The sequence below is a fragment of the Saccostrea echinata genome, unplaced genomic scaffold (assembly GCF_033153115.1).
Source record: "Saccostrea echinata isolate AGI-Se365-2 ecotype Australia unplaced genomic scaffold, CSIRO_AGI_Sech_v1 ptg000025l, whole genome shotgun sequence".
In the NCBI taxonomy this organism is placed as follows: domain Eukaryota; kingdom Metazoa; phylum Mollusca; class Bivalvia; order Ostreida; family Ostreidae; genus Saccostrea; species Saccostrea echinata.
This window is the reverse complement of record NW_026889774.1, coordinates 8,875,743-8,947,831: the sequence shown is the minus strand read 5'-3', so window position 1 is coordinate 8,947,831 and position 72,089 is coordinate 8,875,743. Positions and strand designations below refer to the sequence as shown.

At 32.1% G+C, this 72,089-nt stretch overlaps 5 protein-coding genes and 2 long non-coding RNA genes across 8 annotated transcripts in view; 2 read left to right on the top strand and 5 right to left on the bottom strand.

Annotated features, from left to right (window-relative positions):
* LOC133191950 (tetratricopeptide repeat protein 28-like) overlaps window positions 1–15,788 on the bottom strand; it is a 16,447-nt gene extending 659 nt beyond the window's left edge. The window contains exons 1-19 of one of the 2 annotated variants that reach the window (XM_061327729.1): window positions 15,620–15,788; window positions 15,044–15,253; window positions 14,471–14,648; window positions 12,674–14,163; window positions 8,951–9,867; window positions 8,667–8,836; window positions 8,199–8,423; window positions 7,861–8,008; window positions 7,290–7,462; window positions 7,052–7,155; window positions 6,644–6,869; window positions 6,047–6,132; window positions 5,478–5,635; window positions 4,857–4,968; window positions 4,515–4,580; window positions 4,184–4,234; window positions 2,752–2,828; window positions 2,487–2,565; window positions 1–668 (exon numbers count right to left, since the gene is read on the bottom strand). The exon at window positions 1–668 is cut by the window's left edge and continues 659 nt beyond it. In XM_061327729.1, coding sequence (XP_061183713.1) covers window positions 414–668; window positions 2,487–2,565; window positions 2,752–2,828; window positions 4,184–4,234; window positions 4,515–4,580; window positions 4,857–4,968; window positions 5,478–5,635; window positions 6,047–6,132; window positions 6,644–6,869; window positions 7,052–7,155; window positions 7,290–7,462; window positions 7,861–8,008; window positions 8,199–8,423; window positions 8,667–8,836; window positions 8,951–9,867; window positions 12,674–14,163; window positions 14,471–14,648; window positions 15,044–15,253; window positions 15,620–15,733 — 4,839 coding nt within the window. In that variant the 5' untranslated portion in view covers window positions 15,734–15,788 and the 3' untranslated portion in view covers window positions 1–413. The remainder of the gene's footprint in view (window positions 669–2,486; window positions 2,566–2,751; window positions 2,829–4,183; window positions 4,235–4,514; window positions 4,581–4,856; window positions 4,969–5,477; window positions 5,636–6,046; window positions 6,133–6,643; window positions 6,870–7,051; window positions 7,156–7,289; window positions 7,463–7,860; window positions 8,009–8,198; window positions 8,424–8,666; window positions 8,837–8,950; window positions 9,868–12,673; window positions 14,164–14,470; window positions 14,649–15,043; window positions 15,254–15,619) is intronic. The other variant, XM_061327730.1, reaches the window with a different exon arrangement.
* Window positions 15,789–18,087: 2,299 nt separating this feature from the next.
* On the top strand, window positions 18,088–20,154 carry LOC133192587 (torsin-1A-like). The gene is made up of 2 exons (XM_061328578.1): window positions 18,088–18,155; window positions 18,747–20,154. Exon 2 carries the CDS (start codon window positions 18,748–18,750, stop codon window positions 20,059–20,061), a length of 1,314 nt encoding a protein of 437 aa, XP_061184562.1. The 5' UTR covers window positions 18,088–18,155; window position 18,747; the 3' UTR covers window positions 20,062–20,154.
* Window positions 20,155–23,000: 2,846 nt separating this feature from the next.
* On the bottom strand, window positions 23,001–23,755 carry LOC133192586 (uncharacterized). Its single transcript, XR_009721834.1, has 3 exons — window positions 23,685–23,755; window positions 23,347–23,475; window positions 23,001–23,218 (listed from the first exon to the last, which is right to left on the bottom strand). It is a non-coding gene; the product is annotated as an uncharacterized LOC133192586 (long non-coding RNA).
* A 10,395-nt stretch (window positions 23,756–34,150) lies between these two features.
* Window positions 34,151–34,756, top strand: LOC133192585 (uncharacterized). Its single transcript, XR_009721833.1, has 3 exons — window positions 34,151–34,244; window positions 34,333–34,610; window positions 34,686–34,756. It is a non-coding gene; the product is annotated as an uncharacterized LOC133192585 (long non-coding RNA).
* A 757-nt stretch (window positions 34,757–35,513) lies between these two features.
* Window positions 35,514–46,933, bottom strand: LOC133192868 (serine-rich adhesin for platelets-like). Its single transcript, XM_061328872.1, has 9 exons — window positions 46,804–46,933; window positions 43,535–43,888; window positions 42,364–42,405; window positions 41,097–42,215; window positions 38,866–39,009; window positions 36,591–36,917; window positions 36,334–36,414; window positions 36,115–36,217; window positions 35,514–35,877 (listed from the first exon to the last, which is right to left on the bottom strand). Exons 1-9 carry the CDS (start codon window positions 46,931–46,933, stop codon window positions 35,601–35,603), a joined length of 2,577 nt encoding a protein of 858 aa, XP_061184856.1. The 3' UTR covers window positions 35,514–35,600.
* A 7,905-nt stretch (window positions 46,934–54,838) lies between these two features.
* LOC133191949 (ceramide phosphoethanolamine synthase-like) lies at window positions 54,839–63,946 on the bottom strand. The gene is made up of 5 exons (XM_061327728.1): window positions 63,872–63,946; window positions 59,970–60,934; window positions 59,682–59,804; window positions 59,191–59,271; window positions 54,839–57,832 (listed from the first exon to the last, which is right to left on the bottom strand). The coding sequence occupies exons 2-5, from the start codon at window positions 60,759–60,761 to the stop codon at window positions 57,809–57,811; spliced, it is 1,020 nt and encodes a 339-aa protein (XP_061183712.1). The 5' UTR covers window positions 60,762–60,934; window positions 63,872–63,946; the 3' UTR covers window positions 54,839–57,808.
* Window positions 63,947–69,472: 5,526 nt separating this feature from the next.
* Window positions 69,473–72,089, bottom strand: part of LOC133192584 (mitochondrial import inner membrane translocase subunit Tim9-like) — a 3,491-nt gene continuing 874 nt past the window's right edge. The window contains exons 2-3 of the mRNA XM_061328577.1: window positions 70,569–70,664; window positions 69,473–70,362 (exon numbers count right to left, since the gene is read on the bottom strand). Of these exons, the coding sequence (XP_061184561.1) occupies window positions 70,207–70,362; window positions 70,569–70,664 (252 nt within the window). The 3' untranslated portion in view covers window positions 69,473–70,206. The remainder of the gene's footprint in view (window positions 70,363–70,568; window positions 70,665–72,089) is intronic.

Genomic DNA, 72,089 nt, shown 5'->3' with positions numbered 1-72,089 from the left:
GGAATTCATAATAAATAAAAGAGAAAACATTCAGTGGATGTATTAAAGATATCAGTATAAACTATAATACAATTTCTTTTTTTTTCCTTACAGAAGATGCACTATTCTATTGAAAAAGTGCTCAGAGGAAACATTTCACTCTCCAATTCAAAAGTGAATGTTAAAAAATGCCCGGAAAAAATCAGCTTTTCACTCTAAAGTTCAGTGTGATGAACTTGCTTTCAAATATTAAATAAATTACAGTGATTACCAAGTTTTTTTACACCCTGAAGACTGGCTTTACACAGGGTTTTTACTTATATAACCAATGACTAACTCATCTCTCCTTTCTCCCCCTCAAAAATAGTCTCCATCATTCTTACACTGTCTTTTTTATGGTGCCTTATCAGATTTTTTCCTTCCATTGATCCCTCTCAAGAAGAGGGTGTGGTCTGTATATAGGGCAAGTACAGTTTCATGACCTCGGTCTTGTGTCGAACATCAATATTATCCATTCTCTGTTGTAACACAAATCCAGCATAGTCCCTGCGCTGGTCTACTTCTGGAATAACTAACAAGCGCTCCTTGTTCACTGGGGTCCTCTGTTGGGAGGAGCTGGCACCAGGGAGAACTTTGACCTTTGTGGGGGTTGTCCGGGGACGGCCATATTGGGCAAGTCTCTCATTGGCCTGAAAGTAAAGTGAAGAGGGTTATATTGGGTGAAAATTGAATTTGAAACATTAATCTACAGCATTTTAAAAATTATACCTGAAAGCCATTATAATATTGTATTCTTTATGATAATTCATTTCATTGACAGCTAGGGGTAAACTAGGCATTTCATTAGTTTCATAAAATAAGGGAAAGCTATACCTAACATTTTGTATACTCTCAAGGCTAGTTCACATTGGATTAGGTTAATCCATATCAATTTAATCCACCCAGTTTCACTTAAAATACACTTAATTCATGTTCACATTGCTACTTTTAATGTGGATAGCTTGACTATATCAGTCAATATAATTATATATAATTATGAAATAATATCTCATATGATTATGGATTAGTTAGCTTTCTGATCTAAAGGGTATCCAAAGTGTTTTAAAATATCAGCAAATGCAAATATTTTGGGACAACTCTGTGATGTGAACTGGCCTTCAGTGGCAGACAGCAAAACAATGGTTCAGACCGCACCTCTGGTATGTTTTATGACTGAAACCCAAATTTTGAATTTAAAAGAAAATCATTATGATTCATAAAAAACATTAAATTCTCAAGTTTTTTTTTCTATCCAGGCAAGGTATTACTATTCTGTACTTCACATATAACTTGTGCTACAACATCAAGTACAAGTATGCTATGGGATCCTACATGCAATACAACAGTTTTAAACATACCTCAAAGTCATCATCCTTTTGGGAAAAATTAGAACGATTACATTCCACCAAATACATGTAACATGTGTGTAAGTTATTTCAAAAAATCTTGATATTTTTTCTGATTTTTTCCTGACTTTTTAAAGAAAAATATTTTCAAGAAATCCTATGATTGAATAAAATCAACTGCTTATCAAAAAAAAAAAAAAATGGGTGAAAAACAAGTTATGCTTTGAATTTTTTACCCTACTGCTAGCTGCCAAAAATGTTAGAACCATGCAAGCATGCATTTCACTGCGAACTTCTGAGAAAATTATGATGACTTCATACATGTAGTTATATATTTAAAAGTTTACAGACTCATCTTTATTTTTATAATATACATGCATGTATATGGTTCAATATTTTGTTCACAGATTTCATATTACTTTGTTCAAGATACCACTCTAAAGATTCCTGATTTTCTATCAGGATCTATGATCACACACATGTACACAACTTCTGTAATAAATTCAGGGCTAGAAATAATTATTTTTGTTTACTGGTCACTTGGGCTATCACCTTTTATTTTTACTGGTCAGCTTAGTATTTTCACTGTCCCACTGGGCCAGTAGTTTTAAAAAAGACTGGCCCAAAACCAAAATAATAATAGTAATATTTTTTTATATTGTGATACTTAGAAGTACAACTTAACAAAACAAGAAACAGTAGAAGTTGGGACACACAACCCTGTTAAGTTTACTAGCCTGACTGTGAATGAATTTTATTATACATAAAAAAAAATGCTGACCCAGAGGGCACATGCCCTCTGCAATATATAGCCCAGATTGAAAATTTACTGGCCCCAGACCAGCAGGCCATCAATTATTTTGAGCCCTGAAATTATATAATTATTACATGTTTAGAATTTACTTCAACCGGCTCATTGCTTAAGATAACTATATACAGTTGAACTTCATTATTTTGAACACTGATTTTTCCAATACCATGGATTTGTCAAAGTGATTTGAAAGTCTCGTCCACTTATTCTTTAAGTATTTTACCCTTGATAACTTGAATATTCGGATATCTCAAAGTTTCTTCTCGGTCCCATCGAGTTCGAGATAACGAGATTTGAGTGTATTTACTGACCTGTGCAATAACAGAAATCTGATGCCATGTCTTGGCTCGTTCTAAGTGGTCCCTGAATTCATCATCCACATCTGATTTACTGTGAAATAAAAATGCATACTCCTTAATGATGATCTCGACACCATAATTCCTTCATTGTATTGGATATAATAAACATATTAAAGTAATGATTTCACGCTTCCAGCGAAGGGATTTTTATTCCCTATAGCTTTAAAATGTATGCATTATAACTTCTTGAAGATTTAAAGCACAACCTGATACAAACCTTCTGGCGAGTTTGATTTTCTCCTCCATTTCTTCTGGTTTCTCTGGTTTACTAAGCCACGGTGTACTCATTCTTAACTATAAGAAATTAAAATCAATTAATTACCTAACAACAGTATGAAATGTCCTTAGTAAAATCATCATCAAATAACTAGCTAACAATAAAATAAATTTTTTTTTAAAAACAAATGTCCTGATTTCTACTGAAGTTTATCTTGAAATAACATGGAAAAGACTGACAAGGAATTCAAACTATAATATTCATCCATATATCTAAAACAAACTTATAACAAAGTGCTAGGTATGGACAATTTTGCTTCATTAAAAACATAATTTATAATATACATTAAGTTTACGATATATTTTAAAGCCATGGAATGAAATTCTCTGTACTGTAGGTGTCAATTCAGTATAAGCGTGTTTGCTATATGCGTGTTTTACTGTACTTATTCTGAGTGGATTTTAAGTTGATTGTATGGAAAAAACAACAATGTGAATAAATAAACAGGTTGACTGTATACTATAGTTATGGTACACCTCCTTAATCAGCATTCTCCAGAAAATCCCTTATTGAAATAAAGTTTTATCATTAATGATTGTTACATGTATGTAAAACAGAAGGGACTTATTTGTGGTTTTGATGCTTCAATGATCAAGATGATTTTTTTTTTCTGAAGCCAGGCTATCTTAATTAAGGAGGCATCTTTACAAGTGGGGTAAAAATATATTTAAAAATATATAAAAATAAAAGTTTGCAATATACATTTATGTTGAATTGCAGTGCCATAGAAATTTAATGCTCATTCAAACTGTACACTAATCTTTGTATGCAAAAAATAAATCATATAATATGAAAAATAAATGAAAACATAAAAGCTATAAAAAAAATTACACAACAATGGCTAACACATACATTTTTACACCTTTATAGTAGTTAATGAAATGTATTCTCATATTCAAAAACAACATTGAAGCATATTCTACTTGTCAGTGCAAATCAAAATCATATGGCTACTTAAAAACACAAGAAAAATAAAACTCTAGATATCCAAATTGTTCAAGTACTATTTGAATATTAACCAGAAAAAATCACTGATCATAAAATTTTAAATTCTATAAATCTCCCCCCCCCCCCCCCCTTAAATTTATCATTTTAAATGATGTGCATTTTTAAAAATGTTACTGATCTATGAAGACATTTTCGTCTTAATCATATATCATTGACAAAAAGGGGCTCATGATGGAATAAACAAAATAAAGAGAATTAGGAAAGCCTATGTACTGCCAGGAAAAGATTCTACAAATGAAATTTTCATCATAAAAGTTTTCTGTCACTGAAGGTAAAAACAGTCTTTGCTATACTCTTCTGGTTTTGAGTACTTGAACAATTTTTAAACCCTAATTATAAGCAATCAATCACACTCATTTCTTACTCTATAGTCTGTCAGATTGCTCAAAGAATCACTCAGAGAAAATCCGAGTTTCTGCAGAAATGTCACATTTGCATCAGGGACAATCAGTTTATTTTATTAATCACAAAATATAAGCTATTTTGGTATTTTTAAAAAGATTCCTTACTAATACATGTATGTACAAAATTGTATAATTATGTAAAATTAAAATGTTCTATTTTCTACTTCAAATTTTTAATGACAGATAGAATTAATATCACTTAAATTCAATGAATTTGATTTTGTTTATTAGGATGTTTGTGTTTCAAAAATAATTAATAATAAAAGAAAAATATCCTGGTACATGCTTTACCTGATTTCTTGGCAAAATGACAGGAGTTAAAGATGGAAGTTTACTCATCTCAACAGAGTCAGCTTTCTGTAAATTAAGGACAGCATGAATTCTACCAAAGGAATTCTAAGACATAATCGAAATTTTAACTTCCTTATATTTATAATAATAATTTTTATTTTTTGCTGCACTATTTAACTTTTCACAATACTATTACTGCTAGAGAGTAAAATTTGCATTCGATTTCAATGCAATAATTGTAAATTAATCTATTTATATTAGAAATTTAAAAAATGTATGATAGCTGCCATTTACTGGTACATTTAAACTCGGAAATAGCTAGAAAGAATAAACAGTAGGCACCTTAGAAGCACTAGATTTTCCGAGGAGGTTGACATCCAGTCGATACAAAAGAACCTGACTTTTATATGCACTAACAGACAACATGAACTGTAAAACTGCAGTCAGCAATTGTCTGTAAAAAAGTAATTTACTTAAGGAATGATTAAAATCTATTGTTTGTAAATAAGAAATATTACAAAGAGTGCAAAATAACAATACATGTACTTCTCATGAGAATCTTCTTTCTGAGGCTATAATATATATTCTAAACTTATTTATTAGTCCAATTTATATTATACTTAATATGTATACTCCTTCCTTAATGATTTAGCACAATTACTAAATTACATGTATGTGTAGGTAGTTTTAAATTTAATACAAGAGAAATTAAAATATATAGCTGTCCTGAGAAGTGAAGAACTACATGTATCTCAAAAGTATGACAGGGTTATTCTATTCTCTGTAAAGGAAAAATTAATATCTTATTTTTTTTATGCTACTCATTTGATGTCCTTTTTATACATATACAATGTCCTCCTTGTAGGTAAAATTCAAACAAGGCACATGAAACATTCACTGTATATCAGAAAGAAAAGCTTTTTAAGGTTATATAACATGCAGAAAACATTCACAGGTACTCACTTGCGGCTGGGTGTCTTATTAAAATTGAGCAGCAGGCCTATCTGGTGGAAGCCTGTAGCAGTGAGAACTTTCTTTACGCGACTGTTCTGCCAAAGTGGCCTGACAGACAAATCGCTGACTTTGAGCTGAACTTCAGCCGCATGCTTTGTGATGGCAAGCTGTGACAAAAGTTATACATCCAGTGGTGGTTGTATTTAAAAGCATTTGTGAATGACATGCATATACATACTGAAGACAGCCTTTCCCTTCTTCCTTGTCTATTTTCATTTATATTTTGCCATGTGCCACTAATACTTAGTTGCAGCACAAATAATATAATATGACTTACAAATTGTTAAAAAATAAAGAGTATATACACAGACTTCATGCACACATTTATAACAGAAATTGGATCTTTTTGAAGTAAAATGCAATTCTAAAGTGTTATATACAGTAAAACATTTAAAAAAAACTCCAACAAAATCTCAGGTAATCTTTGAAATACATCTCTCTTCAATACTCAGCTGTAGATTCTAGGTTCTGCTCATTAAGATTTGACTGTAACTCCAGATTAACTGCACCCTACTTACTAGATCTACTAGAAGGGAGATGCTATCCTGAGTTAGGGGAAGCATATCATGGATTGCCTGTACACAATCTACTTCAAATGATATATCTGAAAAATGAGTAAAAATACCATAGGAAGAAGATGAATACCAAATTCTTGAACAAATGTGTAAAATGTAGTGAAAAAGCAACTAATGTTGTAGAAGAACAGATCAATTACATATATAAATAATTTATAAATGATGAAATTGTTATGATTATTTTTATCTAGTAATAGAAATTATCAGAAATACATATTTAAAAGGGTCATTTACTGAATGATGAAAAAGTGGTACCTGGTTTTGAAAACAGTTTTTAAATGAATGTATCCAATTTTTACCATTTATTTAGTAACCTCTCCTTAGAATAAGGCATCACATTTCATGTGAATAAGTTTAAATTCATTTTACTTAAAGATGCTTGATAATAAAATTAGTTGTGATAAGGGTGCTTTGAAATAAGTTTGATTGGTTCTGGCATAGAAGCAGAAAATATGAAAAGTCAGCCTTAATCAGAAAACCTCAACTTAGCCATGAGTGGTTGGCTCAGTTGAGCTAAAAAAGCAACAGTTCTTATTTTACCTGTTATTGCTCTCAAAGCATCATATGTTGGTATCAGCAATTCATCCTGATTCCAGTGGGGGTACACAACATAGGGGCTACTGAGGGATGCTCCTTTGGCCTGGAAATGGAAGCCAAGCAGTCGTAACAACTCCATGGCTTTAGAGCTCTGTATAACACAATCTGGTAAGCGTGTAGTCTGTCGATTGTTCTCTTCTGTATGTAATCTCTTCAAAGCACTATCCAGCTGAAGAAAATACAAAGAAAGTTTGCAATAAGCTTAATGACTAATGCTAACTTTGAGAATATTATATGCTTATTTCTAATTCACCATTGTGCATTACTCGTAAATAAGCATTTATACTCATAATTCCTGAAAAACCATAAAGTTTACAATTATCATATGATTAAAAACTTTGGAAATCTTACCAGATCAATAAGTTTTGGGATGACCTCGGGTTGCCCTTTATGATGGAGCAAAAGGAAGGCCAAACATTCCTGTAGAGTCTTGAGATTATCTTCTCTGGAAGAAACTGTAAAAAAGAAACTGCATATCTATTGATGACTGTATTGGAAGTTCAATATTCTAGAATTGTGATCTATAAATTGGAGAGGACATGATTTTTTTTAACTCTCTCTCTCTCTCTCTCTCTCTGAGAATTTTTACCCAGGGGCAGCACATTCTTTGGATTCAGTAACTCTTTCCCCTTTTCCTCCTCAAGCTCTTTCTCTGTCTTATTCAGAGCTTGGTCCAACATGGAATGCTGAATCTGGAGCAGGTTGACCTTGACATCTTTCCCAATTAGTATCCATGGTGACCAGAAAAATGGATCATTGAACCTGTTCAAATTGCAAGTTTAGCAGTAACAAACATTGTAACATGTAATGCTATATAATGTTCTTGTTCCAATATACCTACCATGTGAACTTTCTTTTGAAGAAATTTTCAACATGAAAACACAATACTAATTACTGTGACCTTATTTGTACCTAATAGGTCAGGTTGCAAATCACACTCTGATCCCTAACAAACTTTATTTGTGAATTTATAATGCTGTTTATTGAAAAAAAAATCTTGAACTGAACAAGAATTGGTATGCAGAAACAGTCAAGAAATGCACATCCAGACAGAGAAAAACAAATCTACATAGTGATTTCTACACCCATATTCTATGTACATGTACTACAAAGCAGGGAATAATTCAATCAAGTCTATTTTACTGGATCTAATATCATACCTCTCGTCTGCCCTGAGACCTTTAATGCCTGCACCAAGGGCATCAGTGACCAGTGCTCCTTTATTTAAGGTGGTATAGAAATGGTAGTAAAACTTTTCCATAGCGATGTTTGGCAGAGACCACATACTGACTAATACACATTGAGCACCTAGAAACAAAATATGAAAGCATAAATTCAAGTTCTCGCTCTGAAATACATGTGGATGATATAAATTCAAATTTTTCTTAGGAAAGAAAAGTTCATTTTTTTTTTTACATAAAGCATATGGGTTGCTTTTCACATTGAACAGAAGCAGTTTCCTTTAAAACCTGTCTTCTTTACATAAGTCTCCATTTACCTGCATTGAGGAATGCTGATGGCAAAGTAAACCCAGGAGGAATACACTCTTTGTATCTGTTAGGTCCATATCCAATATTGAGGACAACAATCTGGGCCTTCAGTTTTAACTGTATAATGTCCTCTAGTGACAGAAGATAGGAGGACTCCTGAGGAGGACCTTCATGTAACTTCACCTCTCCAGGAGTGAAAACAATGAATCCTTCCTTCCAACAACCATAAGATGCTGTGCAAAAATTTCATAGTGTTATAGTTATGTTTATATATATTCATCAAGTGTCATTTGTGATAGCCACTAGTGTCATTTAAAATTCACAGTATGAAAAGAAATAATGCTAGAAATACAGACCTAAGGGAATAAATGACATTTGGAATCTAGTACATTATAAAAAAAATTGGATTCTCCATGTTCATATTTCAAAATCAATGTTTTAACTTCAATTTCAAAATTACTTCAGCTATTATTTACCTATATGAATGACTGTAGCATTTTCTATGCTTGATATGAAATTCTCCTTGGTTGCATCTGGCCCTGTGATGGGATCTACATTGAGATAAGATGCAACAGCACTCAGTTCCCGTTTAGCTGCTGGTAGATATACATTTGCTGGCTTCCATTCACAGTCAAAAACAAGAAGTCTAAAAGAAATTCCCATTTTTTTAATGTTAAAAAATATTTCAAAATACAAGTTAGATGAGATGTTTTCAGTTTTCAAACAAAAACATTAATTTCTAGGATTTTCAATGACTTACTTTTCTGGAAGTCTTGGATTTCCAAATACAACACATTTATCTGTATCACAGATCTGTTGATATGATGTAATACACATGGTTGAGGAAGTGATGTCAGTTCCTGTCGATGTCCTTTTGGTCAAAATTGTATATGTATGGGCATTCAGCATTTTTTCCATGGGCAATGGGCTGCCAATTTGGGATTGATATTTATTAGAAGTGTTGTGAGTTACAATTCCTGGTAAAGGCTTTCTTGGAGAGAATGCACCTCTGGAAGATTCTTGAGAAGAAGGCATGGGAACTTTTGAGGTCATTTCACCTTTGTTGCTTCCTGCTGAAGCAGGCATGCCCAACATTGTAGTCAAAAGTCTAGGATTAGCTGTTTTCCGTAAGTCATATGAATCATGTGTGTCTTCCTTTTCCATGTCAGGACTGATTGCATTGGTCATTACCATCTGAGCCAGAACTCTGTTCATTCCACCATTTCTTGTTTGGCTTCTTTCAAAGTCAAGGTCATCTTGTGCTTTCATGTAGTTCATTTCATTGTTAATGACCTTCTCCAGAGCAAATAGACTGGGCAATAAAGTCAAATGAAATCTGTCACACAAGTATCTAGCATTCCAGTCTTGAAGGATGCCAAATGGACAGTCATACAAGTTCTTGTCTGGAATAATTATAAGGTGGCTCTTTTGAGGGAGTTTCATAAGAATGTCTTCTACAGGGGCTAAGAGGAGGTTAAACAATATTTTGTTTGGGCTTCCCTCCTCTGACAAGTCTTTGTTTGTTTTGTCTTGTATTACATCTTTTCCAAGGGCTAAGTTCTTTCTTCTAGTGTACTGTAGTTGAGCATTTCTGATTGGCAAGCAGCGGTCTTCACAAGAGTTCTGCATGGTTTTCCAGTCGGGTGTGTTTTTAAGACCATCCAAACAAATCTGAATCTGAAATGGGATGTAAAATGGAAATCATCTACGAAACTGACAAAGTGGTTCAGGGGCCCATAGTATGCTCATATGAATATAAACCTTGAAGTTTAAATCTTAACCTTTGAGCAATTGGCAACATAATTTATATATGTTTTAATTATGTACTGAATGTAAAGTCTGCATGTTAAAATACAGTCAAACCTTGTTATCTTGAACACAATGGGACTAAGAAAAAACTTTGAGATATCCAGGGTAAAATACTTAAAGAATAAAGAGTTAGGACTTCCAAATCACTTCAACATTTTAGGAATGACTCTAATTCTTGGCCAAATTATTTGAGTATAACCTGGTTTGGGTCAGTTTACGCTTTATAATCCGCGAAGCGGATTATAAAACAGCGTAAACTGACCCAAACCAGGTTATACTCGAATAATTTGGCCAAGAATTAGAGTCATTCCTTATAATTTAATTTTAAAATCATTAAATAAATAAGGGTGTAGAATTTCGTTGCTTTTTATTAGTTCAAATTTGCCGCTCAATAATACAACCGTAGTAACGGAAGTGATGGGAAGCGAGGGGAGGTAAAAATTGATGCATAGGCCTAGCTGCAGCCTTGTTGTTTGTTTACATGTGGTAAGATCGAATTATTGTTAAGTTAAAGGTACAATTATTAAATCTGGAATTTTCCATGAATCCCGAGGACTGGAAATGAGAGGATTGTATGGATACAGATGATTCAGCTGGTTGTCAGAGGGGTGTGTCCCCATACCAAACCAGGTTATACAGAAATAATTTGTGTTCCTTTTTGGATATTATCCAATCAGAGGCTAGAATAAAAACGAAATTAAATTATTAAATATTCAGGTGAAGCAATGCAGTAAATCTGGGAATTTTTAAAATAAAAAAGAACATTTTGGCTACATAGGTGAACAATGGTAGGAATTCATTATAGATTTTGAGATTATTCATAAAAGGTCAAGTTTAATACAGTTGAACTTGGGTATTTTGAACACTAGCTGATATGTTGAATACCATGGATATCATAATATAATTTAATTTTGTATGTATTCTAGCCTCTGATTGGTTAATATCCAAAAAGGAACACAAATTATTTTTGTATAACCTGGTTTGGTATGGGGACACACCCCCCTGACAACCAGCTGAATCATCTGTATCCATACAATCCTCTCATTTCCAGTCCTCGGGATTCATGGAAAATTCCAGATTTAATAAATGTACCTTTAACTTCAAACAATAATTCGAACTTACCACATGTAAACAAGCTGCTAGGCCTATGTATCAGTTTTTACCTCCCCTCGCTTCCCATCACTTCCGTTACTTCCGTTACTACGGTTGTATTATTGAGCGGCAAATTTGAACTAATAAAAAGCAACGAAATTTTACACCCATAGTTATTTAATGATTTTAAAATTAAATTATAAGGAATGACTCTAATTCTTGGCCAAATTATTCGAGTATAACCTGGTTTGGGTCAGTTTACGCTGTTTTATAATCCGCTTCGCGGATTATAAAGCGTAAACTGACCCAAACCAGATTATACTCGAATAATTTGGCCAAGAATTAGAGTCATTCCTAAAATAATCAAATGAATAGTCTTGACTCTTTGGCCTTGACCTTTATTCAAGAGATGCTTTCTTTTAACCAAGTGAAAAAGTGTAGTGAAAATAAATTTTTTTAAATTCAAAGGATTTTCAAAGTTATTGTATGTCAATGGTAATTTAAAAATTACTAGCATTTGAACTTGACTATTGATTTTAATCTACATAAGTGTTTTCAGAGCATTTTCCAGTAAGTATATATGTAATGTAAATTCTACAGGTCATAAAATGCAATGTATAATGTTTCAAGTCTAGCATTCGATCTTGACCATTGCAGATTAAGTGTCTCTAATCTATAAGACTTTTTCCAAAGCAATTTCAGTAGAGTAAATAAAAATTCTAAAGGATATATATTGTTTCAAGTCATTGCATCACAATTGTTATAGATACAAATGTATTTTCTGCTTTGACCTTTAACAAAGTTAGTGACCCCAAAATCTACTGATAACTTCGTCTAATCATTCTTCATCTTTTAAAAAACGCTCAAGCCATTGCATCAAAATTTTAATTTTTGACCAATAAATCCCCAGAGCAATAGATGTCTCTCATCATCCTACTATGTAGTAAGCATAAGTCTATAGAATAAAAAATATGCAAGTTGTCACATCACAGAAATATGCAATAAAATGGTGAACTTGTTTGACTTTGGACCTTGACCTTTAACCAAGTATCCCCAAAACTACAGGCATCTTTAACCCTCCACATCTGTAGTAAACATGAAGTTTGTAGGTGAAAAGGTACTCAAGTTATTACATCACATGAAAGTATTGGCAGATAGACAGCCAAACAGGCAGATCCAGTGATTACTGTAGGGCAACTGCATGCCCTAATCAAATCTAAAAATCATAAGTCAGTATATACAGTTAAACTTCGTTATAATGATTTAAGTCACAGGGACCTATGAAATAACTTGGTCATATCCATAATTTCTTATATCCGTATAAGGGTTTCATAAAATTTCTATAGCTGGGGGTCAAAGAAAACTTCGCTATATCTGTGGTTTATGCTAAATGAGTTTTACAGTATCAAGCAATTCCCAATTCAACAGACTGTACCAAAACTGATTTTGAAAAGGTGCTATATAATATTGTAAGATTCAATTGCTGTATCTCAGTTCAAATCAAATTTTGACCTATGAATTTTTTGCCTGACATTTAATCCAGACATAATAAATTTAATTCATAAAGTACTCATTTTATTACCCTATCCTGCATATCTTCCACATCTGCTGATTTTCCAGAGTAGAACCGCACCAGTCCACTACCCGGTACAAACACCCAACTCAGAACCCGGTGGCTAAGAACCGAATAGTAAACCACAGCTGCATTCTGTTCATTAACCAATCGAGACATCCGATCCACTGCCCAGAAATCAGTTTGTGGCCCATAGTTTATGTATGACACAGGATGTCCCTTAATCTGAGTAATATAGCGTTTCCTGTATGCTTCAGCATACTGTAAACATTCTTCTTTGTTTCCCATTTTGCACAAGACATTTTGAATTCCATCGTAGGATTCTTGTAGCTGAGTATGATATTCTGATGGACAGTATGTATCTTCATCTCTGTGCTCCCGAATTTTCGTTTCAAATAAAGGAATTAGTTTTTCAAAATATTTTCTAGCTTCCTCGATCTCCATCATTTGTTTTGAGTGTCTTTTGATGCATGCTAGGTTGTAATGACACATGGTTAAAATGTCAACATAATCAAAATCTTCTGCCAGATTGGAAGCTTGTTCATAAAATCCAATGGCATACTGAGTCTTTTTCATATCTCTGTAAGCATTGCCAAGTTTACAGAAAGCCATAGATTTAGCTCTATAGTCTGTTCTTATGCATGAATTTAACATCTGATTGTAATTTTCCACTGCTTTGTCAAAGTCTTCCTTAACCATGTATGTGTCTGCCATCATTTCATAGGCAATAACTAACATTTTGGGATCATTGAATCTTTTAGCCATTGCAATATGCTGTTCATGGTAGGTAATTGCTAGTTTCCAATTTCTGATTGCAGCATATACACTTCCTAAACAACCATATGCCTGGGCCATGCCTTTTTTGTCACCATTCTTTTTGCAGACTCTGAGGTACAAAGAATAATTTTTTAAAGCTTCGTTAAAATTTCCCAGAATTTCATTTAACATTCCAGTGTTGTGATAAGACTCTGACTGTGCACGTCCTTCGATACCAAATTTCTCCAATAGTTTCACATATTTTCGAGCATGTTTTTCAGCATATGCCATATTTCCAATGGATTTGTATGCAATACTTAAATTTAAATGAAGACCACATTGCAACTCTTTGGTCCAAAAATCAGGAAAATTTTCTTCAGACCCAGCCTCTTCTCTGATCTCTGCCTCTAAATCTAACAATTTCTCATAATATACAATGGCCTGATGTGTATCTTTAATTTCCAAATATAATGTAGCAATGTTAACCAATGATTTTGTCTGGTATATCTGCTCATGGGTGGCCATTGCTGTGCTGAGACATTCTTGGTACAAGTTAATTGCTTGCTCATTCTTTCTTAAGGCCGAGAAGGAATTTGCCATGGTTAGAAGCACTCTCATTGTTATTCCTTTCTGGTTTGTCTCAAACTTCTGAGCTGCCTCTAGAATCTTGATAGTTAGCTCATATTTCTTACTTTGGAATAAACAGACTCCAACTTCACTTAGTTTCTTGTAGGGGTCCATTCCTAAAAAAAAAATAATTACATGATGCAATTATAAACAGGTGACAACATCTAAAAAATCAATCAAATCAATATGGTAAAAAAATGTGCATATTGTTCTAAAACATGATACATTCTTTAAAAATCAGCAATTATAAACAGATGGCAATCCAAATGATATGGATAAAAATTTATGCTTTTCTGAAATGTGTACAATATGAATGGAATTACATTTAATGATTAAAGTCAGCTTATTTGAATGCACTGTTAACATTAAAAACCATTAATACCTGATAACTCTTTACATTCAATAAAACCAGCTTCTGTGTACCTTTGATCTTTCTGAGGACATCTGGGGGTATTTCACAGAAGAATGTGGACACAGTAGCTATACTAGTGGTCAGTTCATCAGCACTCTGAGGGTCCAGATCCAGAGCCGTCAGAAAGGCATTCAAGGCTTCCCCAGGTCTGTCCAGTTCATGTAGAGTAATTCCTAGGAATCTGAAGGCCTGTCATACACAAGACATGAATAATACTAGTGTTTAAAATATTATATTCATATTCAATTGGATCAAGTTTGAATTGAGGTGGTTCAAAAGGTCTCAAGAGCTTTTATCAGTATTTCAATGGTGAAATCTTATTTTCAGAAGATACTTTATACATCCTTTAAATAAAATTTTGTTGTGTTGAGCCACCTTAGAGTAAATTACAATTTGACTTAATTTATTAAGCCTAAGAGTGGGTACTAGGAGCTGCAAATCTGTAGCTCACTGGTCTTAAAATATGTCCATCCATCCCAATTTCTTCAGACTATTGAGCTACAGCATTGAAGCTAGGGTATTTATAATTGTAAGATGTTTGCATAGTACTATATACATGTTTACTATATTTCATATCCTTTCACCTTTGCACTGTCTGAATCCAGTGAAATCCAATATTCTGCATCTTTGTGTGCCCTTTTGTAGTCTTTCATTTCAATAAAAGCAAGTATTCTAGCATTTAAAACCTCGACATTTTTATCATCAATCTCTAAGGCTTCATCATAGTGCTTGATAGCTTCATTAAAGTCACGGATCTGCATTGCTTTGTTTCCCATTTCAGTTAGTGATTTCATCTGAAATTGTAAAAAGAAAATTTAATCATAGGAAAATCATTAATTTTCAAATGACTGGGTTATTTTTCATTCATAATTTACATAATCATCAAGTAACGTGACTCTCAAAACCATGAAAATATTTCTGAATATTATACATTTTATATTATTTAAAAGTTCAGTTGATCTGAAATGAAAATAAAATTTGCACAATAAAGATATATTTCCAGAAATTTCAAAGGCTGTTTTTGGCTTGGATATATGTACATTTAAAAGTGTATTTTAAATGAGAAATAATTTAATGCTTATTAAACTCCTGTCAAGGGAGATAATTTTCATGGGCTAAAATTTCTTTGATGAAAAGTTCACTAGTGATCAGTAACTAACCTCATTTATCTCCTCAGCTTCCGAGATTGGCTCACTGCTCCCTTCAGCAAGACTCGCCATACTGAAGCTATGGCTGAGTCCCTGGGAGGAAAAATGAGATGGTCTCTCTGTCATTTTTATGGATCTCCTTTAGATGGTGTCAACTTTGATTTACATTGTTGCTGAAACTTGTCTTCACAATCTGTATAACTGAAATAAGAGAATTCATTAAAACTTAACTCTAATCATGATGATTTTAAAATCAATTTAATAAATTTAATGGCTAAATGCAAGAAATTATCATATATATTGCTAGTATTGCATGGATACACCAATGTCACCATACTGGACATTTAATCAATTCTTAAAATAGGAGAAAACATTGCTGTGTCTCCTTTATGAATTTATGACCAATATGCAACTTTTGTAACCTTCTCTTCAACACTTTATTATGGCAAGTTTTGAGATTATCTCCCTTGGTGCACACCTTAGTTACAGAGGGGAGTTTTGTTTCCAGGGGGTGGAACGATTACTTACATTGGATACACTACTTCATAGATGCCAGTTGTCAGGATGTACTCACCAACTCAAAAAATAATCAAATTAAAGTAAATATATATACCGTCATCTCAAAGGTGTCAAATTCTTCAACAAAAATCGTAACAAAAAATTTGTGGATTAGACTGATCAGACAAGAGAAGACATGTGTCCCTAATAATTTATACACGGGCATCTAATTGTCATGATAGTTGCACCTCAACAGTCAAAGCGATACACAAACTCTGTTCCCATACATAAAATTTTCAAAGAGTCCTCAAACTTCTAAGAAAGGGTATGTACAATCATGGAAGTTTCTTTTTTTCACTAGGTGACCGGATAAAAAACAAACAGTTCTTTTGCTTTCAAGTATCAAAATTGTAAGTAGATTTTGTAAACTTGTAAAGTAAAACTCAAAAATTGCTTACATTGACATGTCCCACTTTCATACTGAGATTGATACTGTTTGCACCTCTATCATTGGAGAGCTACAATCTCAAAACTTGCACATTCAATGCTGCTATGTTTACATGTAGATGTAAAAAAAAGTACACAGCTAGTACACTTGCTGAGAATATGCTTAATATTCTACATACCAGTCTTCTCCAAATCTTTTTTTCAGTACATGCCCTTCGGGCAGGTTTAACCACTTATTACGATAGCCCGAACAAATATTTACATGCCCAGAATTTTATCAAGTAATTTTATTCTTAATTGCCTTTTCATGCCAAGGAAATGATCCGAAATCCATTTCTATCGCTCTGTTGTCTCGCCATTAATATTGTTTTCAACATGTATACTTTTTGTGTCTCCTTTGCAAAAGAGTTCTTTGGAAAACTATCGTTAAAATTTTATTTGGTACTCCATTTTAGATGAAAAATCAGACTTTTAAGTACATTTAATGTTTGTAAGTGTGCAGTTTCCACATGCCCACTTCCAATTTCACCAGGTCCCGGGCTTCGGATTCCCGGGATTTGTCGAAGACTGACATACTGTCAGTAGCAAATGAAAGATATATATAAGGACTTAGTTTTAGTTTGGGCATCGTTTTTAAAAACTATTAGTTTGTTTATTTCTAATAAAAATGCAGGGGAAAATGCTCTTAAATGTCTCCAGTCCTTCAGAGCACTGACAATGTTCTGACACTTTTCACAGGTTCTTATAGTTTTGGGGTTATATAACCAGCATATAATTTGGGACCAAATACTTATTTCTTTAATAAAATTATAAGAGAAACACCCATTCTGGTGAATATGGTACAGTTCTTGATCCAATCCTTAATGCAAATTTGAGCTCCCACTAATTTGCGACTGTAAGTGTTAATGTATTTTTTAAGCGTTTAATTGTGATAAAGGATGCATTTAAAAGCTTAATTATGAGACTGTGTCTGGTGTGACATTTTGCACAAAAGATTTTATTTTCAAAATGAAAGCAAAACAGTCAAGTTGGGAAAGGGGGATTTAGTGTCACGACCCCCCCCCCCTTTCCTATTCTGCTAGTCTGCTTTATGCAGTCTTGGTAATAATTGACAGGTACATTCATGTATCTGATATAAAATTTGTATGCAAACCTCAATGCATTACCAAGTTTTCAAACAATACATACGGTACGATAATCTGTGAGGGCCAAGAAGCCTACCATCCAACTTCCAAAGTGCGCGAAGGCAAAACCGGAAGAAGTGGTAACTAATCACAACAAAAATTTGCTAACTCGTACTATAATCTATTATGATTATTAAAAAAATCAATATTTACTAAATAGCCGATGTTTACACATAAATATTTAATTAAGTTTAAAATCTGATAAATATTTTACCATAAAAATTTGCTTTAATCATCATATAATCCTTATCTTAAAAGAAAGCACAAAGCCTGTTAAAATAGAGTATTGTCGGTATGTATTAACTAGCACCTGTTAGCCGAAATCTGACGTTATCTTTATAATCTTACTCGACGGTGACTTACACTCAGTTACAGAGCAGCTAAGGTTCCTTAACTTCTTGCGAATAACAAAAACTTAAGTAGGTTCAAAGTACTTTCAATAAAATACTCTTTTGATGAACTGTTGCATTAACATAAAAACATAAAGAGCGCATAGACAACATATTTTAAGGACCTTCAAAATCAACCAATAAAAAAAAACTGAACAGAGCTGCATTGGAATCTTCCTTACTGATCTTAGCTCTGATTGTTAATTGTATGTTTATTTATCCATGAACCTGTTCTGTTCACACTTTGAAAGCATTGTTTACTTCTTATTACAACACAGCAAATTTTAATCAATAACATGAAATTTCCAGTAGTTCAATATTCTCTAGCTTTTTATTGTTTCCTTTATATCGATCTTTGATCAAATTTACCAAACATTAAAGCAAATTCTTTATTTAAACACCCATTATTCATGAAATTTTTGCTTATTCTTAATTGTTGAAATTCAATAATTGATCAATACATTGTTTAACAGTGTTTGAACTTCTTCATGCTTACTATGAATTTTTCAACAGAAAAATCTTTGTACACCATCTTTTTATTATTCTGACTTTAGAATGCATTAATTAAATTATCTCTGCGTGACTAAGATCCTTGTTCAGCTGTACATTTTATTCTTTCAGAATGGAAGAGGAGGAGCCAATGGATATTTCAGGGGAAGAGAGAGACTTCTTCAGTGCAAAAATTCTGCCAAGCAGATTTACTGAAAACTCATCAGGCAAGTGGAATTTGAATGCCACTGTATGTTCCTCTTCACCAACCAGAAGTGAGACCAGGCATTTTGGAAGATCGACTTCTATTGATGAAGTAAGAAACAGAGTAAGCAAAAATATGTTTACTGAATTTAAAAGAACAGTTAGTGAGGACCTAAGTGGAAAAAATTCTATTAGAAGTTTAACATCTAAGAAACGACACAGCTTGAGTGGACCAATACCAAAAAAACCCAGACTTGTTGGACCTGGAAATCCTGAATATAAACCAGATATAGAGAAACATAAGGAAAAACCTTCGTTATTCAGAAACACAAAAGGAAAATTCATCCTCTGGGCTATTTTGATAGCACTCTGTTTTGTTGGAAAACTTTATCTATCACAAACTGTATGTGAGTTATTTGTGGACATTCCAAACCTGGAAAGAAATTTTGACAGTTTTCTGTTTGGGCAGCACATAGCAAGGAATGTCTCTATATCCACATTTTCACAGTACTGGGAGCAATCTTTGAAGACAAACCATTCTCATTTGAAACCTGTTGTCTTCTCTTTCCATGGTTGGACAGGTGTAGGGAAAAATTTTGTTATGAAAATAATTTTGAACTCATTACATATGCGCCATACAAAAATGTTTTTAGTTCCTATGCATTTTCCTTCATCCACCATTCCATCTTATGCAAAAGACATTATAAAATCAGTAAGAAAACATATCAGGGACTGTCGATTCAATGTCTTTATTTTCGATGAAATGGATAAAGCTCCTCCATCGTTGATAAAAGGACTAAGATCAGTGTTAATTTCACTGAAAAAGAAAGAATTTGACAAATTATGGATAGTGTTCATTTTCCTCAGCAATTCCAAAGGAACAGAAATTAACAAATTCCTTTTCTCTGAAATAGCAGCAGGAAGAAGAAGAGATGATTTGACCTACGAAGAAATTATTTCTCTTCTGCATCAAAATTCAGAAAAAGAGTGGTACCATGAACTACACAAGGAAAACCTAATTGATATTTATGTGCCATTTTTACCACTAAACAAAACTCATGTTGAGCAGTGCATCAAGCAAGACCTACGCCAGAAAAAGACAGTGCCATCAAATGATTTAGTGCAGAAAATTGTCAAAGAGTTGAGTTTTTTCCATCCAGCAGGAAGCCCCGTGGAGTACTCTCTGACTGGGTGTAAAAGGGTTCATGATAAAGTTGATTTGCATATAACATCAGTTGATTAACCATTTTTATGATTTTTTTCATTTAATTTGTGTAAAAAAGAACAAGAGGTGCATTATGTATTTTATTATTTGTACATTCAAAGATGGTATTATAATGATATATAATCTATTTGACAGCTGAAAAAATGCATACTATTTACGCAATGTTTTTGAGTTAATTGAATAAAAATAATTAAACATTCATGTTAAAAGTATTTCTTTGCAAATAATTTATACCATATTTAATTAAATTGCCTTTCAATAACATTTAAGAGGAAGGCCAAGTCTTTCCTTAAAGCTTCAATTTCTTTGCTCTGAAAATATAGGGAAAAAGCAGTCCTTATTTTGAATTTTTCATTATACATTTACCTATATATTGCAAATTAAAAGTAACATGAATTTAAATAAAAATAGTAAAATTTCTATTCCGGTTTAAAAGGACATTATTTTTACCTGTTTAGATACTTCTAACTCTAGAGATGCTAATCTGTTCCTCATGGATTCTTCAGAATTCTAAAGGAAGGAAACCAAAGGGAGAAAACTATATATAGTTGACCAAAAACTCAAAATTATTAATAAGATATTTTAAAGTTCAAACACTATCTCACACTTTCATCCCTTTAAAATTAGAAAGCAAACCTCGTTTCTTTTAACTTTCTTTTGTAGAAGCCTGGAAAAAAATGTTGATTACTTTTAAAAATGTGTTTTGGCAATTTTTTTGATAATCTGCCTCTTCATTTTCTTTATAACACTTTGGGGAACTTTATGTTTTCAATATGTAAAGAGAACAAAACAAACTAACTTATGTCAAAATGAGCAAGTTATTGGTGTTTGCTGGAGATTTGTTTTAATTAAGTGTCTTTCTGTGAAACCCTTGAACTCTATGGAAAATTAATTTAAAAATGCTTGGGCATGTACAGCATGTTGTTAAATAGGTTTTATTGGAAACTTTATGGCAGTTGTCTAATAAGTCACAAATTGTCTGATTTTAATTAAAATCAGTGAACTGATAACGAGTAAAACACCTATAGTATCAATACCACAAAGTATACATACATATTTTATTCTTTAAGATTTCTGGTTGTATACATAAAATTTCTGGATGTTTATATAAAATTTCTGGTTGTATACATACAGTGTATATATATATAATGCTGCATCTTACAAATCTTACCGTTTTCGATATATTTCTTTCACTTTTCTTTCAAATTGTTGTAGTTTCTTTTGGAAACCGTCTTGTTTTCGATATTTGTCATACGGATCACCAGATGTCAAATAAACTGAGAAAAAATGAAACTATTTTATATTAATGCACTTAGATGAAAGTTTTAAATAGACCTAAGCTGTCTTTCGAATGTATTGTTCAGGTACATAACATGTACATTTAAAAAAAATCTTCTATTACTTTTTTACAAAGTACAAACGAATTAAAATTAATGCAACATTTTGTTCATGTTATCAAGGCAAACAAGTTACCAGTTTTGAGAAGTAATAGACCCTTTACAAAATCTTCATTTTTGGAGTTTACACTTTCACCAATATCATCTGATTTTCTACATTTACACTTGAGAATCCATCCGATACAGTACACAATCGTATGGGGTATACACAACACAAGGAAAGGGGGAGGGAGGAGGGGCTTGGATTCGTATTCACTTATAAGTTCGTTGTAATTGTAGATCCAATGCATGTAACTGACATCCTGGACTTTCCTGTATGTGTCACTGTAAATAAAAGATGAAGAACTACGATATTTTTTAAATAGATTCTTTTTTTTTTTTTAAAAATTTACATTGTTATACATTACGCAGAGATGTGAATTCGGACATGATCACATTTGCTCATGGATACAAATACCTGGTATGACTGGTTTTGGACTTAATGTATTTAGAAAATGCTTGTTTTTCTAAGTAATTTTACATTCAAATCATTATTAACATTTGATTACGTCACTAATTATTGAAAAAGAATTCATTTTATGGAGAAATACAAAATATTGAGTATTTTCCAAAATGGATATTATTCAAAATAACAGCTTTATTCATAATCATTAAAGTAAAAAAGAAATTTACCTACATGTATTAAATATAATACAAGATGGAACATATTTTCACCTAAATATCGCAATTTTTCCTTCCACATCTCTCTGTTACCATATCCGTTGAAGTAACATATGTAAGCTATTTCTAAAATTCATCACAATTGACAGAGCAGATTTAAATACTAAAACTGCTGTTCGTACTTTATTTGCAGGATGACTTACTTGAACATGGCGATAAGAACATTGAGTAATAGCACCACACTGAGGAGAGCGAAGAACCCCCGTATGTATGGCACCACGGCCATGCCTAGAGCAGAGGGACAGGGGGATGTCGAGCTGTCACACTGAGAACTGTCAACTTCAAAAAGAAAGTCAGAATTTAATAAGAACTTAAACATATTGAAATAAAATATTTTAGAAAAATGCATAATTATATTTCCCTTTATTGCTATCATATGTACAATTCAAGCTGGAATTGTACATACACTTAAAAATGCGCATTACCATGATTACAATTCTGTGCAAGTACATGTATGTGAAAATACTTGCATTCCTCTAAATTGTTCTCGCCGTAGAGTATCCAATATCCACTCATTAGTATTCTTTCTACCAGAATGTAGCTAAAGGTAGAGTCGTGATATAGTAAGCTGTAATCAGCAATGGAGAAGCCAAGAATGAATACGAACAAGATCACCATAAACGGTATCAAGTCATCAACGAACTGAAATGAACCAAGTAGTATTTGTGAGCAAAATAACTCAGAATTATTTTGTGATAAAATAACGAGCCATGGTACAGAAAAGCTTTAATGTTTAACATTCCTTTCATAAGAAACAAAATATTTTTATGTCTTTGCAACAGATGTTAACTGCAACATCATCAACACTGTTATACCATTTTCCCAATCATGACTAGTTTAGGTCCAAGATTTCTTGACACAGCTGTTAGAGCGAGCACCCTTAGCGTGAATAAAGTGACATCAATTGCAAGCGCAACTCTCGATATATCAAGTATTCCAATTGACTTCAGGACAATTCCAACCGCAAAACACACAATGCAACAAATATCATTAAGGTTCCACCATCTAAAATGACTCCGAAGGTATGTAGCATATTTAATCCCTGCAGACGGTATCATCTAAAAGTTAATGAAAGCAGAAATTGTTTGTTTTTTCCAACAAATAAATACAAGAGATCCTGAATATATTTATTAAACATGAAAAAGATGTTTAAAATGGTTCATATTGTTAGCATTTCATTTAGTACTTGTCTGATTTCTTCTGTCGTGTAACACACAATGTAGAGAATAAGGCCATAGTCTACTCCACTCAGTCCTGAGGAGAAGTCCACCAACAGTTCATAGGAGAGAAGCAGGATAAAAATAATGTAAGGTATCTATATTATTGAGAAAAAATATTTTAAAAAAATCAAAGTATTTAGATGAATGGTTTAATAATCACAATTTCTTCGTATTAAAAATTCATGCATCACTAAGACGTTTTTAAGAGGATATCATTTCATTATTTAATCAAAGAATGTTTTTGAAGTCAAATAAATGCTAACACTTTGACAGTGAATATTTAAAAGTTTACACATGTACTCACGTAGAGAAATATACATTTTATAACAGGTACGTTAAAATCGCTGACAACCCTGGTTACAAAGTTAATGTTCACCACCCTATTAAGCAAAGGAATACATCTTTTTCTATCAATCATAAATTATGGATAAAAAGAACTAAATATAACTAGCATACCAGAAAAATACCTACAGAGCAACAGGAAGTGCAAACGGGAAAATGGCTAAAATAAGCAGTGGTAGAAACAGTTTCTAAAATAAAAATCAATATGTTAATTTTAAATACGTTTCTTTTAATCACTATTTTAAACTGAGGAATGATTTCAAGATATGATTGAAAATTTCTCTTCTTATTTACCAGTAAATGTAACTTTTGAGACGCAAACTTCCCTATCCACTTTCTCTGAAGCACGTCTCTGACAGACCGATGTCTGAAGAACTCAGTCTTGTGGAGTTTGTATGCCACTGACAGGTAATCATCTGGTTTCATTAAAAGCAGTAATTCTGTATACAACTTTGGATCATTTGTTCCGTCTTCTGATTCTGGCATTGAGATATTGGCACGGTCATCCATGGCATTGTTATGGTCTTTCCCTGGGTTAACTTGGTATTGGTAGCATTCATTTAAAAGATTGGTAGCGTGGCTGATAAATTTTCTGAAGTTAATACAAAGCAAATATTAAATATTTCCTTAAAACATATATTGCTCTATTTTGTTAAAATGATGATGAAAATGTTATTTAATGTTTAACCATATGCAATATGAAATACTTTCATTAGGAATGGACAGCAGGTAAACGTACTGTATTTGAACGAATTAATATGCATTCATACATTTTTTAGGTAGATCCTGTGAGTGTTACAATTATGTATCAATTGGGGCTAATTGTAAAGCCAAACTGGAAAAAAATGAGTCAGAAGAAAATTAAGGTAGACCCTTACTCTGAAGTCACTTGCAGTTTTTCCAAAGTCTTTGATCCATAAACAATGTGTTTTAAACAATCGAGAAGAACACCAGCCACGAAACATTCTTGTATCGTCATCTGAAGTAAAGGTAAAATTACTCTTATGGATAAAGTCTGTAATCAGAAATGAATGTCGTTGTAGAATCGACTTCTTTGCTTTTGTACCTGTTTTGATTTCACCCAAAATGATTTGGCCACGTTTGTTTGTTCTGAAACAAGAAACCACACAAAAATATCCAGGTGTTTCGGTTGACAAAGGTCCAATTCTTTTTCCGTGTTTCCATGCTCCATGTGATTTACACTTGTCAGAACTTCTCCTGCATCATTCTGCAGTTTAGAGGTGGCTAATAAATAAAACATAGTGCATCGGTTGTTATGCTCACAAAGTAATAGCATAAAAATTTTTTGCTACCAAATTGTATATAAATATTAAAGACGTCAGAGTTATGAATCTCTGAAATATACTCACGAAGTTCAATAAGTTTAAAAACATCGAAGTGATTTCTCTGTAAAAGTTCCTTAAACACGACATTTAAACCATAAAATGATAGATTCTGAAAAAGAAAAGTTCAAATGTTATAAAAACAAGTATAAAAGTAAGATTATGAATTCAGTTCATCAAAATTGTAAAAATGTAGTGAATAAGATAAAATAAATAATGTTTACCTTTGAGTTTAACGAAGATTTGATTTGAGCCTCATCTGGAAGCTATAAGGTAAAAATTTGACCAAGTGTAAAAGAAATTTATTTAAGAAATTTGGAAAAATTCTCACAGGAAGTTAGATAAGTATTATAAACGTTTTGATACTCCCTCATAATCTATACGTTTAACTTTGAATAGTTTTACCCTGCTGTAGAGATATAATAAATCATTCCATGTTAATTGTTCGAGGAGTTTTTCTCCGAGATTTTCTTTTTGATGTTCATAATCACACAGGAGGTCGCAAAACAGCTCACGGCCCTTTTCTATTATCCTACAGCTCAGAACACGGGATGAAACCTACAGGAAAAAATATTGAATAAATGTTAAGTGATCGACATGCAATTTTAATTTTTAATGGCTAGAAAATATTTCATTCATTGGGATTTATCAAAATATTGAAACACTGCTTCTTAACATGAAATTAATTTTGCAAGTTTATGTGCTTACAATAAAAAAATCCTGTTCCATTAAACGAGATAAAACTTATCAAACTAACAAAAGAAAAAGAACTCCAAAAGTTATTTCAATACATGTATTTACTTACGTACCATTTTATCCATATCAGACCCTGAAAATAAAATTTGATTTTATATCATGGTGTATAAATGGCTATACGTACATGCTGTGTTATCATTGATAATTATACGTTACCAAGAAAAGCAGCTCGTGTGATGTGAACTCCTAGAAAATCCAAATTCTGACATATTTGACAAAGGTCACTTTGTGACTTCATATTGTCAACCAAGTCAGAGAGAATAGATGTGGCTTCCAGTAAGTCATTCTCCAATGTGAAGATAGATCGTAAGAGTGGTTTATCGGGTAATATTCTTTCTTTTGATTTAATTATTGCTCCTGCACCCTCGAGTCGTTCATATATCACTGAAAGAATGTCTGCAATACCACCACTTCCCTATAATAAAAGAAAATTCAGGCAATGACTTTCATTAAATACAGAAAAGGAAAGAACTTGAGCATTATTTATTTCTTTAACATATTTAGACGTATACATATATCACAATTTCCATTGACCTCCAGAAATAATCTCAAACAGTCCTATATCTATTTTTTTCCTCACATTTTACAATTTACCTTTATGACTACAAACGGAATCTTTTTGTGGTATGCTATTTTGATTTGCTCCAGGGTAGGCAATCCTCCACCGTATACAACCATAACAAGGGGAATGGTCTCATCCTTTGATGTACGAGGGTCTATCATACATGTAAAAGAATTTTTAAAAATCTTTCTTTAAAACAATGTTTGCATTTTTAAAAATATATTTTACTGATGTCTTTTTTATTGATTGGTTCACTAAACAGAAAACGATGTTCATTGCCATATATCGTTAATTATGATCATTTTGACAATATTAACAGAGAGTTTCGAGATAGATATGTGTAAATATAAATGAATGCACTAAGGTCCCCCAGAACCAAACCTTACCTTTCTGTAGTAGAATTTGGATGGCTGTGATATCTAATGATGCCCCGTCTCGAATCGCCATTAAGTGACCGACACCAGTATCAAGTACATTTTCTTTCATTACCAGTTCCTGTATAAATGAATCGCCAAGTCTGAATAGAAACTCCGAAATCCAAAAACGGAATAATAATGAAATAACAATTAATTACCTTTCCTGGTTTGAAAATGTCGACTGCATGAAAAACTCCAACTGTAGTAACGTTGAGTTTCTTTCTTGAAAACTTCTCAGCGTCTCTAATAAATCCTAGAGTCTTGCCAACTAATGTGGTTAAAATGCTACTCTGACTATTGGTGATTACTAAAGCATCTTAAAAAATACGAAAAAGAATTTGAAATGGAAGTTCTTTAAGTATAGTGGTATGATCGTGTAACATATGTTTTGATAAAGGTGAAAATAACGAACAGTGATTGATGAAAATAATCCACAAACAATACAAATATGTGAACAAGGCATAAAACACGGACTCCCGGAAAATCAAGAGGTTGGATCAGGTGCCTAGGAGGAGTAAGCATCCCCTGTCGACCGGTCACTCCCGTCGTGATCCCTAAGTATTGATCAGGTAGAGGGAATATTCCACAGTCAAATTTAGTATAAAACAAAGGTTATTAAACAATTTGTATGAAAATTGTCAGCCAATGATAGGTTATATTATAGGTAATTTAGATAGTACCAAGGTGGCCCTTATATGTAGGTCAAGTACTTGGCAAAAAAGTACATTTTAACATTTTATATACCTGTAGAAGCAAATATCTTTTGGACACTTTCACTGAATTTCAGAAGTAATTCTTGATTATACACTTTTTCGTATGTACGGGAATCGTCTGGCATTGAAATGATGACACCATGCCGAGATGCAAAGGAATCTTTATCACCGTAAATATTGTCAAGAAAACTTTTTCTGTTGGTTTCTTTCTCCAGCAAATTTTCCCCATGTTTCCAAAATCTTTGGATATCATTTACATTTCCACATAAATACTGTAAAAAAAATTCAAAGATGTAAATTTCCATACAACAGAAAATTAAATTGGTATGGAAGTAGGGAATATACATGCATTAATATCAACCAAAATTCTTTTTCATTTTTTTTTTCATTTCCAAGCTTACCTGATACTTCTGATTGTTTTTAAAATGCTCCCCCACTATAACATGATCATATTCCATAACTAAATTAAATGACAACAACATATCAGTAAGAAAGCAGGGAATTCTAAATGGTTTGATTTACTTTTAGCGATAGGCCCTATATGATAATTTCGGTAAACAAAATCAAATATTTCTTGTAGATACATGTAGAAAATAGATAATTGTCAGTATAATTTAAATATTAAATATGCCCTGCTGTTCAATTTGGTGAATAAATATGAAGCATTCTAACATGCTCCGTTTTTGTATTTATCTAATTATTAAGTAAAAATACAACTGTTAAGTCGTTATGCTATGCATGACATGAGCAATAACGAAAATAATGTTTTCTGGCATATGATACTAGATTATATCTAAATAGATAAATCTCTATTTATAAGTAAAATCGACTTGATGAAATAAAAAAAATTGTAGATTCTACTGATAAAATTAAAATAAAATAATTGCACTTACCTCTTTTTGCTTTTTCTTTGGAGAGTTTAATATATAAATTACGCCTCATTTAAAAGAATTGTTCTTTTCTCTTAAAGATGTTTAGGAGATTTAAACCAAAGAAATCATTTCTTCCGGAAAATGACAACACTGTCACATAGCGAAAGTTTATAAAGATTATTGACAAGTAGAGTCGTGTTTTAAAAATTAAAGAAAAATATGACACATGAAACATCATCATATGATGGTTCGATTCAAAGAATAAAAGTCAATGATGTGCATCAACAATTTGATGACTACGGAATTATAAACAAAGGAGATGTAATAAATGGTTTCACTGTTGAAAAAATTGAAAGTAAGTACCTACAAATTAAATTATTAATGGCTTATTATCTACTTATATTTTTTAATAAGCGTATTAATTAATATTCAGGCAATAAATACCACCTTTGTCAATATGGAGAACTGTACAAAGAAAGATATTGTCTTCCGGTGAGTTGATAAATGCTCTTTTCACCTTTTAAGAAAATCTATTTTCGGAGGCAAATTTTGATTTTAGTGCCTAAATTACAGTTTGTCAGTGGAACTCTTCATGAAATTGAGAGATATCTTAGAAACAAGGGGAAAGAAAACAACATGGTGCTACCCTTTAATTCGATGCTGCCTCACACTACCTGTGGACTCATTCTTAGTTTTGCCGATGAAAATGAGAAACCGCTGGAAACTACATTTTTTAGACGTTTTAAAATTGCTTTAGAGAATGTAATCATAGCAACAGGTGAGATTGACGGTATATATCAATTGAAAGTAGATTAAGAAAAGCAGGGAAAAAGAAATTAGAATTAAATATTACATTTCTTCACTTTAGATTCTTTGGTCATAACCAGTGGATTTTCTTCGCAACATGTATCAGCGTGGAGTAAACTTGTACAGGGAGTAAACGAAGACCGCATATTGATGAAAGAATCCCAAATAAGGTCCATCGGAATCATAAATTGGAATGAAATAGCTTGGGTAAGTTTGGCAGTATCACGGGCCAATAAAAAACTGTTGTCTGCAGTATTGGGTTTTTGTTCGCTTCACGAAGCATAATCATTTAGTCTACCATTTTAAGAAAGTCGTTAGGAGTCACTTAAAAAGTCAAATCTCTCTCCATATTATGTATCAATTACAACATAGGGACCTGTTGACTTCTGCAATACATTGGACTGTGCTGTGAGTTTTCTCCTCATATCACAACGACCAAGCAAAATCAAACAACAAGAGTACGACGCCATGGACAAAGTGGAAGACCTTATTTCTCAACAGAGTGGTAAAAAATTTAAATAATTAATATCCTCGGTATTTAGCAATCGAAAAAAGAATTATTCAGTGTAAAATACTAATATCAACCTTTTAAATTATTTGTATAGGGTGTAGCCATTTCAAATTGATATCAATGGTTATTTATTAATTAAAATAAATTTTACATAACCCGTTGGGTCAGGTTTGATCAGTTTTCTTTGTAGTAATTTGATTAATATTGTCACTATTGTGTCATTAAATAAATCAAAGTGTTCTATTCTTTACATGTCCTTTTTGTTATTCTTCTAAACGAAATAAATTAGGCATTTTTCTATTTAAAAAAAAAAAAGCGTTACAGCAACGTTAAGCAATGAATCATCCATTACAGATGGTTTTTACGACAGCGAGACAAGGTTACCAAGGATATTGGTTGTGTATGGTGGGAAACTTCATGCACTTAGAAAAGTGACAAGTGCTCTAGCATCATCCACTCCAGTTCTTATCATTAAGGTATCTATTTGTATTTATTTTATAATGTTTTTTGAATTCACCAATATGGTTTAAAGTAAGTGTAAGTTATAAACCAAATGCCTATAGCATAAAGTTAAGTTGATTTCTATATTTTCTTTTCATTAGGGTAGTGGAGGCGTAGCAGATATGTTATGTCAAATAAAAAGTCTTAAAGATGACTGTGATATAGGAAATTACTTTCATATCTTTGAACAAAACGAAATAGAAGATGCTCGAAAAATGATTGAGGCACTCAGAGTAAAGAAAAGAACTATAAAAGGATTGTGGGTTACAGATGTAGAAGAGTTTGGGTCCAACGTGGTCAGAATAGCATTTTTGGGTACGCTGGTTTGACCTATAAAATTCATAGGCAACCAATCATAAAATAATACATGTGTACGTTGAACGTGCATTTTGAAATAATATTATGAATCTTGAAAAACAGATACATGAATCAAATGTGGTAGAATAGAAATATGGACTCTCGTCAATTCGAAATTCTACTTAGTTTATTCTATATATATCGTAATATATTTTTCGCCTTTACTTTCAGAGGAATTGAAGGTCGGAAAGGTAGATTCCAAAAAATTACATTTTGTACCAATGCAACAACTTGATTCTTAATTAAATCTACCTCATTTTTTTCGTATATTAATATTTACAACATATTTGTTTTAGATACAAACAAACACCATGTGCAAAAATATAATTAGAGCAGGAAGCCGTTTGCTTTTAAGCATTTTAAAGCATCCAGATTTTATATATCACCTGGAAAGAAAAGTGACGAAGGAAATGATCTTCTTCTTGTATAGCCATGTAAGGGAAAATCATAATTTGCCACATATAAATTAAATATGTTAAAGAATTATTTTGATTCATTAATTTTGGTCAGAAAACTCAACAAAGGGTTACAGATTTTTATTTATAAAAGTATGAAAGTATTTAAGTTTATAATCTCTACATAGATTCCAAGAGACGCACAGATTTTGAGTTCATTTAAAACAGGATCTTGCATACAATTTCACTCTGAGGTAAGTGCTCAGTTGATAGACTTTCTAAAACTCTCTGCAGGACTTTCTGATATTTACCAATATTAATATCGATAGGGCAAATTAATTTAAACGACCTACTATCGTGATAATATTCTATGCACATGAGATTACATGTATTAACTTTGTTTAAATTTAAACTGTAGTTTTTCTTTTATTTGGTTTTTTTAAAGTTAACATACATGTAATACTGTAAAAGAACCCTTTACTGTACAAGAAAAAACTACAAATGTACCAAATTGCTAATTAGAATCTTTGTTCTTTAAAATAACGTTCTCTTTTCCCCCTGTGTAGGATGTACACATTATAAATCGGATGAACACCATTCTTAAAAGTCAGCTGAAAATTAAAGGATGTTATTATAAATTATGTAAGTACATGTATAATCAATATTTATTCCTTTCTATCTTGCTAATTATTTTTTTTTTACTGAAAAATACTATTTATTTATGTATTATTATTTTTAAAAATATAATATCTCGACTTAACAGCTATTGAGGAGAAGACGACATTTAGAGATCTCTTCGTATGGTATTTGATAACGGAACAAACAGAACCAGCTTTCCACGTTTGGATGTATTGCACTGTGGTAAGATTCTTATGCAAAATTCTGTTTTTCTTTTTATTCCCTTTTAAAAAGACAGTTTTAATTTTTTTTTTTTTACTGTCTCCTTTCAGTTGCCTATTTGGGATGCGTTACTTTGCAGCTTCATTTTGGATGGAATGGAACATATTATTTATGGACAGAAAACTACAAAACGTTTCAAACAATTATCAAGGTACATGTATTTTATAGTAGTTAATAATTGGAGAAAAAATAATACGATGTAAAAATAAGAGAATAAGTAATATATATATATATATAGAGAGAGAGAGAGAGAGAGAGAGAATGTAAAAACAGGGTGTTTGTACACTGATAATGTACACGTACATGTACCTTAATGGTCCATTTCATCGAAATATTATCTTCTGTTTACAAAGGCATTCAGATAAATACTCAATTTTAGTTTTAAATATTCATTTTCTTTTGTACTTTTTTTTACTAGAGATTTTGTGAACCACTCGACAAATATTCTTCACGAGTGCTACATCAGCGAAGAATACCCAGACACGAAAGACATAGTCGGACATGTGCTGTTTGAAAAACCATACGAAATCTTCCAACACGCTTATAACCAGAAAAAAGAAGTTTTCTTACGTCATAGATCCGTCCAGGACATAGTCCATAGGCGGTGGTATGGAAACACGCTTTACGATACTCAGTCTCATAAGGTACTTATTAAGAATGTATTTCTTATTATTACAGGTATGAATTTTAGATTAGCCTAAACTCAAGAAATGCATAAGCTCATTTGTAATGTATATCAAAATTTTCATACATAAAATTCACTGTCTTATTTTAAGGAAAATAATCAATGTTAAGAAAAAAGACAGCAATTATTTTTGCATGGATGCAAATACAGTATCGAGTAGAATTGGGTAGATCTATATAGGAACTTAGATACATGTAATATGAGGCATGTTTAATTTTCAGGTCATGAAGATAGTAGAAGCAGTACTTTTTTTTTGTTTCTTCCCTTATATTTACTTCTTTTACCATTTCTAGCGTGAGTATTTGTTCAGTCAAATAATTGGCCATATGATACATTTAAAGCAAATACAGAGCATTTTTGTATTAATACAACACAAAAAAATTCATAATAAAATTGAATCTATTTTCAGACTTTTCAAAGAGGAATTACTTCAACGAATAATGAACAGATACAATACAGCTTTCATCAAATGTTGCTATTTTAATGTAAGTTGTAAATTATATCTACATGTATCATTTCTATCAATCATTCAAATTAGTTTTGAATTGTTTACCAACATTTTACATGTCATTTATTTCTATTTGATTTATAACTTTGACCACATAATACTTGCACTTCGTACACATTTTAAAGAAATGTCTGAATGAAATCAAAGTAATCTTCTTCCCCAGGTCTCATATGCAGCCTTTATGTGCTCTCTAATGGTGACGGTTTCATCTAGAGTCTCTGAGCCTTTCTCCTGGACTGACTTGATGCTGTTGGTATGGTCAGCATGTTTTGCTCTGGATGAAGGCAGACAGGTAAATGACAGACTTGTATTAGAAACTTTATATATTGTATGTTACCAACGATTTTTGTTTGAATCTTCGTTTTGGATCTCTTCAGATTGTTGCAGCCGAAGGAGCGGGTTTAGTAGAAAAGTTTCGAGCTTACATAGACTGGAGGAATACAGTGGATCTTGCTAATGTAATTCTTTTCTTCATTGGCATGATTCTCAAATATTTCAAAGTTAGTTATTTAGCTCGAGTGATTTTAGTCGCCAATCTGTTGTTGTTTTTCCTGCGGATCCTGGATCTGACATCGGTGTCGAGAAGACTTGGGGTTACCTATGTGGTTGTGAAAACGTTGGTATGTGATTTCTGATCTCAAGCAAAATAGCCTTTTGATTGCTAATTTGATAACTTCTGAAAACGCAGTCTTAGTTTTTATTCTTCTTGAGTTTGTTACTTATGTGTTGTCATTTCAATTAATGATTGAAAAACATTTTTTTTTAAATATTAGTGACTTTTTGACTGCTTATCGATTATTTCTTGATATTTCTTGATTTCAGATTGCCAAAGACCTGATTCCCTTTCTTTGTATCGTGTTCATCGTAATTGCTGCTTTTGGAATAGCTGACCTTGCACTTCTAAATCAGAATTTATCACTTAGCTGGACAATTATAGAAAATGCCATGGGGAAGCAATATTGGATTATGTATGGCGATAACAACGTTGAAGAATTTGATACTAGTATGATTAGAATTTCAAGATGGATGTAATAAAATGCATTATTAAAAACTCAACTAGTAATTTGTATTGACTTTTAATTTATTTTCCTTGCAGGCAACGGTGAACTTTCAATCCGACTTGTTCCCTATCTACGAGGCACGTCAGCACTGATTCTGTTTGTACTCCTCTTTAACATTCTCATTGCAATGTTCACGTAAGTTAAGAAAGTAAGGAATTCAATTCCATTCAAACTATTAGTAATTAAAGGGTTAAGGTCCATTTTAACTTTGTTATTATTTTAGAGATCGATACCAAAAGATAATAACACAGAGCAAAATGCACTGGTTGTACAACTTTAAGGAGCTTATCGATGATTACGAAGAGAAACCAATTTTACCACCGCCTTTTGTTATGTTGTTTACGCCACATATGATGTTGTTCGGTCTGATGTGGTGTTTTACAATTCCACTTCAAGCCTGTACCGATCCCAGGCACAAGCGTTCTCTAACAACTCTGTCAAGGATCCTTTGCAAATGCAGACTCGGAAAATTAAAACGAGGCTCGGAATGCTTTGTGAAATGTGAGTAACTTTTTTAATTCAACTGTATAAGCTACACACCGCTTATCTCTGATAACTTTTTTTCTCTTTCGATAGTTTACCTGTCATCTGCAGTGAAGCAAAAAACCCAGCTTACTGTGAAAAGAATTCACAATGTTTTATCAGAGATTAAGACGAAGTACATCCACAGGTGACAATTCAATATATATATATATATATATATATATATATATATATATATATATATATATATATATATATATATATATATATATATACAGAGAGAGAGAGAGAGAGAGAGAGAGAGAGCATTCTTGAGCGACTTTTGATGTATTATTCGGATTGCTATCACGACGCGCAGATTATTGGGAGTTTTAATTGCGTAACTTGTAACACTAAAAGACGGGTGCTAGTAGTTTTTAGTTTGACTTTTTTTTTAAAATAACACTAAATACCTAGCTGTCTTAGATGGTTAATAGATTTACTTTTTGCATTTTTATTTGTAAATCTTCAATAACGTCTTTATTCATGTACTAATACATAGATTGATGAAGTCGGATTTGAGCAGGAACCACTGATGATTACACAAGATGTAGAAGGTAGGATTATATTCTTATAATATTGTTTAATACGATGTGGAACAGAAGGCATTTTATGGAATCCTTAAGAAAAATGAATATGTGTGATTGAAAATTTAAATTAATAGGAGAATTATTTCTTTTACACTGTGCATACAAATGATATTTACTATTAATAAAGATTGCATTAGCTTGGAAGAAATCTTGTGGTAAACAAATTTAAGCTTTAAAACTTCAGTGGATAGACCTTTTTCCTTTTTTCATAAACAGAACAATGTAAATAGTAGTTGTCAGTTATTCACTAATTCACAACTTTTTCATATATTCTTCATTTATATGTTCCAAGCACACAAACACTCATGCCGGCATTAATAGTATTCAGTTCCAGTGGACTGTAATCTCAAAATCCCAACGTTACATTATGACAATACCATCACTTCCCATCTTCATGTGGTCTAAAATCTTCGTGTGATTTGTAGTCAATATCATCGAAGTAAAATTTAGCAAGAGTTCCATTTAATGATTTAAGCTCATCTTCTCGTAGACGATGGGTTTCGTCATCTTTGAATGAACGGTTGTGGAAGGACAAGTTGTCGGCTGGTGTACTGTCATATGTTGCGAAGGGACGCGGAATTCTAAATGAGTAGCGTCCACTGGATTGTCTCTCAAATGATATTTCTGATCCTGAATCGTTGTTCATGTCACCTGTTCTGTAATCAATAGAAATGGTTATGAAAAATAGTGTCACTAATACATATAACTTATACACATTGTAAAATATGAATTTAATTGGAAATGAAACATTTATTAAAGCGTTTGTCCCAGAGTCTTGGTTTCGTGATTTTTTTAGTAAAGATCTAATTTTTAAACATTTCAAAGCATCCGAAAGACATTTCTTTTTACATCATTATCTAAACTTAAAAAATATGATATTGATAATGAAGTACCTCTTTTTGTATCTTATGTATAATATCACTCCTACCACTGCAAGTGTTAAAACAATTAAAGCTATCACTCCACCAATGATGGCCCCTTGCATCACTCTGATTTCTGTCCAAAGAAAAAATAAACTGAATATTATTTTCCAATTTAAGATTTTCTTTTTACCCCATCTTAACATTTTATTGCAATAAAGAAATTTTCACGGAATATTAAGGAAAACTCACTTCTGTTTGCCTCTGAGTCGTACGGATCTGAAAATTCTGATGCCGTTATATCTGTACATCTTATGTTTCGTTTCATGTTACCTAAAACAAACGTTTGTCAGTTTACAGTATTATTCAAAATATAGTAAATCCATTGTGATTTTGAAGCAATGCAATTCCTTATACTGTTTGATCTGACTAGAAAGTATACAAGTTCAATAAGTGAAAATAATTTTCCTTTACACAGTAAGTTCACATAGAAAATAATTTTAATTTACCAAAATCTGTGTTATTCTTGATACACTGCTGATAATTCTTATGCCGTAATTTCAAATCATCGTCAACCAGTTCTCTATATCCACCTTTACAAGAACACTTCTTGTTTTTACATTCTTGTTCGTCATGGTTGTAGCACGAGGAAAGGAATCCCATGCAACGGTCCCCAAGAAGTGGAAAGCTGACGAACCATGACATTTCCCGTCTGCATCTTGTCCCATTGCTGCTTGAAATATATCCATCTTTACACGAACAGGATCCACCAACACAGACTGTGTTTGGTCCAACACATTGCTTGTCCGATGCGCATTTCCCGCCAAGATACTGTACTATGAAATTGGATTAGATGGTAGAGTTGTGAAATGTCAATATTTATCAATATTACAATTTTTTTCAGTGAAAACATAATTATGAATTTATAAATGTATGTGAACATTTGAATTTGTATTTCTTCAACACGATACCTACACGTATATTGATTTCTATTTTTTAAGCTCATTTTGATAATGTTTTAAATCTTATTTATTAATCTTAAATATTGAAACTAAACTGAAATGCGCCTAATGTTCACATAAAATAGCCAATTTTAGAAATATAGGTAAAACAAATAAATATGTATCTTCTTATGTTACAATGTGGCTTTTCCTAATGCCAAAAATCACATGTATCTTTATGCGAATTTGATATTAATTTTGATTTTTTTGCCCCGTGCCATATCCCTTGATAACTAAAACAAAATCATTGAAAACTGTTAGTTAGTTTCAAAGAAATATTTTTAAACTATGAAGGGAGAATTATGCGAAATAATTTCTCTGTATATTTAGCCGGATTTGTCTCAAATTCAATCCATTATTTTCCTTCTTTCCTAAATTTTATGGAAACCCATTAGAGATATTTTGAGGACAGACTTACTGACAGGCAAACAGGCAAGTTCGGTTGAAAAATAATCCTCTTACCAACGTTGTAGGTATGGGTAATTAAACATTACATTTATATTGTGTATATTATAAGAACACTGTAACCCAACTTTTATTTTAAATTGAAAAGATCTGATACAAAATATATCAAGAATAAGAATTAATCGTTCATTATTATCTCCTTTTGCTTTTTAACAAGACATCCTTCTGCATATGAAATAAGAGTGGACCCATGTTCGCTAGAGTTACATAAACTCAAAAGAGTCAAACAGTAATTTTATCATTTCAATCTATATTTGAAACTAAAACATGATATAAATGTTAGAAAATAACAAAAAATAAGCAAAAGAATTCACAACGATAGAGAGCTGATACCATTGTTATGTAACAATGAACATCTTTTAGGGCTGAATCCCTGAGATTAAGTGTTCAAGGCCATGGAAAATTTACTTATCCCAGTGGCTTTTGTAGTGGCTTGCACTATTTGTTTATATCTGTTTTTCTCAAGTTCCTTTTTACTTTTGTAAAGTTTTTGCCGGCAAATGTAACAACGCCATTAAGATTATTGAGGTCCAAATTGCTATCCATATCAACGTTGTATTGGCAAGATACATAAATATTCCCATGCAACGCTTTGCACCATCAGAGACATCTACAGACACCTAAGTGTTAAACATTATCATTAAGCAAAAAATTGATAGCAAAGACATTATTTATTCTATCATTTATCCTTGAAGAAGCTAAAGAAACGCCAAGAGGAAGGCGTCTGGCTTCAAAGCATCCATGTAAAGGTAAATGAAACTGAAGTCAATGACATTGTGTTTCAAACAATCTTCAAAGTCGTCCACAGGATACTCAAGCCGCGAAATAACATTTACTTCAGACTGCATCCTTGATTTGTCAAAACTAAGATCTCTCACCTGCTTCCGGAATTCTTTTTATAGAAAGAAGGAAAAAATGATTTTCCTAGAATTGAAGGACCTTAGGCGATTAAAGACTTTTCAACTTAAATTTTACACTATCTGGTAGACAATTTTCTTCAATTGAATTCAGATTGTTTTTGCAATTTTTAACAACATTCTACTTTATTAATGATGAAGTCCATATGTTACCTCGTAATCCCAAAAACAGAGCAAGTGGCCAAAATACAAAACAGACAAAGTTATACCTGCAATAACTGTCTGTTTGAGGAGAGAATTTGTCTTTAACCTTGGTTGACTGTAGAAAATGCATATATTTCTTCTATGAGTACAGGTTAGTGAAAATAGTATTTTCTGCATGTATCTTTAAAATGCAATATTTATATTATATAAATTTTAAACAATGTCTAGAAATATTTTTGATAAATATAATTCCTTACTTTTTAAGCATAGTTTATTGTCATCACTGGGTACATAGCTATGCTTGCAGTAACACATCAAGTTGCTCCCACACTCAAAGTGTTTCTCACAAAATGCGTTTGCAGGACACGTGATATTTCTTTCGCAAACTTCTCCAATTGGTACTAGAAAATAATTTCAATACATGTATTTTCATATTTTTTTTCAAACAGGTGTGTATTTTTTCAGAGAAAGAAATGATTTTCTTTCTTGAGAACATTTTATTTTTCGTTTGATATATATATTAATTAGCAGGTAGGTTATTATTTATTTAAGTCCACTAATCATTTATAGCTATTCTTCCCAATAGATACCGACCATCTAATTTATAGATGCTCTAATAATTGTTAATAGCGATTCTCTGTAATCACTTAAACTTCTTTGCCACACATGGTCACCGATTTTGATGAAACTTTGCCCATTGTTACAACTTGACACCAAAAACGTATATCAAATAAAATTTCGTTGCTATGTGTCTTGGTTGCCATGGTAACAGCCAGAAAAGTTGAAAAAATTGAGATTTTCAGCTACTTTGAATCTTTATTAAGCCTAAATAAAGACTAAGAAAAACAAACAAACTATTCTCACAAAAACATGACACCTTGTTGTCACTTATGCTATAAAGAAACTATTTAGAATTTATCTCTAAGTAATTGGTAACCATGGGTACATTTGAAATACATTTTAGATGCTGAAAAATGCTGAAAAGTTCTCAATATTCACTAATGATAGATGTTACATGATCAAACTCAATCAACAACCAAAGAAAAACAATAAAAATATTTGACCTTAAGTAATTAGGTATTGGCAATATTATTCTAAAAATAACTTTCATGGTTGCCATGGTAACACAGTGTAACCATGCAAAATCTGTTGCTAAGATTGGGTTAATGCTACTATCTTGAGGAAAAACAATGAAATTCATGACTGGCACATAAACATCCTTAGGACATTGCAACACCAACATCATAAGAAATATTGGGATTAATTGTAACTTTGCAGTGTAACCATGGAAACAATGTACCAGCTGTTTAAAGTGATATTTTTTTGCTGCTTAAGGAATTTACTTAGCTTTTAATCAAGAAACATATTATTTGACTCACCTTGAATAGTACTTATCTGGTAGAACTAAAGTTGAATATTATATATTGATAAAGTTTGTTGAAAAATATAACACTATTGCTATGGTTACCAAGAAGGGAAAATGCTCGATTTTGTTAATTTTATATCAAAATTAAATCCTATGTGCCAGCTTTTTGCATCTAGTTAGAGATTGGTTGGTAGTCAAAATTGAAAGTCAGGTTAGTTGTTCATAGATATCAATGAAAAAAGTTTTGGGAATCTACATACAAGGGTACGTATCCAAGGAAACAAAACATTTTTCAGATTTTTATGCATATTTTTTCGGCTAATTTCCATAGCAACGCTCTATTTAAAGAATTGAATTTGAATTTTTTGAAATGTGAAAATTAGGGTCACACCAGTGCCTTTAAAAATTGATCATCTGTTATATAGAAATATGCTTTTTAAAAAGATAGTATAAGATTAAAACACAAAGAAAGTAAATTTAAACTAACTTTGTGGTATTAAAACCATGGCAACCATTGCCAACCTATAAGAAATATCATATTTCGTCCTTGGTATATGTTACAAGGACCTCTTGTCTGTTATTTGCTTGCATTTCAATCTATAATTTTTTTTATTCTTAAGTGTATGACTTTATAAAATTAAATGAACAAAATTATTACTTTTAAATACTTTGTTTCCATAGTAACGTATGTAATACTTGATTTACCAAACATGTTTATCATGCATTTAAGACATAAGGCCTTGAAGTTTTAGAAACAGTCATTGCCACTTGTTTGCTTTGCTGCAAACGTTAACTGTGGGACTCTGAACATGTTGAAAAATGCCATTTTTCAAACTTTAGGACATGTTGCTATGGTAACCATGACACGTAGCAACCAATTTTTGCCTGATTTGAGTTTACGGTATCAAAGACTTTTATCATAGAGAGTTTGGAGAAATTCTGAGACTATGCGTGCCACAGCTCCTATATAAAAGTTAAAGTCATTACAGAGAATGGCTCTTAATACTGTCTCTGTGCCATAAATGTATAGCAATATACCAAAGTGGTACTTTAGTTAAGGGAAAAATAAAATCTAATGTAAGTGCAGTACTCTTAGCTTGAAGTAAATTACATTTAGCTTACTTCTGGATGTTGTACTTTGTGGAGAACCAGCAGTTGTTGCCTGGGATGTTTTCATTGTTCTTTTAGTTGGTTCTGCTGTTGTTGAAATAGCCCCAGTTTGAGATGATGCTGTAGTGACAACTGAACTAACTGAAATTTGTTGACTACTGGATTGAGTTGGGGTTGGACTTATAATCAAAGATGAAGATATTGTTTGCTGTTCAGATGAAGTAGGAAATGGAGTCAGGTTCTCTATGGTTGATACTGTGGATGAAGCAAAACCAGAAGAGATCGAAGGTTGAGAGAATAATGTTGTTTCCTCCAAAACTCTCGTGGTCGTTTGTGATCTTGATAACTTTGTTGTTGCTGTGAATTGTGCTGATGAGGATGGTTTCACTGAATCAGTTTCTGACAATGATGGTGTCACTGAACCAGTTTCTGATGGTCCCATTGAAACAGTTTCTGACAATGAAGGTACCACTGAACTAGTTTGTGATGATGATGTAATAAATGGGGGTGTGGGACTCTTTAACACCTGTGTCAATAATTCAGAGCTGAAAATTACTGGAGAACTAGATTTAAGTTGAGATGATTCAATCAGTGTTGATGCATATTGGAAACTAGGTTCCATCGAGGAATGAGACATAATCTTGCTTTCGGATGATAAATACGTTGTCATCAGGTTAGCATTCGTTGTGAAAAAAGATAAACTTGATGATGAGTGTTCATAATTTTCACTACTTGTCACTGTGTCTGAAATAAATTTGGTATAAACAGAGTTAACGAGGGAGTGATGAACTGTTTGTTGAGTTTCCAACTTTGTTTCCGAAAACGATTCCATCCCATTACTCCACGGAAGTATTGTGGAAGGGAAAGAGAAACTAATACTTTCTTCTAACGGGGCTGTCGATAAAGGTTCCGGAATTTTTGTATATTTCTGTGTTTTATAGGCGGATGTTGTAATTGCTGGTGTAGGTTGTAAGTTTGAGAAACTTGTTAATAACGCTGATGACAGTGTTTGTCCGAAATCCGTTGATAATGATGGAATGTCAGATGTTGACACAAATTTTGATGAAAACTGATCGGTGGCCGTCAATGAAATGGCGATAATTGTTTGTTTAGAAGATGAACTCTGTGACACTACAATTCATATATCAGTTGGTTATTTTCAACTTTATCAATTGATGTACTGAAACAGTGCTCTTATGAGGAGATATATTTTCTGAAAAAACAATAATTAAATCCTGCATTATTTAGATAAGTGAATCAATAACTAATTGTACCGTACCTGGAGGTGGACTGAAACACTGGTCTTCTTTGATCTTGATTCCTTAAAAACGGGAGTATACACATAAAATGCAATCGAGGAGATGTCCTTTCAGCATAAGTACTGTTAGATTGTATATTGATAGCCACAGCGATAGTCTTTTATTGGGAATAAAGTAATATGAATTAAATAAAAAGTAAAGGAAGTGTGAAATAATTTACATGTTTTATTAAAAAGAAAAGTTACACAAGTCGCAGTTTTTTTTTTATTCCAGTGTATTAAAAACACAACGAAATTTTCAGAAAATTCCCGAGGTTTCATGGTGTTTTTTTTCTCGTAATTCTACTAGATGAAGTAAATTTGTTAGTTGAGCGCCAGAGATCTTAAATCTTAAAGCCATTGATGGTGTGTGTATAGCAATGAAGTGATCAACAGGATTTTGTAAAGCTTCTAAATCCGTTATTTCAAGTCGATATGGACGATTTGTCTTGCGAACGTCCTAAAGTGCCCAGTCTATTGCGGAAATAAGCTGATACTTCTTATCAAGGGCTCCCAAACAGACTTTGCAATCATATGGACATATACAGTAAAACACGCTTAAAACGAAGATGTTGCTTCGCTATAATGGTAATTCGTTATATCCAATAAGTTTACAATATATTTTAAAGTCATGGGGAATGAAATTTCTTTGCCATATAAGTGTCAATTCGTTATATGTGTTCGCTTTAAGCGTGTTTTACTGTATATTGTTATAGGATCTCAAGCCAAGAACGTATTAGACATCTTATACACAAAGTATATGGGGAAACTTGCTATTTTTTTTTCTTTTAAATCCTTACGTAGGAATACTTTTAATTGAGAACTTTCTTTCAAATTGGTGCAATTACGCGAGATTGTCTGCTTACAAAAATATATCACTCTCGCGTATATTTGGATCATTAAAGATTATATACACTTATAACCAAAGTTCGTGAAAAAGTTTTCTTGCTCATAAATAACACATTAATAACTATCTCGCAATAATTTGGTAATCTCATATAAAGTCTCCATTCTAGGGCTTTATTTCAAAGAAAAGTTGTTTTTTTTTTTTTTTTTTGGTTGTTTTTTTTTTTTTTTTTTTTTTTTTTGAAAGGTATATCTATTTAAATGAGCATAACTATTGATGCTTATATTAATTAGACATTTTACTTACCAATTGAAAAATTCAGGGGAACGCATTGAACAACATTAAATGGATAGGCGTTGATAATTTCGATAGAAGCCTTTTTGTACCCTTTTGTGCAGACGCAAACACGTGTACCACTATCGCATTCCAAATGGTTTTCTGGGGAGCATTTCAGTCGTTTGTTGTCACAAAATTCGTTCAGTAAAGAGAAGCTGGTGGAAGTAGATAGTAAAGGTTTTTGTTTGCAGTAGGTCACACTGCTGTTTGAATTGGAGGCTAAGTATCCGTTCTGGCAAGCGCATCTGCCAAACTCGTGATCACATCGAGTGCTGACGGGACGACAGAACTTGGAAGAGGTGCAACTTTGGCCGACTTCTGCAACTATAAATATTCGTAAATCATAAACTTTTGGTCAAAGTCTTTAATATCGTTTTCAAAAGACAGTTTCCATGCTAGCCAATACCTTATTCAAAAATTAAAATAATTTTTATCACTATATCTCATCATACGCAAGCAGCGTAAAAAAGTATTTATGATGATAATTAAAGAGAAAGAAGAGGTTTTCGAATTGCAAAGTTAAGCAGTGTCTTTAAAAAAAAATAATAGTTTCTATCTTCAAGGTTTGGAAAGAACACGTTATTTTAAAAAGAAATTCTTCTATAAATGATGAACAATATTATAATTTCGATCGATTTCAATGATCCCCTTGCTAAATGATATTTAAATGTTACACTATTAAAAACTTTTACTACTTTTCATTGATCCTACTTTTCCTTAAATCCAACTCTTCCTACTTTTTAATCAAAAAGAGCAAAAGAAATCACAATGCATTTGAAAAGAGCAAGACAAAAGTAAAAGTTAAATAGATTACTTGTAAATCAGAGAGGATGATAAATCAAACTGAGTGAAATAAAGATAATCTTGTTTTTCTATACAGTATGCATGGTGGTAGCTAGGCGTACGCAAGCACTTCCACCTAAGAAAAGAACTGAAATTAACATTTGATGCATACCTCATTCTTAATTTACATAGCAATACACTGCTAATAAAAAGATATTCATAACTCTACAACAGTTTTAAATTTAGTGTCAACACTTAATATAGACTAATGTCAATACATTATATAAATTATGTACATGTATCAATATCTAATTTACAATAATTTGGGGCTTATAGGACAGAAAGCACACCACTTGTTAGATGAAATCTTATTAAATGATCATCAAAACGTTTTGATAAAAACTCCAACTTTTTCTAGTAGATTTCCTACTTTTTCCTAGTATTTTTCTACTATTTTGAATGACTTACTCTCACTTTTTCCCTTCTTCTTCATCAAGGTAGAGTAAAAAGCCTGGGAACATTTACAAGTCAAAAGCACATTTAACTAATGCAATGCAAAAAAAAACACATTACATGGAGATTTGACATTTTAGCACAGTTGTTTTCATTCAGGATTCCTTTTATCTTTTATATTTTTCTTTTATAGAGGTCATTCAAACGTATTCATAAATACATGTATATACATGTAGGGCGGTGGAGCACAAACACTCTAACTATCCTAGTACCGGTATGTTATGAATGATCTCGTGCCCATTCTTTAGTTAGACTCAAATTAGTAAAAATGGTCAGTTTACTTTGCCTATAAATGGTCAAGTCTGATATTTAATATTTTGAAGATTAAACTCCAACCTAAAAAAATACCTTGCCCTCCAGAAAACGGAGGCTATCTTGACGGAAGGACAGTGAATCTTTGCCCTTTTCATTAAAAGGGTCACTCGCTGTGAAATTACGTTGTTTCACAGTGAGTCTTTTAAAAAAAGTATGCCAATTTCAGGCCAACCGTACATTCCATTCCAAAGTACCCCCTAGTCTCTGGGTACAAACAACCTCATGTGCACAAAAGGTAACTCGATGGATCGGGGTCTATTATCTTTTCCTGATCTTACTTCCTGCATTTCTTCAGAAAACGACTTTCTAATTTTCCTGGGATCAAGGTGCCAAGATGTTTACGCAGTATTTCTGTACGCCTGCTAAACAAATACCCCGCGACGCAAGACTGTGTCACGGACGGGAGGTCTACATGTCAGCAACATTTCTATTTGACGTTTGTTTCTCATTAATTTTACGTAATTACATGTATATTGTGGTGCTGAGATAACTTGCATTCCAAAGGATGACGACTTTGTGTCCTCAACGAGTCATTTGAGATACATGTAGATCTGTAATTTTTTTTTCCAAAAATAGTCAATGATAAGATATCACATGTATCAGGTAAACATTAAAAAAAAAATCAAAAAAAAAATGCAGAGAAACAAAGATTAATAGTGTCAAATCTGGGAAAACCATATGCTACATATTTCTATAAAAGTAATTCCACCCTATATTGGTTAAGCCCAGGAAGAGTGAAATTGTATAGACCACCCCCAACTGCCCAGATACTAATGGAAACAAGAGAAAAGATCGTGTCATAAAGAGAATACAAATATGTTTCAGCTATCTGTCTATGTAAGTTATTGGATTATGAATGCTAGGATTTGTCCATGTCCAAACATGGTGGGAATGTCCTTCTTACTTTTCACGCCCGCTGAACAAATGTTAGAAATGGAAGAATGAATTCGAAAATAACCCAAGAATCTAACATTACTGCAATACCTTTACTCAGCATATGCTTATTTGTGCATAATCAATTTGGTATTTTATAAAAGAAAGAAAATGAGATATTTTAATTCCTCGAGATCGAAGATATTTTTGATTGTCTTTTTTTTTTTTCATTTTACAACTGCTCATGGCATTCAGTAAAGTGAACGGTTCCATACTTGGCACACGGGGAGTTTATGACCAAAGGTTGTATCCTGATCCAGAATCAATTAAGGTCATTTAGGCAAGGTTAGAGGGATTGGATGTGCAGTACTCTTCTCTGAACCATAATTTTGTTATTATGGAGAAATTTTAGAAAGTCATTCTTGGTATAAGGTAAGTAATGAACGGAGGGTTGTCATTACCTCGATACAAGATCATTTGGACGAGGCCATGGTCACAGCGAGGCCATGAATTCTAAGTCAGTCAATAACCACGCTTTGAACAAAGGTGTTTCACAAATACATCTTACTTTAACTATATTTAGTGAGACAGAAATAAAATCCTGATCTTTTGCTTGTTACTAATCCATGTTTATTTACAAGCTGCCATTTTGATTAACAATGTTACCTATTCTAGGTGTTTTCAAGAAATTGGTTCTCTATAGTACAAACACATAAAAGGTTAGGTAATGTAAAGCAAGAGTGCAATATACTCACTTGAAACACATTTGGTGTAATTAAGATTGGGGATTAAATCTGAACGACACAAACAAATGCTGCCATCGCAACCTCTAATGGTGCATTTGGAGTCTTTTGGACAATCTCCGTCAGCGGTACAAGCTTCCATCAAGTTTTTTCCTTGAATGCCTAATTAAGGAATGATATATAGATTTAGTATTAATCCAAAGAATACATTTATTAGTACATGTGTATGTCGACTAAAAAATAAACGGTTCTTTATACAATATATTCATTATTTTTATAAAAACTTATGATTCTAGTTGATTGTTTCATCATATACGTACAGATTTATAGAAAGAACACATTTTCTGGAAGTTGAGATATTTTAATTCCTCGAGATCGAAGATATTTTTGATTGTCTTTTTTTTCATTTTACAACTGCTCATGGCACTCATTAAAGTGAACGGCTCCATACTTGGCACACGGGGAGTTTATGACCAAAGGTTGAATAGACTTTTTCATGGTTGTGTGATTTGAACTAAAAATTTCTATAAAATGTTACCGTAATGTGTGCGACGAAGTTGATACTCGTAATAATATAGGTAAAAGAGATTTACGTAAGAACCCCCCCCCCCCCCCCAAAAAAAAGTCATACTGTTCAAAGCACGTCCAGTTCTTTACATAGCAACTAGTCATTACCTTATAATAAGACTTTCATTTAACATGTCAAATTGTTAATTTATTTAAGGTTTGCGTGGATGATAATTTTTATGCTTGGTCCAATTGGTGGGAACTTCGAGCCTCTGATCTAGATAACATTTTCTTCAATGAAATTGTTTACAGTCCATGAACTGTTTAGGCGCAGCTAATACCCCAGTGTACACCAAAACAAGATAATGAAATAAATAGGGGGATCAAAATTGTATGTTATCCCTTTCCCCCAAATGCATCGTTATATTATCATATAGACTGAAACAATGTGCAAAAATGTTGGGAGGAAATTTTGGAAATGTCAGGATAACTGAATTTGGCTGTGCTTTTGTTTTTGTGAATAGATTACCCATATTTTTGTTTAAATCAACTGGTCCAAGCAACGCAAGTGCACAATACACTAAAAAAAAAGATTAATAATAAAAATTGTGAAATGCATAATTTGAAAAAATACTTCAAAATATAGATATGTTTTAAATAGGAAAGACCATTGCAATTCTAATGCAGATTTGAGGTTTTTGCCTAAAAATACAAGTGTTGAAAACAAATAATCCAAAATAAGGTACTAATACATGTATTTTACTATTTATGAAACAATTGAATCAGAGTATATCTGAAATGCAGGTGCACAACTTTTCAACTCAACATTTCAATTTGACCAATTTAGAGTGTTAAAAAATCTGAAATTAAATTGTTGTAAAAATATTGATTTAGGGAATTAAAAATATTTATAGAAAAGATATGTTTAACACTTGTATTTAAATATCATTTATATTCAAACAGTCCTTTTAAAATATCAACCTATTTCAGAATTTGATTTTGTGAAAATATTTTACATATATGACATTTGCTGCATTTATTACTTTGGAAATAATTGTTTTACTAAGCGTGTACCAAGAAGTATTGTAGTAAAGACTAAGTTAAAATTCATAGAAAAAGAAAAATATATAAAAGTCCAAGTAGACCATTGAAGAAACTATATCTGTAGTAAGTTAAATATCATCTGAAAATCTTAGTATCCAATTAATGAAATCTGGTCATACCTTGAGTAAAGGAGGCTGTAGCAAACAAAATTATAATCCAAAGAAACATATTTCCCATTGAAAATTCCTTACTGCAATAGATAAATGAATAATTATTATCATGATGCATGTTCAAAGAAAATTTATATCAAATTGCATTTTTGAACCTTAAAGTTTGTGATCTTACAATTAAATATACATTTTTTTCATTTAAGGTTTTGGGATCTGGAAACTCTTTAGTTACAAATAAAATCTTCTTTTTTTTAAAGAAGAAGAAAACATTTACCGTTCACAGATGCTTTCGACCCATTCCTTCCTTCAGATGAAAGTGAAGGTTGTCGGATCTGGAAATCTGGAGTAATACACACATGCTGATAAGGTTTTTACCTGTATGGTATAAACCATTGGGGGTAGATAAATAAATTCCCCAAGCTCCAGCTACCGTATCTCAGGGGTGTCATATTTGAAGACACCTCGCTCTTCCATTTGTTTTCAGTGAATCAAATTCCATAGCATATTTTGCTTGACTTGATTTGGACCATCGGAGCCTTTTTCTATAATATACTAGACTGAGTAATAGATAGATTCCCCGATACATTTCCATAGACAGTCAGTATTAACAAACTTATAAGTGATTATACATGGATGTACATGTACCTGTTGCAACCACTGTTGAAATAACACCCACTACTGAAATAATTTTCAAGTGGTTGAGAATGCATTTCAAATTCAACTCCAAAAGCCAACAACTATTGAAATACATGTAACATCCACTACTGAATATTCATTTTATGGTTGCAATTTTAATTCTAAAAGAACAAAAATGTAATAGTTTAAATGCGAAAAAAGTTTTTGGGATACAAATTCAATAAGTGAAGATAAAGAAATAGTGATTGATCAAACAAACAAGCATTCTGAGAGTATTGCATTAGCAATACCAGTCCCCTACCGGCAAGTGTAATCTGGTTCCCGTTAAAAATTGAAAATGCCATAATTCCGTCAAAAATCAATGAAGCGGGAGAAAATGCAAACTTGATCTATAACTAATCAAGGTAAAGTCACATACCAAAAATCAGCTCAATATCTGAAAGCGTTTAGAAGAAAATTGCGGAAAACCCTTAGAAATTGAAAAGGCCGTAATTCCGTCAAAAATCAATGTAGTGGAACGAAATGCAAACTTGATCTGTAACTCATCAAGATACACTTACATACCAAAAATCAGCTCAATATCTGCAAGCGTTTAGAAGAAAAGTGCGGAAAACCAAGTGGGACAGACTGACAGACAGACAGAGGGACAGACAGACAGACGGACGGACAGACTCAGAGGAAACCTATAGTCCCCTCCGGTTTCACCGGTAGGGGACTAATAAAAATTTGTGAACAGGGCATAAAACAAGGACCCTGGAAATTTCAGCGGTTGGATCAGGTGCCTAGGCGGAATAATCATACCCTCTCGACCGGTCACACCATCCATGAGCCCTATGTATTGATCAGGTAGACGGGATATTCCTAGTCAAATTAAGTACAAAAACAACGGCCTACTAATTGATATGAAATACGTCAATCAAAATACGACTCAATAATAGGTTGCATTTGCTTTGCTAACAATGCCATTATAGCGACCAAAGACTTTACGAAATGCTGACTTTAAACGAGGTTGTTAATATCTCTGTAATGTCAATTTTTTGTCAGTAGCCTGTCTCGTTTTAAAAATTGATCGCATTCAGAGCATGCTCTTGATTATCGAATAAGCTGGGAGACAAATTAAATCACCATATGCAGGTGATAGCAAAATTTTAATGTATAAATAAGGAAAATTGACGATGGAAAGGCTGAGGTAATCTCGTTTGTTACATGGGATATACCAACGGAATAGATAATATAAGATGTAATTTGTAACAACAAAAATTGGGTTTTAAATCTAATTTCGCTCACTAATGAAGAAGTTATATATTACAATATTAGTATTTGCTTTGGTCGGAGTTTCGTGCTCGCCATCAATTGTTAAAAAAATGTACATGTAAATATTGCAATGAGGTTATATTGCATTTTCAAAAACTATTGAAATTTATTTTTAATGCAACCAAAAAATAGCAATTTCAGTAGAGGATGTAAGTTAGTGATCTCTAAATTTATTGGCTCAGTCTGAAAAAATTGAGATAACTCGGTAGTTGGCCTTTAAATTGTCTGACTTGAAACTTGTTTTCGGTGACTTCATCGATGATAGTAAAATTCATTGTAATTCTGAGTTAATATCACTGACCTATAAAGTTGAACATATGTAAAGTATTCTAAATTAAAACTTTAAATTATATGTACGATGTGTTTTTCTAATTTACATCTTACCTGGTTACAAAACATATCATCAATGTTTTTTATTAATGTTTTATGCCCCCGTAATCGACGATTCGAGTGTATATACGGTAGTTTTTGCCCTGTCCGTCCGTCTGTCTGTTTGTCCGCAAAAAACTTTAACCTTGCCCATAACTTGATTAATTGGAGCTATGACTTTCATATTTCTCTTGTGTATTCCATGTGACAAAACCTTCCTTTGGGTACCAACATATTTGACCTCTTGACCTTGGAGTTTGACCCACTTTTGCAAAAATTTATCCAACTTTAACCTTGGCCATAACTTTTGACCAGTTGGTGCTAGGGCTCTCATGTTTCACATGTGTATTAATCGTAACAAAACCTTTCCATGGGTATAAATATTTTTGACCTTTAGACCTTGACCTTAGAGTTTGACCCACTTTTACAAAACTTTAACCTTGATCATGACTTTTGAACAGTTAGCACTGGGGCTTTCAAATTTCACAGGTATAATCCTTGTGACAAGACCTTTCTTTGGATACCAACAATTTTGACCTTGGAGTTTGACCTACTTTCGAAAAACGTTAACCTTTGCAATAACTTTTTGAACAGTTGGTGTTAGGACTTTTATATTTTGCATGTGTATATCTTACAAGGTCTTCCCCTTCGTACATCCATTTTGATCCTTTGACCTTGGAGTTTGACCCACTTTTAGAAAACATTAATCTTGACCATAACTTTTGAATGGTTGGTACTTAGGCTTTTATATTTAACAGGTATATCCAGTGACACAAGTCCTTTCTTTGGTTAATAGCATTTTTGATCTCTTGACCTTGAATTTTGATTTGCATTTGAGAAATTTTAACCTTCGCCATAAGATGTCATCAAGGGGCATCAGTGTTTCACAAACATCTTTTGTTAATAATGTATATATGTATTATAATGTGTATATATAATGTGTATGTGTATTATAATGTGTATAATATACGAAGATACGTATACCTGTGAGCTTTACTCTCACTATGTAAGTACTCTCCTGACTTATCAGTCAAATGGGCATATCTTCTGTAACAACTAGCATAAAATCATGTACTATTAAAAATTCTCTGTACTGTAATTGGGCGCCTAAATATCATCGGATCGATACATCTTTTCCGCATTTTTTCTTGATTTCAATTATAGCACTTGTTCCTTCCTCATAGATTCAATCTATATATAATAATCTTTGATCTCTGTTCCAGTAAGTGTTTAGGCCATTCACAAGGAAGTCCTTTAATTTGGATTCACTGTTACTTGCACAACTTCACAATACCTCAAATCTAGCATGGTTATTTTTAATCAATAAATAAATATAATATTGTATATTGGAAGACAAACCCAGTCAGATTAAAAAGAACAAGAAATGAAATGGTAAAATGTGCTTTATTTCGAAGCGGAATAAACACAAACCATCCATTAACTCCCATAACATGACAGAAGTTTGTGGAAATTAAAAAACAAACAAGTATACATTTCTAATGAATTCAAATATATCACATGGATAATCACAACAAGGAAATATACATGTCCAATATAGGTGAACTCCACTTGAGCCTTTAAATTAAACCATTGGGGACCAAAATAATTCAAAAATAAACAAACCATAAAAAGGGCAACATAAGCTATACTCGAGGGTAGCTGGAATAAAAACCCAAAATTCCCAATTAATGTTGTTTTTTTTCTGAGTTTACATCAAAATGCTTTACCGAATTAAAGAAGAAAAAACACTACATTTTATACAATATGGGATGGAAATGTAACATATGTTCCGTCTCGGGCTTTTTTTTTTAACTTTTGGATTTGAGAGAAAACACCTGTTATCTATATGTGAACACTTTGATATGGAAAATTACCCAAATTTTTACCATATGAATTTTCAGTTACATAACACATAACACAAGAACACATCAACCTTATATTACATGTACTGTGTGAATATGGCACTAAAATCATACATATCAGTGTGGTCATCACTAAGATTTAGTCAAAAATGATTTTCAAAAATGTGTGTTAATTTTCCTACCTTCCAGAAAATGAAGCAAACTTGATAAAAATACGGAGTAAAAATATAATGCAAATGATTTCATATCAAAAGATGCATTTACGAAGGTGAAAGCAATTTTCAGTATAAGGACTATAATAATTAATATTTTTTTTAAAAAAAATCATTTTTTCATTTTTTTCCTGAGTGGATCTAATTTGTTTACTGTCGCAAACTTTTTTATGTAACTGTTAATTAAAACGATATTTTGAAAGTGAAAGTGCTTCACATTTATAATAAAAGTTGAAAATCAATCTAAAATAACGTGAATTACAAATAAACAAGGGGAAAATTTTGCATCTCATCTGAAAATATGCCCTAGATTAAGATTTTTTCCTCTTCAAGATTTTTATTTAAACTTAATGAGAAATTGTGAAAATCATAATTTAATTTACGGCTAGAGAAATAAAACATTTTTAATCATCTATATATAAATCAAATAAGGTTAACAAAGGGGAAACAATAATAATAAGCCACTATACTGATAAAATAAAGAACATGGGGGGGAAAGCCATGGATAATGCCTATGACTGGATATTTAAGGCAAGAATTATCACTTAATCATCACAAAATTTGTACATTTCAACAAAATGCTGTAAGTCCAGCTGTCTAAAGACCTTTCCACGGACAAGATTTAAATACCAGTACTTTATACAGGTGTTAGTCTGACTGATCAAAACTCTGTCAGAATTTTTATCCTACAAGTCAATCTCAGCACAACCCATTAATGCATTTTCATTCCCTTTCACTATCAATGTTTTTTTCCTGAAGAATTCAACACATTAAAATATTATTTTGCATAATGTTACACCTTATTTGTGATAAAAACATTGCAATAAACATAAGGTACATGTATAAGCAAAATCTATACCTTATCTCCCATGTTCTTTGTTTTAAACCTTAAGATTATATCTTGTGAAATGCCTAGCATTTTTTCCATCAATTACAAGCTTTAGAACATAATTTTAAAAAATGCAGCTCATATAAATATATAAATTATGAAAAATCTAGAAGCTGTTTAAAGTTCAGCAACAAAGAAAATATGATCACAGATTTTCACAGCATTACCTCTTGTGTAAACATTCTCAGATGAACCCTAGTACATTGTAACTTAAACAGTTTAACAGTGAAGGTTAAAGCTACCCTGCAAAAGTTGAAATAAACTACATAACACTACTACATACTACATTTTTTTCTCTGAACTAATTAGCTACACTGACTATAAACAGTAAAAATCCTCCATTCACAACAATCCTTTGATTTTGTATGTGTTTTATCACACTCTAAATGTTAAACACCACTCAATTACATGCACCTCATTTTCTTTTAATCTGCACAAATATACCTGACTAATAAATGACTACTACGTATTCTCTGACTTCACTACAATTGAGAATAACTTTTGATTCTGGATGGAAGTTGAAATTGAAGTTTAAAAAAAAAAAAAACCCAGAGATATGCTCTATAAATTATATGTACATATACCATACATGATCCCTCAAAAAAAAAAGTAATACACTTGTACCTTAATTCAGATTACAGATATGTAAAGAAAAAAAATTTAGGTAACTTGGAACTCTAAAACCGAAATCTATGCTTATTTTGCCATGTATTTAAATGATATGAAGAAAATATTAATTCATCAAAAGTTCATTTTAAATATGAATATAATTTTATTTTAGTACATGTAATACATATTTTTGGGGAAACTTTTAAATTTATAACCTCTATGCTCACGAATGCTGAAAAGCATTTACCTGCTTTAGACAAGCAGTAGTGAAATATTACAGAAAGATAAATATTCACTAAAAAGACATTCTTCTAACTTCACTGCAGTAAATAAAAGAACTCTCCTTTTATACAAGCAACATACATGAAAAAAAATTTGAATATGTTCAGCCAAACCTAAGTAAAATATTATTTTATTAAATGAAAAGTTTGGAAAAATATATGGATGAATCCATCTTTCAGCACTAATATATATATATATATATAAAGAAATCTACTTCTATAGATCATACAGCAGAAAAATATATAGTCCATTGAAAAAAAATAACAAAGATTATATATTTTATACATGTAAATCAAACTTGGATAAAGAAAACTCTTGTTCCCCTACAATTAAAGCTTTCAAAATGAATGAAATCAACATGATAAAGCAAGACAAACAGAAAACTGATGGATGCTTCTCTTTTGCACATTGCATGTAAAATTATGGGCATTGAAAGTAATATCTGACATTAAATTGAAATGTTAAAGTTATCCGGCAAACTTGACAATGGGAATGTGTTGCTAGACCTTTACAAAAAAGACATTTTCTATTGTTGATGATGTTGTTAATAAGAAAAGCATAATATTTGTCATGAACAGAATATGACCCAAATACATGTATGCATGCATAGGTTAAAGAAATATCAGTCAAAATTTAGACAAAAATTCAGACTGGCCTACTTTGATTTTGAAAATGAAACTTTCAAGAAAATACAAGATCAGGATAAAAACTGTTCATATCAAGATTTTTAACAAGTTTTCAAGTCAAATACTCAAACTACTTCCTTGGGAATATGACTTTTGAGTTGAGGTCATTATATGGCTATATGGTCTCATTTCTTAATCAAAAAAGAATTCTTATCAAGAAGCAGATTTACAATTTCAGTATGGTCTCTTTTGACTCTTTCTGTCTGGGAGTTAACTTGAACTTCATTTTCATAATTGGATTAATTTGACGGATTCTGATTTAAGAATGTATCTCCTTCATCACGTTTACATATTATCCTTTTTTTTAAAGTGAACTTTGGTGAAACAAAATATTTACAAAGTAACATTAAAAATTAAGCAGCTATTAAATAGATTTACTCCTGTACTTGTAAACATGACTATGCATTCACTCAATGGGTGCTACATACAAATATGCATTCTGTATCTAAACTATAATAATCTTATATCTATAACTGACTCTACTTTCTTTTAAATCAAATACATGCATGCACACAAAAATACTACTCAAACATGACTACATTTGAGGTATATAATGCCACTTGAAATGTACTGTGTTGGAATGGGCTGCAGTTATAATTGCCAGATGCATTTTTTTCCCACTTGCCTCTAATTTTGATTGTTTAAAAAAGTTTCATCCAGGAAAAAAGAGGAATTCTGGATGGTCACTGATCTGACAGAAGAAAAAAATGCATACTTCAAATCTATGCACTGATATATTTAAGACTATATATATACAAATACATGAACAATTTCTTAGTTTATTTTCAATGTTCTCACTTCTAAAGAGCTAGATTCACTTTATCCATAGAATGGTCCTGTCAATGTACCAATTAATAGGTCAAGACCCTTTGTCCAATTTTAAACACCCATACAAAGTAGAGACTTGGTGCTTTTATTTTCTCTAACAAAGCTTTCTTTGAGAGTCCAGGCACCGATATTTAAAGCTTTGTAAAATTGCTATTTTCTTGAATTTTGCAGAAAACAGGTATTTTTTAGTACCTTCAGCAAAGAATTTAAATATGAGCCCACCCCTTCATTCAAAAAATAAATATATTTCATAATCTTAAAAGAAGTTCTTTCATTATATAATTGCACGTTGTGGATCAAAAGGTTGGGCTCTATACCAAATATTGAAATGCAACTTTATTTTTTGGCCGTTTTTGAAGATATTTTCAGGATTAGGGAAGAATAACACAATTCATAACATAATTCATGGACTAGCATGAAAATTACAATATCTTCAGTAGATATGCAGTCACCAAAGGTCAAAGTGATATTTAATGTGTCAACTAAAACGTACGTTTTGATTTTTCAGAAATTCACAGGGCCAATAAAAGCCCTAAGTGAACCTTGCTCTTTATGTGCAAACTTGACTCTATTTCAATCAATCTTTCTTTTTTTTAGTTTTTTTTTATTGGTTGGTTGAGGTACTGCTGAAAAATGATGAATTTTTTCCTTTTTTTTTTTTTTTAAACTAATCCTTGCTGATAATATATAATGGAATGAAAAATTTATGACACATGTAAGCAGCATACATGTAGGTGTTCATTAAAAAAATATGTGCAACAGATTGCAGCCTTCCAATAAATCTAGCAACTTCATGAACGTGCAAAAATGAGAATATAAATAAATATGCTTGCAAAAATTTCAGCTTAATATATAAAAAGAAATAAACTTCGACAATTTCACCATTCTTGTGGAACTGACAGAGTGCAAAAATATATATGTGTTTATTATTCACATAAATTCAGTTAACAAATATCAACTTTGGAATTCAAAATATCATCAATATTTGCACTTCTTTTTTTCAATGATGGTGGAGTAAATCTGCTGCATGTATCAAAAACACAAGGTAAAGCCCAATACATCTGGCAACAGATGAATAATGAACAGGGATTAGCATACATTATGACCAGCAAAGTATAAAGGGAGCAGTAACAAAATTGTTATCCCTATATGAAAAGGAAAAAAAAAACTACATAAAATGAATCAGTCAGATATCTCTTTGTCACACAGAAGTAAAATCCAGACATGGATCATTTCACAATAATGTTTACAACAATTATCATAAAAAATTTTGTCTAATTTTTGCTTCTCAGTTTAGATGAATTTTAGAATTATTTTAACGTGATTTAAAGAACCAAGTAAGATTACTATAGAGAAACTCTTTACTTTTAGGTTGCTCTGTTAATCAATGAAAAAAAAAAGATTAAAATCCAAGAAAAGGGTCCCTGTCATTTCAGCACCAATACATACACAAACATTATAATGATATCACAAAAATACAAGTTTTACAAGGAAAAGGAAAAAAAGCATACATAATCATACGTTTTCAGTCTAGTCAAAGTATTTAAAACTAACTTTATCAGCAGAATGCATTTTTTTTTCCAGGAACTGTACTGACGACATCCCTTATTCAGAGCCCTATATAATCTCTGACCTGTAGAATGAGAAAAAAAGAAATCATTCTATAGTGACTTGCAACTTTACTCATAATCTTACAAACTTGTAATATTTTAGAAGCCTAAAATATAATCATATCTCCTGTCATATTGAATTACTGATGGGCATTGTATGTAAAATTTTACAAAAAATTGTGTGAACTAGGATAATTTTCTGGATTAAAAACATTTATAGCCACGCTGTACTGTAGTGGTGGATTTTATAAATCAATTTCCTTATACAGTGAAGTAAAATCAAGTGTATGGCTCAACTTCCTATAGCCATTAGCTAAGGTGAGCCTTAAGGGTTTTTGACATTGAACATGTTGAAAAAATATGAAAAGATGAAAAGAATTCAAGGTAAAAAAAAATACACATACATAATGAATACCAAGGCTCTGCATTGTCACAAAAAAACCTCTGTCAATTTTATATCTCCCTTATGAGAAAAGTGAAGTATGGGCACAATTCATCAAAATGTTTACATATATCATATTCATAACACAATTCAACAACATAACTCTGCATAATTTACAATGATTAAACATTAGATAAGTTGGCAGGGTTTTTTTTTTCTTTTTTTTGTGTTTTTCATTAAAAAATCAAGTACAATTTATTACTTTAAGTGGAAATAAATGATTTTAGACAAATGGTAATTTGTTTCAAATCCTTGTTGCTCATTTTAAAAAAAAAATCATTCTCCAAATTAATTTAGAAATCACTTATTTTTTTTCTCTCACTCAGTCCACTTTTATTTAAACTCTATATATGCACTTATGTACAAGTTTCCTAAACATTTTTCTTTCCATTGTGTACTTAATGTGTAACAATCAGAGCTAGTAGAAAATGATAAAGGGTTGTATAAACCAGACACACATACAATGGAATGTGCACAAATCTGCTTATTACATAGAATATGGCCAAATCTGATTATTACTGGTTTTCCTTAAAGTCTCTAATAATGAGCAGTGTAAATCTAAATAGTATTTTGGAAGTATTTTTGCAACAGTGTTTGACATGGTATTCAGTTACTATAATTTTAAAAATGAACAAAGATTAAGAATGATGTCAACAGTGACTAAATTTCTTTGTTTTTATTTTTTATCCTTTTTTGTACCTAACATTACTGATTAAAATGATTAGCATGAATAATATCACTTACTATAGGGAAAAAGGAAGAATACATTTGATCTTGAGATTGTACGTATATTTAAATGTGATGTGAACTGATAGGTTTCTGAACATCACTGCCTTAAATGTGCCAAACTTAATTGTCCTTCACACAAGAAAAAAAAAACCCAAAACATTTAAAAAATGTATGTATAGCTAAAGTTCGTTATTTGTATCATGTACTTACACGTCGAAGATGTATTTCTGAGATGACATTGATAAACAAAATTACACCAAATCCAACATACTGAACAAAATTCAGGAACTCCTGAAAAAAAGGAAAGTCTAGTTTTTAGATTTTAAACAAAAAATAAACTATTATATCTTGAAAACACCTTAATAAAAATCCTTTACATACTCTGACAAAACTTCGAGAATAACTAGTATTATAAACTAGTATTTAAAAAAGTAACCTTTTTTTAAAATACACATAAAAGCAACTGCTGAAATTTTTAAACAATATGGGTTGTAATATGCATTAATTGTTCCTCGATTAAGAGGCAATCATGTATTCATGTTCTTTCTCTGTATATATCTAAATATGCCAAAGAACTGAGTGTTATATAGTCAATATATACTTGTACATGCTTGCTGCAATGCACAATGCCATTGCACTGGTATTGGAAGGTTTCATCATGTCCAACAACAGTGCAGTAAGATGATATCATATTATCTTACCCAGACTTTGTCCATAAATATAACCAGACAGTACATTTGTAACAGAGCCTGGCCATCAATATACCGCCAAACATACAGAATCAGCCATGTGCTCAATGAATGCAATGATGCTGTTTGCCTCACCTACAATATAATGACATTTTAATACTGAGAAAATGTAATCAACGCCAATTACATATTAATGCAGACAATGTATTGAACGCCACTATTATATATTAATGAAGGCAATGTCCCATTGTCAGTAATTATATTATCAGGTATGTCCTGTAATTAATATTTCACACTCACGGTTTTTTGCGCGTCTAACTTTGTTGCATAAATGTCGCCGTACTGCTCTACCCGCTTGTCCCAAGTTCCTGAAGAGAAAAACACTTGCATCCCAAAGCACAGGCATTTCCAAAAAATCATTTTCTTGCTGGGTTTCCCATTGGTTTTCTCCCCACTACTATAGCCATTTTCTGCTTTAGTAAGAGGTAATGTGGCACTGCCTTCCTCCTTGTACTTATTGAAAAAGGACGGCGACATTTTGAATAAATAAAATAAAACTCCAAAAGAGAAAATGACTCCTCCTGTGATATCACATCCAGCATCGATGAAAAATCCCCAACTATCATGATGGGACTTATATTCATGCTGCTGGTTTTTATGACTGCGAAAAACCACCCCATCTAAACTGTCTAGCCAGGTTCTAAACTCGTAGACCAGTACCCCAATTCTTCTAGTTCTGAGAGAGTCGGAGGAGACAAACTTTGCTGCCACCAAAGCAAGAAAAAGATGGGTAAAACTGATCATATTTGGTGAGATAAAATAGAAAATCTTGCTGAATCTGGTAATTTCATCAAAGCGTTCTGACGTTGGATTGATGATGTAATGTTGAATGGGATCACTCATGAGCAACTTGGCCGAGAGGGGCGAGAAAGGAGAGTACGACCCCTCATGTTTTTGATCAATTAGTGTAGTATTTTGAAGAGAGCAGTATAGAATAATATCCATTATGATGATGTATAAAAAGAGCAGCAGTCCCAAAATAAAGTAACACCCTCGGTCCGATTTTAGGGACTGCATCATGTAGGAAAACATTTTGACTCCGTAAAGCTTCAAATCACAGATTAAAGACACAGCTACGAAAGGTTTCACATTTCAAAGTCCCATCAAACGTGTCTAACTCAAAGAATCTTGTCATTCCATTACAAAGAATCCTTCCATTAGTGAAATGCTGAACGTTTCCTATTCCTGTGTTGATGCTTAAGCTCCTAAAAAAAAATCCCATACATGAGAAATCAATAAGTATCATTGCAATATGTTCATTGATAGATAATAAAATGAGGAAGACCTACATGACTCATGCTGAAAATAAAATATGTATGGTTTCCAAAAATGTGTTATCTATCATAATTCTAAAAGAAGACCAATGTCACAAGCATGCAGGTGTGTGCATCTAAAGCTATGAATATGTAAAGTTACTTCATGGAAAGGGCTTATATTTTACAGATTTATCTCATATAAAATGTGCACTTGTACTGTATGAGACAGATGTGTCATACACACAAGTTCAGTTTTCTAAGTTTATCAACACTTGAGTGTAATGTACAAGGACACAACCTATTGCACTTGGCCTACATAACATAAAGGGGAAAAAAATCACCCTCTTAGGAACTTTATCAGGGAAAATGAATCAAACAAGATCCTCAGTATCAATTAACGTCTGCAAGACACTATGATATCAAGTAAATGTCTGATAAATCACCTATTAATTAAATATTTAATGAATATAATTACCAGTTAATAAGCTGTTAGTAACATTATACTATTGTTTTCCTTACTCCCCCTAATGTCAAGGCACTTGTATAGAACTGTGCAGTCTGTAATATAATCAACAAATTCCTGATGATAGGCAGTGTCTTGATTTGGCTAAAAATTGGGAAAAAAATAGGATCTAATCTATAGAGATCTTTCAAGTCAATGTTTGCATTATAAACAGGCTATTTTACATTCTTCTGGACAACTAACAGGTAAATACCTGATTCAGGTGATTTTAAATCACAAAACAAAAGATGTCTTGCTGTGGTCAGCAGGTACGCCTGAACATGCCATTTAAATTGTTTACTTCAAATCATTAATTCCACAGGCATTTTGTTCAGTAATTGTGCCTTGTTTGTCAACAAAGACAATCCTTCCATTTCGAAATTCGAAGGTTTCCCTGATTCATGGTTGGATTTTAACTTTTGTCAATATCACGTAAACAAAGTAAATGTGTCACACTATCTATCAAAATGACTATTCACCTGTGCCATTCAGATCTGAAGTATTAATGCTCAAATTCCCTCATCAATCACAAGAAAATTAATTCCATGATTACGAACATGTAAGAATAGTTAAGAATTTCACTGAAAGGTATCAAAGCACTACTAGTTTCTAAACGCCGAGTGAGAAAGTGTTAGAAATTATGTGTTTAAATAATCCATTAAGTGATCTGTAGATATCTCTCTCTCACTCTTCTTCAGCGACAGTTTTCGTACAATTATGACACTTTTGAAAGTACCCAATTTGACATATCACTTATAAGGGCTTAATTGACCTTTTTGGTATAAAGTCCTGTACCCTGTCCATTGAGAATTTTAAGTTGAAAATAATAACAGAAGTTGGAAATATTGATGAAAAAATTGTTGTACTATTAAACAATATATAATTATCATGATTATGGACTCTTTTGTTGGTGAATATGGTTTGATATTCGCCTGAAAAATATCGATATTGACTGAGAAAAACTTCATTTTTGTTTTCTTTATAAAGAGACTCATAACATGCACAAATTCATGTCCTCCATAAAATGTTAGAAATTTCAAACTACAAGTATCATGTGTGTTTGCCAATTATTGATTATGAAAAATAAATCTTAATATCATGTATTTCACAGGTTTCTAATGTTCAGGGGAGGGGGGTCTAAGTGTATGTACACTTAATGTCAAATTCTTTTTTTTTTCAAAAAACATCCAAAGATTCCTATCTGTTGAGTGTCCAAAATGCCATCACTTATTCTTGACATACTTTATCCTTCATTTATATTTTTGGAGGACAATTAAATCATACCTTAAATTTCAAAGAATATACACACTGAAATATTTGTTTACTTTATAAAAAACTAACTAACTAAAACATTATGTGGAAGGAAGCTCAAATCATATTTTTTTATGTTTGAAAGTTTACATGCAAGAAAATCACCATTTCAACCTACAGTGCAAAAAGGTTAAATTCATTTCCTTGACATATTCATAATTACTAGGATATCAACCTTTATCTTCATGTCCTTATGCAAATCTTGAATCAAAAAGGAGAAAACGGACAACTCTTCAAATTCCTATACTGCCTTGTTTGTCTCACAGATTCAAGCAAGAACCTGATTTTCATTACATTCTTATAATAAAAGAATATTTTTGGTTTGAATATGACAAATACCATCATGATTATAGTAACTTAATTACTTTTACTTAATTTTGGCCATCATGCAGTTTACTTTTATCACATGCCACTGTCATCAGGTCATATGTTTTTTATAATGCAAAAAAAAAAAAAAATTAACATTAAATTAAGATATCCATCAAAGCTTCCTTTTCAAAATAGCTTCAAGGTAAACGAGATAGGAAAAGGTAATTTTTAAGAAACACCTGAACGTTACATACACCAATTCAGTACACATTACTTGATCTAGCTCTTGTATAAATATCCTAATTTTAAACCTATTCTCTCTAATTTCTGCACTGATAAATTCTGTGATGTTTAAACATGTCAAAAATGCTTATATATATTTCGGGGGTTTCCATAGTGTTACAGCACAGAAAGATACTTGATAGTATGTTTACAATATTTTAGCACAATGCAAATAAACCATACATAGCTTTTCCCAATAAAACGCACTCTAATGATTAATGAAGACAGACACAACAGAAAAAGTTAAAACGTTTGATGTAAAAAAAAAATGTACGAATGTTCACAGCATTTACATTCAAATGAAGTAGAAATGAAACGTCTACCGTGACAAACCGTCAGCTGATTATAAATATACACCGGTTCATGTCCGTTTTTTGTTGCAAGAAAGCCTACTGTAGCTATTTTGAATGACAAATACACTACACTGTGTAAAAAATTATAAAGAATACAAAAGGTAGAAACTGAAACTAGATCCTACTTACCTTTCACGTCCATCACACAATAGATATTCGACGTAATAATTTCGGTGCGTGAACTCACCTATGACAATCTCTTCTAGACGCATGCGCACAACACAATAAGTTGTACATGAATGGAGTCGTAATATGCAATACTCATAAATTATTATGGAATATTGTGCGCTAGTACATGTAGAATGCCTTTTGGGCATTAAAAATCTATATAACAGACAATGAAATACATGTATTTCCTATATCAAACTTTTAATGACTTTAGTGCTGATTCGTGTTATTTTAAAAATGAAATAAATCTGGACCAGTGATGTATAAATTTTGAGGCATTGGTCAAAATCGGAATTTTAAAACAAAGTTAATTTTACCTTTACTTTGCGATTTTTGGCAAAGTATGTTGGAAAATATGTAAAATTTGTTATGAAAATATAATTTGAAACCTAATATGAATGAATATTCAGGGGAAGATCCAGAATTTTTTTTTCCGGGGGAGGGGTTCCATATCAACTCTTACAAATGTCAGACTCTGGATTTTTTTTTAAGCTTAAAAAATGTAAACAACTTGCCCAAACCTGAAAAACCTATTTCGTGTGTGTGAGGGTGTGTGGGTGTGGGTGTGTGGGAGTGGGGAGGGTAAAAGATACTAGGTCAATTTCCTCAGATATATTACTCTCCTTACCATTTTAAGAAGGGTCTGTGTTTCTTGGGGGGGGGGGGGTCCAAGGTCATTTTTTTCATTATATATATACACTTACATAAAACTCTGATAATTCCAGGGGGTCTGGATTCCCAATACTTTCCCTCTATATCCGCCCTTGAAAATTCATTGCATGCCTATAATAACATAAAATTTCTAAGAGTATTACCATAAATATATATGAAGGGCAAAGTTCCAACATTGAATGATTTAAAGAATTTTCTTCCAAATATGCTTCCACCACAAGAAATAGCCCTTCAAAAATCTTATTTCTAGTCAATTTTGTGAGAAGGTTTTAATTGATTGGTGTACATTTTGTATCATTTATTCAAATGTTATGGAACTTACGAAAGCCCATTGAGCTCATTTTCGTAGGTAACAAAAATATATTTTTCGCGTTATAACGCGAAACTTTCGCGAATAAACGCGTAACTTTCGCGTTATAACGCGAAACTTTCGCGAATAAACGCGTAATTTTCGCGATATAACGCGAAACTTTCGCGAATAAACGCGTAACTTTCGCGAATAAACGGGAGACTTTCGCATTATAACGCGAAATTATACATATATAGTCATGTTACTCAGGAACCTGTGATCTTGACTGACAGATAAAAAACATGAACGCAGAGGGGGACTTCTATGAATTTATAAATGACATTTCTTCTGAAGATGTAAAAGAGAATTAATGCGAGAAATGGATAGATTAGTGTTGAATTTGCATCTCAAAACCCTACTAATTAATTAAATGAATATTCCTTTAAAGATTTTCTTGTTTTTCACTTGTTGAATCCAAGAAATTCTGTAGACTAATTTTTTTTTCTCAGGAAGATCTCCACTCGTTGCTTTCTTTGAATAAGTTGTCAATGTTTTCGTAAGTAATGGTATGACCAAATGGTGCAGCCTTAAAATACAATGTTGTATTTCTTCAGTGAGTCTATCGGAGATGAAATATTTGATACGAATATTTGTCATCCAATTTTCACATTAGGTTACTCATGTGATGTGACACAATTGTTCCGTGACATACAAATTTACCTCATTGTTGTCAATTTTCTGAGATCTTTTATTTCAAATTCTGTATAGAGTGTTCAATCTAATTAAAATTAGACTTGTATTTTCGCTCCTCTACTATACGCTTCTACACTTGAACAGCATTGAGAAAGACAAAATGTGACGGCAAAAAAGATTTAGAAAGAGGAAAGACACATTCAATGGCGAGAAAACATAAAATTTCAGCTCGTGATAATCCAAGTTCAAAGTAGTCTTTCGTTTTTCACTGTAATGAATAAACTAGATCATTAAAAAGTAAAACAAACTGTAGACTTATGCAAATGTCTCTGTTTTACAGGGAAAGTTTCGCGTTATAACGCGAAAGTTTCGCGTTATAACTCGAAAGTTACGCGTTTATTCGCGAAAGTTACGCGTTATAACGCGAAAGTTCCGCGTTTATTCGCGAAAGTTTCGCGTTATAACGCGAAAAATATATTTTTTTAATCTACGAAAATGAGCTCAATAGTCTTTCGTAGGAACTAAATACATTGTAATAATTGGTAATTTTGTGTTTTTTTGCTTTGATCAACCTTTTCTCAAAAGCTGACGAGTGACACACTTCTTTATTTTTCACTTATACCTGTCAGCTATATAAAGATATTTCAAAACTCCAAATGAATAAAATATGTGGCTGTATCGTCTAGAACAGCGCGTACCTCATAGAATGACGATGAATTAAAATATATATACCCGGTTTATATTTTGTACTTACGGATCCTCTCTGCCTGCACGCTGTTCCCGCCCATCATGTGGGGTGATCAACTTGTTGCAGGCCCGTAGGAAGCAATTTCAGATGGGGAGGGGGGGGGGCACAGTCATATATTTTCAGTTGAGGGGGCACTATCAACTAACAAAAATTTCTTGACAAGCGAAAAAAAGGTCATCAGACGTTTTTATTTAGGGTTTCTATAATATGTTATCTATATATCGGCAAAATTATTGGGGGGGGGGGCAAGCCCTCCGTGCCATCGGAAATCTTGCCATCCATTCCCATCTAGGCTTATGCCGGTCCATTGAACATCACATAGGATTGCAACTAAACAACGGGTATGAGTCCCTTCAGTCCATACTTTCCCTCAAGCTGAACTTTAGTAGTATATCTACTAGGGAATTACAAAGGCATGCAGCCTTATTGGGGAACGGGGCAGGGGGCTAGCCCCTTTTTTCCGAACATAATGTTTTCTCTGAATTTAGTGTAAAAAATCATTGAAAGCCCCCCCCCCCCCCCCCACACACACACACACACACACTTTTATTGCAATATAGTAAAAGTCAATCATCCTATGTTAATGTAACACCCCTTTACAAAATAGGATTTTTAAGTTTGGACAATTTTCCTCTTTTTTAAAATTTTCTGTTTGCTTGTCACAGATTTTTTTTTAAGCAATATGAGCTGCAACTTTGAAGTCGGAAATTTTTGTTGTGAAATCTTAATTAAATATTTTTCTGACAGGAAAAAAAGAACATTTATAAACTTCTGTTGTTCATATTTGCGATGGAAGAATATTTATAAGCTTTGATTGGAGCAAAATTACATTATTGTCGTCCTGTACAATATTGAATTCTTATATAATACTATACAATTCATTGTACAGAAGTCTTTCTTCTGAAACAATTTAATACTTTATATTAGTCTTATTGATCATAAAGGCGTAAATTACATATAAAGTCATCATAATAACTCATTTTAACAGCAAAATAAAATTCTCAAAAATACAGCTCACATTGCTTTAACTAAGTTGTTTATTTTATTTTTTTGTTTTTGGCTGGTCAATCAAGCTCCCAGAAGCTCATGTCTTGCAAGAAAAATATAATATAGAAATAAAACCTTTTATTATACCCCTCTATCTGGTTATTCATTTCTTCAAAAAAAAACAAAAACAAAAACAAAAACTGAATACTGGAATGTGGAAATTCAAGACCATTTTGTAATAATGATATATATACTGAGATTCTTAATCATACCCAACCATGTAAATCAGTTGCACATGTTTGTTAATTATACTGATAAACCCTTTATCTAGGTTGTAAATAGTCAAATGATGACATAAGGAGAAAGATGTTTTAAATATCACTTCTCCTCTGGCCAATGACAGTTATATTAGCTTGTTGCAGTATGAATAAGTGACCGGTATACATTTCTTAACTTTTGTTTTTGTAAAAGTGGTCGGTGTCCGGTTTTCAGGGGTGGCCTGTTTAGTGAGAATTTATTTTAAAGGATTTTAAGATTTCTGTCGGCCGATTGGGGGGGGGGGGGGGGGAGAAATTTCACTGTAAAATAAAATTCATATATTGACATTTGTTTATTTCGATATTATTCTGTTCTACATCTAATTTAAGGACAGATCACCATAACATTAAAGCATTATCCTTTGAATGCGATGTTAACGGCATTAATTTGAAGCATAAATATCAAATTCTTCCTTCGTTGTTCTTATTATGAATCCTGTTTGACATAACTCTATACAAAGAATGTTTCGCGTTTCGCGAAAGGTTTATAACGCGGTGTTTTGCGTGTATTCGCGAAAGTTTGCATTATAAAGCGTAAGTTATGCGTCTATTCACGAAAGTTTGAAGTTCAATGTGCTTTCGTAAATTCGAGACATGGACATGTATATTTAACTATTTATGATAACAATTAATACAAATGTTATATTCCTCTTTACTACTTAAGTTCTTTAAAAAGATAGGTTATATTATTATATCACCTGAGCCAGAAGCTCAGTTACTTCTCTGATCAAGTTTGTATGTACATGTATTCATTTATGTTGTATAAGTACGATCACTTAATAGCTCTTTTGAGCTGAAAGCTTAAGGTTAAATGAGCTTTCCTGATCGCATTTTGTCTGGCGCTAGTCATATTATGTTAGTGCATCCTTCAGGTATTAAACTTTTAACATTTTCAACATCTTCCTCAGAACAACGGACTCAGTCTTAACCAAACTTGCCACAAAGCATCCTTTGGTAAAGACAGGGTTGTTCCTAAGACCTGGGAATTTCCCCGCCTATAATGATGTAATCCCCCCCTCGGTTATTCTGGTATTCCCCATCAATCCCCTGTTGCGGGAGAAACCCCAAACCCCCTTCTACTTATTTAATGTCCACTGCTATTTCAATTCTTATGGACAACACTGTAAAAGGAATTCAAGTTTGTTCAAATGAAGTGCCACATCCCTTTCAAGGGGAGATAATTAATTATTAGAAATCAAAATAATAAAAGAATATTTTTTAAAAAAAAAGAAGAAAATAATAAATTTAAGAATTTTAAATCTATTTCAAATTTACGGTAGATTTATATTAATTAAATCAAAGGCAGATCACTCTAACTGCATAAGACTACCATTTAATGAGAACTTTTTCTGTGAGTAATGTTGTTTCCTTAACACTATGAACAATTTTACAAAGAAGTTGGATTGCCCCCCCCCCCTTCGTTAAACGTACATTAACAACTTAACCCCTCTCCCACTTTTTTTAAACAAAAATATACTTATTAACTACGTAAATTCCCCCCTTTTCACTTATGGAAAGTTGTAAAAGTTTGAAAAGTATTTCAGTATATGAAAAAAATATAAACAATTGTCCATAAACCCTCCTCATGCCACATTTACATCTGCAAATAAATTTTTTAAGAACCCTCTCTACATTGCACACTAAAAAGTTCCGATTCTATGATATTTTTCTGCAGTTAGAGTGATCTGCCCCTTGAACCAAATTCCAATAAATTGAAATTTACAGTATTTTACTCACTTTGTAATTAATTCCCATTTTTATATTCTTTTTTGTTTTGTTTTTCAATTTATTTTCTAGTCGTTTCTTTTCGTACTTTACAGGTACCCATATTCCATTATATTGAAGAAAGTAGAGAATTCAAGGAAAAAATATTTATTCTAACTGCACACTGAAACATACTGACATCAAAATTTTTAACTTACCAATTTTATAATTTTAGCAATTATTACAATACTTGTATATAAATAATTATATACTTATCTTTGTATTATAGATACTGCTCATCACAAATTAAAAAATAAAATAATCATTATTTTACCATTATTGATGAAAAAATTGTTCTAAGTCTATCAGGCAAGCTGGTTAACATATGATAAAACACACAGATGAAGTTATTCATAGAATTTGACTTCATTTTTGCATTTTTCTTATAAAAACATTTTCTTATGAAAACCAAAGACTTATATGCTAAAATTTACCTCCCTGATAAAATTTTACAAATTCTCATCAAAAGGAAGGAAACAAATTATCAAAATTCAATTCACAAAATAGTCTATTTTCAGACAACTCATTTCCTGTCTGTTTTTTTCCCCCCAGGCTTAGTGTGCCCAAAACAAAGGTGCATGCAGATGCTTCACATAGAATGTAATTATAATGACCTAATATGAAAATGTTACTGTAATGAATTCAAATTGAAACATATCTGCAATTTTGATAAAATAATAATAATAATTTAATAATCACTCTGCCCATTTGATTGCTGGTACAAAAAGTTTTATTTTAAAACTTAAAGTCAGATGAATTGTAAATAAAAACTGATACACTGAAATTTTGTTAAGATGGTGTTAAATACATGCAGTCCTACTTCCTATCAAGTTTTCTGAATGAGTGTTTGTTGTGGAGGAACTTGAGCATTCTGTTCTTCTGCTATTGCTTTCATTCGAGCCTGCTGCTGTTCGAAAAACGTTGACATAAGTCTCTGATTGAAATTCACATATCTTCCCATGCAGGCATCAATGCATGACTTCTATTAAGAAATAAATGATTACACACTTACAAAGATGTTGACTATTTAATTGTAAAAGAACACATAAAAGAAAAAAAAATGTATCTGATTCTGCCTATGTCATTCTGACAAAAGTATGAAAATAAATTCTCATTTGAGTCATTTCTAAGATGTTATACTAATATTTACTCTTTTTTTCAATTTTTAAAAAATGAAAAAATAAATACCTCTTCATCTGTAAGTGTGTTCTGTCTGAATTTGGTTATGCATGTCGTGAAGCATCTCTCTGTCATTATATTGTGAGATAACAACACATCTCTGAGCTGAAATGAGAAAGAATAAGAGAATATTAAAATCATACTTAGCTGGCATAAATCTTTGTTTCTTGCAAAAGCTTCTTATATGTTTCTCCACTCCAAAGTCTGGGTATGAAGTGAGGAGAAGAACAGAATGAAGAAAGATGAACCCAAAGTGAGATGAGACATGGTGATGCTGAATACTTCTTGCAAAAGGGGAGAGATTAACAGAAAGGGAAAAAATGCCACAGCCAAAACCAGGATTCAAACCCAGGCCCCCTGAACTCAAGAAAGGTGCTCTACCAATTAAGCCATTTGGCTATTGAACCTGCCTGAACACCACATTCCTCCCTCTTTAAATATTTTAGCGTCCAAATGCACCAACTCAGGTTCTTCCTTTGCAGGTCTTTTACCTGTCACCTCCAAGACTCCCTAAACATGTACATGCTGAGCAAACAGTGAATGTGAATGAGCATAACTGGGTGAACATGGAAAGTACTTTGAGAGAAGAGGGCAAAAACATCTTAAATGAACAAAGTACAATTGGTGAATTGACAACATCAAACCCTTAAAAGGAGCAGTAAATAAATTCAGGGAATGAGTCAGTGAGTGTTTAAAAAAATTAATTTTGACAGAGCTTTATTAAAATTTTTTTATAGATATCTTAGATCGGATAGAAATCATACTAGGTGCTTGAGGACAGGACCCACACCCCCACCCACACAAAATATAGACCCCCGGGCCTATGATAAAAATAACAGATTTAAAGTTCAGCTATGTAATATATTATATATTAATATAATTAGATCGGATAGAAATCATAGGTGCTTGAGGATAGGACCCCCCACCCCAACCCACACAAAATATAGACCCCCCAGGCCTATGATAGGAATAACAGATTTAAAGTTCAGCAATGTAATATATATTAGTACATATTAATATAACATAATATACATGTTAATATTCAGAATGAACAGTGCAAAGTATAGAAGCAAATTCACTTTGCGACTGAAAATTCATGTAAAGTGTGTAGTTTCTATAAGAAATAGAAAAAAAACAACAACATAAAACTCCATGTGCAGGTCCAGCACAATCTCTTGATTTAGCTATATAGCTTGATTTAGCTATATAGTTTTATTAAGCTATTCAGGATAGCTTGATTGAGCTATTTTATCACACTTTTTTCTTAAATGTGTTATTTTCTCAGCATGCACAAAAAGTTGCACCTTTGTGCAGTGATAATAGCGAGCGGTGCAAAGCGCCGCTCGTCATTGCGAGCTCTAACGACAATGCCTGGGCGAAGAGAAAATTCGGACTACTGCACATTCATTCAATAGAATTTTTTTCCGCAGTAATTCTGGACACACAATGCATCGCTTGTTGTTCTCGCTGCTAACTTCATTCATGCAGTAACAACAACTAAAAATTCACAAAAAATAGACCCACCTTAAT

Bases quoted from the DNA above. Each gene is read 5' to 3' on its own strand.
- LOC133191949 (XM_061327728.1), bottom strand. From the start codon at position 60,761: ATGTTTTCCTACATGATGCAGTCCCTAAAATCGGACCGAGGGTGTTAC. The intron at 59,805-59,969 runs GTGAGTGTGAAA...ATTATATTGTAG, and splicing joins AGTTAGACGCGCAAAAAACC to GTGAGGCAAACAGCATCATT. The intron at 59,272-59,681 runs GTAAGATAATAT...CCTTTTTTTCAG, and splicing joins TATTTATGGACAAAGTCTGG to GAGTTCCTGAATTTTGTTCA.
- LOC133192587 (XM_061328578.1), top strand. From the start codon at position 18,748: ATGGAAGAGGAGGAGCCAATGGATATTTCAGGGGAAGAGAGAGACTTC.
- LOC133192868 (XM_061328872.1), bottom strand. From the start codon at position 46,933: ATGGAAGCTTGTACCGCTGACGGAGATTGTCCAAAAGACTCCAAATGC. The intron at 43,889-46,803 runs GTGAGTATATTG...GAATATTTATAG, and splicing joins TTACACCAAATGTGTTTCAA to TTGCAGAAGTCGGCCAAAGT. The intron at 35,878-36,114 runs GTACTTCATTAT...TATTGATTACAG, and splicing joins TACATAAGATACAAAAAGAG to AACAGGTGACATGAACAACG.